At 42.4% G+C, this 72089-nt stretch overlaps 3 protein-coding genes across 3 annotated transcripts in view; 2 read left to right on the top strand and 1 right to left on the bottom strand.

Annotated features, from left to right (window-relative positions):
• det1 (DET1 partner of COP1 E3 ubiquitin ligase) overlaps positions 1-13154 on the top strand; it is a 14604-nt gene extending 1450 nt beyond the window's left edge. The window contains exons 2-5 of the mRNA XM_080214040.1: positions 2151-3259; positions 8332-8522; positions 10846-11037; positions 12488-13154. Of these exons, the coding sequence (XP_080070166.1) occupies positions 2174-3259; positions 8332-8522; positions 10846-11037; positions 12488-12677 (1659 nt within the window). The 5' untranslated portion in view covers positions 2151-2173 and the 3' untranslated portion in view covers positions 12678-13154. The remainder of the gene's footprint in view (positions 1-2150; positions 3260-8331; positions 8523-10845; positions 11038-12487) is intronic.
• Positions 13155-22388: 9234 nt separating this feature from the next.
• On the bottom strand, positions 22389-44219 carry mrps11 (mitochondrial ribosomal protein S11). Its single transcript, XM_080214158.1, has 6 exons — positions 44071-44219; positions 40149-40277; positions 38443-38541; positions 34201-34330; positions 28006-28071; positions 22389-22825 (listed from the first exon to the last, which is right to left on the bottom strand). Exons 1-6 carry the CDS (start codon positions 44142-44144, stop codon positions 22718-22720), a joined length of 606 nt encoding a protein of 201 aa, XP_080070284.1. The 5' UTR covers positions 44145-44219; the 3' UTR covers positions 22389-22717.
• Positions 44220-44641: 422 nt separating this feature from the next.
• On the top strand, positions 44642-54016 carry mrpl46 (mitochondrial ribosomal protein L46). Its single transcript, XM_080214321.1, has 4 exons — positions 44642-44892; positions 49207-49405; positions 52622-52795; positions 53696-54016. Exons 1-4 carry the CDS (start codon positions 44647-44649, stop codon positions 53956-53958), a joined length of 882 nt encoding a protein of 293 aa, XP_080070447.1. The 5' UTR covers positions 44642-44646; the 3' UTR covers positions 53959-54016.
• Positions 54017-72089: the final 18073 nt, after the last annotated feature.

Here is a 72089-nt window from a genome sequence, read left to right as displayed (position 1 = left end):
AGCACAGAAAACCAGAGATTCACCACCCTTTGAGTGAAGAAGTTCCTCCTCAACTCTGTTCTAAACAGCTCCCCCCCCCCCCCCCAAAAATCTTGAGGCTGTGCCCTTTAGTCCAAGGGGCAAGGTTGAGAAAGTGGCACCTTCATGAGTAACCTCAGCTGCTACTGGAATTGAACCTGGGCTGTTGGTATTGTTCTGCATCATATAATCTCACTTACACTAGCCCAACATTGGAGCATAGTAATGCAATTGCTATACTAGGCAGGAAAAGTGCATATACTTGACTAGTGCTGGTTTGGTGTCCCTTTTTGTCCTCCACAAGTAGCTCAGTCATTGTGAGTAATTCTGCCCAAAAGGCCATTACTATCCCATTCGCACTTCCTTTTCCTACAATCTGCAACTAAATTTCCCATTATATCTTTCTGGCAAACAGATTTTGTTTGCAGTGTCTCAAGTTAAATTCGGTGGGAGGATTAAAGAAAATACTAAAAGAAAAATAGTTTCAGATCACTCATAGGCTGAGAAAGTTCAGATATTAGTTTCAGATGTACTTCAATTATGAGAATCATTAGAGACAGAAGTCCAAGGACTGGAAAGTAGCTAATATGTCAGCAAGGAAGTAAAAAAGCCCTTAAACTAGTTTAGTGTGGGGGATTGTTCTGTGGTATCATTCATCAGTCCCCTCACTTCATTTTTAGAGACTACACCTTGATTTTGTAGGAGGGCTGTCATTTCGTGGGTGGCTCAGTGGTTAACATTGCTGCCTCTCAACACCAGGGACCTAGGTTTGATTCCCGTCTTGGGTCACTTTCTGTGTGGAGTCTGCACATTCTCGCCATGTCAGCGTGGGTTTCCTCTGGGTGCTCCAATTTCCTCCCACAGTCTGAAAGACATGCTGGTTTGGTGCATTGACCATGCCAAGTTCTCCCTCTGTGTACCCCAACAGGCGCTGGTGTGTGGTGACTAGGTGATTTTCACAACTTAATTGCAGTGTTAATGTAGGCCTAGTTGTGACACTAATAAATAAACTTTAAACTTTGTTAGAAGTGTAACCTCTGGGTCACTTAAGTCAGACAGGTGGGAAGGTAGGAGCTAGACTAAAGATAGTCACTGGCTCTACTGGTTGGGAGTGAGTCAGGTGAACAATTTGTTTGTGTAAGAATGTCATCCTTCCATCTGCTACAGATGTAACTGGAAATTCATACCATGCTGGATATATGGCAAGACAATTCAATGATTTCAAATATGGTTAGGACAGAGATCAGTGAGAGAAAGGGATTGCTTCATATATCACTAAACACAGAGTGCTTTAACCTCCTGCTGCTACCATCGGTGTTCAGTGTGTACTACCAGTGTTTGACGCTGTTCAAAATGCTTCCTTTGGGAACAGTCCAATTTTAGGACAGGATTTTATAATTGCTATGTTTTACAGTTCAAATGGGCAAGTACAAAAATTTCCAACACCCACACGTACCATTTTATTTAATCCTAGAACATTACAAAATTGTAGTAAGGTTACAATACAGGAAGAGGTAATTTAGCCCATTGTGGCCATGCCAGCTGTTTGCAAGAGCCCAGCTCAGCTAGTTTCACTCTTCTGCCTTTTCTTTGTAGTATTGTGGTTTATTCCCTTCTGGTAATTATTCCACACTTTTTGGAAAGTCACAACTGAATTGTTTCCACCTCACACAGTGCATTCCAGATCCTCGCCACTTGTTGCCTAAAAAAGATTTATCCTCGTGTCACTTTTGGTCCAATCGCTAAATGCTTTAATTTGGTGTTTTCTGCTCCTTAACCCTCTGGAAACGGGAACTGTTCTTCCTATCTGTTTGTTTCCAGGCCCCTCATAATTTTGAGCACCTCTGTAAAATCTCCTCTCGAGCTCCTCTCAAAGAGAACTGATCTAGTTTCTCTCATCCATCCTGGTAACTCAAAGTCCTTCATTCATGGAACCATTCTTATAAATCTTTCCTGCACCCTCTCTAATGCATCAAGTATGGAATATACACACAAACACTGGGTAAATAACTGGCAGCAATTCAGTGAGATTGCTTGTAATGATGCTTTTGTGTTTTTCTGATACCACAAGTATGGACCCAGTGGCAGCCTGGCCTTGACTCTGCTTTTCAATGTTTTCTGTGCTGCTGCAGAGACAATGTGGTGATGGCTGAGAATGGATGATGACGAACCTACCATCAAACCTCGTCGAATTGAGAATCAGAATGTTGTTTATCGCCTGGAGCGGCGGAGGATCTATTCAGGCCGGCCAGGTGCTCACTGGTACATGGTGCGCTGCCTGCACCAGAACGTGTTTCCCAACTTCACCGTTGTTAACGTAGAGAAGCCGCCATGTTTCCTGCGCAAGTTCTCTCCTGACGGTCGCTACTTCATCGCGTTTTCCCTGGATCAGACCTCATTGGAGATATACGAGTATCAGGGCTGCCAGGCAGCTGAGGACCTCCTCCAGGGTTACGATGGCGAGATCATGCTGAATGGCGCCAATGACCTTCAGTCCGTCAACATCCGCGGTAAACTGTTTGAACGCTTCTTTGTCTTGCTGCATGTCGCAAATGTAGCGTCGAACGGGGAGCACCTGAATCGTGAGTGTAGCTTGTTCACTGATGACTGTCGATATGTCATTGTTGGCTCTGCTGCGTACCTCCCCGAGGAACCTCATCCCCTCTTTTTCGAGGTTTACAGAAACAACGAGTCCGTTACACCCAACCCTCGATCTCCGTTAGAGGACTACTCCCTGCACATCATTGACTTGCACACAGGGAGCCTTTGTGACACGAGGACCTTCAAGTGCGACAAGATAATTCTCTCACACAACCAAGGGCTTTACCTGTATAAAAATATCTTGGCTATTCTCTCAGTGCAGCATCAGACCATTCATGTGTTCCAGGTTACCCCGGAAGGGACGTTCATTGATGTTCGAACCATTGGACGCTTCTGTTACGAAGATGACCTCCTCACTGTGTCAGCTGTGTATCCTGAGGTGCAAGGCGATGCGCAAAATGCCACGTCCCGCCCCTTTAAGGAAAAGACACTGAACTCGTTGAAGCACCGGCTGCTGGTGTACCTGTGGCAAAGGGCAGAGCACGATGGTAGTGCCGCAGCTAAGCGCCGTTTCTTTCAGTATTTTGACCAGTTGCAGCAGCTACGCATGTGGAAGATGCAGCTTCTGGATGAGAACCACCTCTTGATAAAGTACACCAGCGAGGACGTAGTGACCCTCCGGGTTACTGACCCTTCCCAGGTACCAAACCAACGGTGAATAGGTTACAGCACTGGAATTGGGCTTAAAATGATGAATGAATGGAAACAGCCTGTTGCTGTGCAGACCCTGGTTGTGGTAGAGGGTGGGTGACTGGGTCCAAGTTTTGTGCCTTTTAGCTCTTTAGGGAAAAGGCTAAACATGCATTGATTTGTACCTCAACAAGGCTGGACTTGTGCCTAATATGATTGTGGCTGTGGGTAGGACGAGATTTCCACATTGTTGTTCTTTGAGTAATAGCGCTATTACTACACAATAAACTTTAAAGTTAAAATTTATTTATTAGTCACAAGTATGGTTTACATTAACACTGCAATGAAATTACTGTGAAATTCCCCTGGTTGCTACACTCTGGCACCTGTTTGGGTAAATGCACTTAACCAGCACGTCCTTCAGACTGTCAGTATGTTGCTAAATTTAGCAGGAAGGAGCCAGAGAAGTTTTGTTAACTTTTGGAGCTCATTACCAGAGTCCTGAGGTATTTCTAATGCTGCAACAGTGTCGCAGGTAAATTCATCCCCTGATATGTTGGAAACACTGGTTATCCCTGGCCCTAACTTTCAAATAACTTTAACTCTGGAATTTCTGCTGGATTCAGTGGCACCGGCATCAGATTGTTGGATGTTCGACTCTGGGTCTTCCCAAGGACCTGTGCACTCGGGTGTCTTTATTTTAGTATCCCAAATATTTTATGCAATTATTTTGCACAAGCTTATGGTTTGCTCAGTAATCTGGTGGTGAGCGGACTGGTTATTATTGTATTGAGTTGATGGGGCTTATCCCCTTCCAACGCCAGCATCTCCACATCAAAGCATAAAACACCATGAATTGCCCTCTTCCTCTTCTTAGAAATTAATATTCTTTTGACCATGCAACAGGCTTCCCTCAACCTCTTTCCGTCTTGCTCAGTGTTTACCACAATGTTCTGATACTTTTTTTGTACATACCGAGCGCTGAAGAAACGTAAAAGAGAGTTTTTAGAGATTTAGTGCGCGGTGCAAATTCAGCCTGTGATGGGTTACATGTTCCTGATTCAGTGATTTCTGCTGCCAAGCACATCTGTGCGAGAATAAGATTGAGCTCAGCAGTGAGGCCTCGATAGTTGAACAGCCTGCCAACATGTACTGCCCTGTCACGCATCAGGAATGGAAGCATGGGCAATTCTTCAGAGGCCATTTTAAACTGTACCCCAGCAAAGTTGGTATGGGGATGGGGAGGAAGGAAGAAATGTAAACCAGCCCTGTATATCCTGCATTCCCCCTCAGTCCATCTCAGGAACAGACCAACATAATTGAGTTGTAGAATCCCTACAGCACAGGAGGAGGCCATTCAGTCTAATCGAGTCTGCACCGACCACAATCCCACCCAGGGCCTATTCCTGTGACCCCACATGTTTACCCTTCAAGTCCCCTTGACACTAAGGGTCAATTTAGCTTGGCCAATCAACCTAACCCACAATCTTTGGACTGTGGGAGGAAACCGGAGCAACCGGAGGAAACCCACGTGGACACGGGGAGAACATGCAAACTCCACACAGTGACCCAAGGCCGGAATTGAAACTTGGTCCCTGGTGCTGTGAGGCAGCAGTGCTAACCACTGTGCCACCTAGTTGCCCAGGCTGGAAACATTTTAAAGAGTTAATGTATAACATGACACACGCTACAGCAGTAAAATCTAATAGGATAAATTATCGAAGTGCATAGCACTCAGCTTGAGAGCTGTGTATTGTTCATTTTAAGGAGACATTAGAAGATGGCTACTTTTTAAATAAACCAAATGAAATTCCTCCCATCCGTAAATTACTCCTTCCACAGTGTAGCAACATCTGTGATCTCAAATCTTTCGATGCGGCACTGATTTGAATAAGCACAGGCTAGGTTTCGTCTAATGCCTATTAGTATAAACGAAATTAAATGTGCAGAGCAATTCTGAAAAGTGCTTCACCCTGGGAGAGAAATTGAAATGAAAACACTCAATGCCGGAGATGCATGGCAGATCAGCTAGTGTCGAGTGGAGAAAAGTTTTAATTCTTTCCCCAGAGGATCCATCTCAGAATATCTCTACTGAATAAGTTGATTTCAGTCAGGGCAGTGGTTAAGACAATAACCAGATTTGGAGCTGACAAGCAACAAGTAACATTTGTGTCACAAAATGACCATCTTCACCAGGAGAGAAACTTGATCTCACTTTGATATTCAATGTTTTTGCCATCGCAGAATCCCCCGCTGTCAACATCCTGGGGGGTTACCATTGACCAGAGACTGAACCCGACCAGCTATATACTGTGATTACAAGATCAGATCATGCTGGCATTATGTGGTAGTAACGCACCTCCTGTCTCTGCAAAGTCTGTCTGCCAGACAGGATGTGTGAGGAGTCTGCTGGAATACTTGCCTGGACAAGTGCAGCTCCAACAACATTCAGAAAGCTCAACACCTTCCAGGACAAAGTCACCCTATTTGATCGGCACCTCATTGTCCAACTTAAATTTTCACTCCCTCCACCAGCAACCCAGAGTGGCAGTATGGTGTACCATATATGTACTGCAGCAAATTATCGAGCTCCTTTAATAGCACCTTCTAAACCAGTGACCTCTATCACCTAGGAGAACAAGGGCAACAGATGCATGGGAACACCACAATTGAGCGACATACCATCCTGGTTTGGAACACAATCACTGTTCCTTCAATATCATTGTGTCATTATCCTGGAATTCCCTTCCTAACTGCACAGTGGACTGCAGCGATTTGAGAAGGTAGCTCATCATCACCTTTTCAAGAGCATTTTGGGATGGGCAACAAAAATTTACCTGCCTATGGCCACTGCATCCTATGAAAAATGTAAGAAATTGAAGGGTTGTAATCAGTGGTGGAGCTCCCACAGTTGGAAAGCATGAGTTTAGATGTCAGGTTGATTCAGGTCTTGACTGAGAAGCCTTTCATTTGTTGGTAATCTTGATGTATTTTTCAATCCTAAAGTAAGCATTTAATCCCACATCTTACTTGCTCTCTAGACTGTTTACTTCTCCCTGCATACATTGCCTGCCTCTGCCCCTATTGGAATGTTTCAAGCTGAAACTCTTCTACATGCCTTCGTCACTTCTATATTCTGCTGTTCTTTTACAATCATCAGAGGCTCCCATCACAAGTTCTGGCTCTGTCTAAACTCTTGTCTCTGTCCCACATTTAGTTTAATTATCACTCCACTTTAAAATTCTCGTCTTTCTCATCAAATGCTCCAGCCTATCTGTGCAAACTTCTTGAATCTTAAAACCTTTTACAAATGCTCAAATTATGACTTTATGTTAGTACATTCACCAAACATTGGTGATTGTGCTTTCAGCTACAGTGGTCCTGTTTTCTGGAAATATCTTCCTAAGATTTTGTCCACCTCTCTTTCTGCCATTATTAAGCTTCTCAAAATCTGGATACCAGATCAACAACACTTTACAGCTTACCATCGAATCCATCCATGGACCTATCCTCCAATTCTTTCGTCTGTGCAGCACCCAGGATAAGTTTCTGTGCATTTCACACACACTAGTTGTCGGTCTTCTGCTGATTCTGATGGTCCGGTTTGTGCCAGGGATCCTGGATGGGGGAAATAAAGGTACTTGGAGTGAGTGGGGATGGGAGAAACTGTAGCATTTTAAAACAACGTTTTAAAATGATTGCAGATTTGAAAAGCCTCTCGTCTCCCCGCCATTCACAATTACAATCGGTGTTTCAGAGGCAAACATCACTCGGCTGTTTCCATACTCCAAACAGGTTTTCCATGTCGCAGGTATTGCAGTTCTCTCTAGCATGGTTAGTTGTTGCATAAGGTTAAATCTCATAGGATCCAGGGTGAGGTAGCTAAATGGATACAAAACTGGCTTAATGACAGATCATCAAGTGCATCTCCACATCTTGATGACAGAAGCCAGAAGGTGGTTCTAGAGGGTTGTTTTTCAAACTGGAGACCTGTGACCAGCAGTGTTCCTCGGGGATCAGTGCTGGGTCTGCTGTTATTTGTCATTTATATTAATGATTTGGATGGGAACATAGGAGGCATCGTTAATAAGTTTGCAGGTGACACCAAGATTGGTGGCATAGTGGACAGTGAAGAAGGTCATGTCGGATTGCAATGGGATCTTGATCAATTGGGCCAGTGGGCTGATGAATGACAGATGGAGTTTAATTTAGACAAATCCAAGGTGATGCATTTTGGTAGATTGAACCAAGGCAGGACTTACTCAGTTCATGGTGGAGCTTTGGGGACAATTCCAGAACAAAGAGATCTTGGGGTACAGGTTCATAGCTCCTTGAAAGTGGAGTTACAGGTGGACAGAGTGATGAAAAGGGCATTCAGCATGCTTGGTTTCATTGGTCAGAACATTGAATACAGGAGTTGGGACGTCTTGTTGAAGTTGTGCAAGACATTGGTAAGGCCACACTTGGAATACTGTGTACAGTTCTGGTTACTCTATTATAGAAAGGATATTATTAAACTAGAAGGAGTGCAGAAGAGATTTACAAGGATGCTACTGGGACTTGATAGTTGATTTATAAGGAGAGACTTTTTTCTCTGGAGCATAGAAGGCTAAGGGGTGATCTTATAGAGGTCTAGAAAATAATGAGGGTCATAGATCAGCTAGAAAGTCAATAATTTTTCCCAAAGGTAGGGCGTTCAAAACCAGAGGGCACAGGTTTATGTGAGAGGGGAGAGATACAAAAATGTTCAGAGGGGCAATTTTTTTCACACAAGGTGGTGAGGGTCTAGAACAAGCTGCCAGAGGTAGTTGTAGAGGTGGGTACAATTTAGACAGTTACATGGGTATAAAGGGATATGGGCCAAATGTGGACAACTGGGACTAGTTTAGGGATTTAAAAAAAAAAGGACAGCATGGACAAGTTGGGCTGAAGGGACTTTTTCCATGCTGTAAACCTCTGACTCTATAACTCTTGACCATGTCCAGCATTAATAGTTGATTGTGAATGATCGTTGATTAGTACGTAGCTCACCTCAGGTTCATTTTCCTTCTCATTGTGGTGTTCTATCTGTTCTCCCTGCAGCCGTCATTCTTTGTCGTGTACAACATGGTAACCACCCGGGTTCTGGCTGTGTTTGAAAACACTTGTGACGAGCTTTTACAACTGTTTGAAAATTTTTGTGATCTCTATCGGAATGCCACGCTGCACAGTGAGGCCGTGCAGTTCCCCTGCTCTGCATCCAGCAATAACTTTGCCAGACAGATCCAGCGACGGTGAGTGAGCCATTTGCCAACTGAGATTTTTTAACTTTATATTTCACTTTCTGCATATATTGGCTAGAGAGAGACAGGATGCTGACAATATGAACAGACACATTATGTGTTAGCTTTGGGGGAAGTTCTCTGATATTGCCTGCTGTTGTTTCCCAGGCGAATTCATTATGCCCTTCAGGGAAACCGGGAATTGCTGGAAATCTGTGGTTAAAACAGAAAATGCAAGGAACAGGCCATTAGACAATCAGCATCCACAAAGAAAAGAGCCATGCCATTTATGTTTTTGGTGGTGGTGTTAACCCTTTATCAGAACCTCTCTCTGCTTGCGCTCTGTCCATAGAATCCCTGCAGCGCAGAAGAGGCCATTCGGTCCATTGAGTCTGCACTGACTCGCTAATCCAGTCTTTTACCCAGTCCTCCCGTCCTTGCCCCATCCCTGTAACCCCACACGTTTATCGTGGCTAATCCATCTAACCAACACATCTTGGGCTACTAAGGGGCAATTTAGCATGGCCAATCAACCTAACCTGAACATCTTTGGGCTGTGGGAGTAAACTGGAGCACCCGGAAGAAATGCACACAGACACAGGGAGAATATGCAAACTCCACACATCTATCCGAGACTGGAATCAAACCTGGGTCCCTGGAGCTGTGAGGCAGTAGTGCTAACCACAATGCCACCCCAGGTGTGTTCCAGCAAACTCGACCTTTCATACAGAATCTGCAGTGCCAACAGTAGGCATTTAAGTAAAGTTCCAACTGGTAATGCGACACTGCAGCAATGTTTGAACATGAGGATCACGACTAACTGTGTAGAAGAGAAGCTGCCAATATGTGTGCTGAATCTTCCTGTGTAGCCAAATCGGTCAAAATGACTTTCACTGAGAATGAATGCAATACCAAGAAATGTGAATGCTTAATGGGTTGCTCAAATCTATGAAGTTGTCTTTGACAATCCCAAGGACTTAACAAAATTCAAATAAGAAATACAACAAAAATTAATGGTCGACTTTTTTTTTTGATCAACACATCTTTACGCTTTCTTTTCCTTTTGTGGAGTAGTGGTGGAACAATTCCCATGCTGATTATCAATCTGTTGAACTGCGTCATGCCTGTTCCTTCTGTGGCCAATAAGTAGGACTTGAACCCAAGAGCTTCCGTTCCATTGGTAGGGATGTTACCACTGTGCCACCAGACCAATGGCCAATCTTTAAATATCCATTATATTTCTTTCTCTCATTTGAATTTCATTATTAGACTTTGCTGGCCATCAGAACAATTGGATTAATCACTGACTTTAGGCTACATTTTCTGTTAACATTCAAGGCTATGGGCCAATTGCTGGCAAATGGGATTAGGTGGGCAGGTCAGAGCCTTTCATGCATTGGTGCAGATGTGATGGGCTGAAGGGCCTCTTTGGCACTGCAGTATTCTGTGATAAATTTAATTATTCTACATTACATGCATGGTATAGCTAATTTGTGTGACAATGCAGCCTGCTTCGTAGTTCATGGCTTTGAGACTTTATTGTATTAAGTAGCATCTTATTGTGGACATGGGACACTGTCATGGATAATAATCCTTTGAGACATTCTCCATATTGAGCAGTGTTTTATGACTGTGTGTGTATAAATTTACATAGAATATGCTAGTATGTTGTATGAGTTTGGAAATTTGGGGTATCGGAGATGCAAATCTAAACATGGGATTACTTTTCTCCTGGGTTGCCAGTAGAAGTGTCCTCGAGATCAGTGATTCATTCTGGCAGCGTTGATGGCCGTTCATTTTTTTTTTCTGCTGTTTGTGGGGATATTGTCATCACAACATGGTTGCAGTGTTGGCTTATATAAGACAGTCACTTGAACTTCAAAGTGATTATTTGTTTGTGAAGCTGTTTGAGGTGTATAGGTGATGCACAATAAGGAATTGTTTGTCGTTCCCTCCCTCCGTCAATTCTTGCGGTAACATGTCTGTATCAGTCCTGCTGGTAATTTTGAGTGCTCCTGATGCAGTACTGGGCCTTGATAAATGTACCCATCCAATCCTCAGTAGCAGAGAGTTCATGTGCATAGCTGTTTTTTTTTCTGGGTTTTTATGCTTGGTGCCCGTTGTGAGAATGCCTGTGCCAGCGAAGAAACCAGCCATTAATTCGGTCGATATGAATATAGGCAGCAGAAGCATGCAGATCTGAGGTTACTATCAGATTAGCCATGGTTTTGTTAAATGGTAAAACAGGTTCAAGGGGCTGAACGGCCTATTCCTACTTTTTTGTATAAATCTCAGATTCTATTCCAATCGGTAAAACTTTGTCCTTTGTTTGCAGGTTTAAAGACACTATCGTGAATGCCAAATATGGGGGTCACACTGAAGCAGTGAGACGACTCCTTGGACAGCTGCCTATCAGTGCACAATCCTACAGCAGCAGTCCATACCTCGATCTCTCACTCTTCAGTTACGATGACAAGTGGGTCTCTGTCATGGAGAGGCCCAAGACGTGTGGTGATCATCCTATCAGGTAAAGTAATCCATTGCACTTGAACTAGAGGAACACATCTCATTAAATTGACATTTCCTTGTCTGGATCTTAAGTGGGCAAATATAGTTTTTACTTTTTCAGGATACTGGTTTTAACTGTTTTGAGTTCATGTAAGTTGTAGAGATTTACATTGAATGACATCTGTATATAGAATCACTTTCCTAGAAGCAATCAGTTTAACACCATTATACCTGCACTGCCTCTCTGAAACAGCTACCCGTTTGGTTTCATTCACTTATCCTTTCCCGTGCCCTTCTAAAATTCTCTTCACGTATTTCTCCACAACCCTTTTAAAAGATTCTGCTTCAGTCGTTGTGTATGGTGGAATGTTTTATATCATAACTAAGCACTCCAATGGACCTATCTATGTGTTCCCTCCGCCAAAGATTTCTCCCTTCCTCCTGTAGTTGCGGTTTTTCTCCTGACATAGAAATTCGCAGTTGAAGGTTCCTCTCCTTGAACTTCACTCAAGTGGTCATTCTTCACACATGAGTTTGGCTAGTGGCTAAGGCATATTCATCAAAGTTAAGCCAGATCCTGTTCTCATTGACGTCCACAAAACATGCGTCTTTTCTCATGAGCCATTTGATAGTGATCAGGAGTTGGAACCTGAATGAAAGTTCCTCTGTCTCGCACACCAATTGTGGCAGCACAACTTGAGATTTCCTAACTCTGTATAGACCAGGGAGAGGACCTTTTGATTTATTATTGTCACATGTATTGGATACAGTGAAAAGTATTGTTTCTTGCCTGCTGTACAGGTGAAACATACCATTCGTAGAGTACACAGGGGAGAAGGAAAGGATGCAGAATATAGTGTTGCAGTTACAGATGGGCTGAAGAGAAAGATGAGCTTAATATTTGATAGGATCCTACAAAAGTCTGATGACAGCAGGAAAGATGCTGTTCTTGAGTCTGTTGGTATTTGTTTTCAGACTTTTGTGTCTTTTTCCCGAGGGAAGAAGGTGGAAGAGAGCATCTGGGGTGTGTGGAGTCCTTGATTATGGTGGCGATTTTCCTGAGGCAATGGGAAGTATAGACGGTGTCAGTTGATGGGTGGTTGGTTCGCATAATGGACTGGGCTATATTCACAACTCATTGTAGATTTTTTTGCTGTCTTCGTCAGAGCAGGAACTGTACCAAGCTGTGATACATCCACACAGGATGCTTTCTATGGTTCATCAATAAAAATTGGTGGAAGTTGTAGCGGCCATGCCAGATTTCCTTAGTGTTCTGTTCTGTATAGTACAGTACCAAGCTAGGTGGCGCACTTGGCCATCATGTATGACTTAGTGGCCGCCAAGGGGAGCAGTTAGCTCTTCATGTCTTAGTGCCATTTACTGTTGAACTCTGTAATATTTCAATCGTTGTGTTGCTAACCTGTTGTTGCTGAAGTTTACAAACTAAAATTGTGTTTCTCTGTTTTTAGATTTTATGCCCGAGACTCGGGTCTACTTAAGTTTAAAATCCAAGCTGGGCTGCTGGGACGGCCAATTAACCACACCGTGCGACGTCTGGTAGCTTTCACCTTCCATCCTTTTGAGCCATTTGCCATATCAGTGCAAAGGACTAACGCAGAGTATGTGGTTAGCTTCCACATGCGGCACACCTGCGTGTGAAGGCGGTGTGCAATCTCAAAGCATTTGTGCTGCTCTGATTCACTTTGTACTTTTTTTGTGGGACCTCATGAAACTACCAAAGGTGGAGCTTTGAACTTTGGTCGAAAGTGATAATATTGCAAAGTAATTGCCCCTTACGGTTAGATTCAGGCTTCTGAATCATCTTTGATTCCTGACAGGATGAATGATCAGGAGTTTTAACACAGCGTTTTTCTCCGCTGAAAAGATAAACCCAATATACATGGTGTGTCTGGACTGCTATTACTATCCTTCCATGTCTGTCATTCATTTTCAGTTCATTATATATTAAGTATCAAAAGAATGGCAGAGCCTGGCATTTCACTGATTAACTGCCAAGTAGGAAATGATGGACTCCGTGCAATAAACTTTGTCTGTAGTTTTGCAAGCTTGGGGAAATGAAGTCTGATTTTAAATTGGGAACAACTGATGAATGAGTCTCATTGGTGATCTTGGGGTTGGGAGATTGGGTGGGTGGGACGGGGAGAGTGGCGTGTGTGGATGTGAGTGGGATCCTGAGAATGCTAGTAATAATCAGTAATAAAAATAAAAGATGCAGGAAGTGCGCAGCAGCTCTGTTCAGCTGGAAAAGAGAAAATCCAGATTAAGAACCTTCTACTGGAAGCTTTCAATCATTGGTCTAGAATGTTATCCAGTTCTATTTTCCAGCAGTTTTGTTTTGTTCACATTATTTGACTCTTGTTTAAGTGAAACTGGGTGTAAACTACTAGCTCTGTCCAGTTTAAGGTACTGTCTTATTCTTGTTCCACCAGTGCTGTAAGCCAGATTTAATTTTATGTGGAAATGTCCTTGGTAAAATGCATTCTTAAAATTTGTTTTTTATATAAGAATTATTGTATTCCAGTTTTACAAATGAAATATTACATGGGCTTTAAACTTATTTTTTCATATGAATGCTACATTTTGAAAACACCTTTTTATGTATGAACTTACCACATCAACTGTCAATCAAAGTTTTTAGAAAATAGTGTGTTTGGTCTTCTGATTCCTTATTTTACTTATCATAGTACAGAGATACAACAGATACATGATAGAAACAGGACAAGAACACATGTCTGCAGAGGACAAGTGCCAGAAATTATTGAATCCTCAGTGGACTCTCTCATTTCAGGTTTGCAATGAAAGTTCTTTGCAAAAAATGCACTGTTTTGAGTTTGAGGCTGATACAAGACGAATTAAAAATGTCTTCCCACGCCAGCCATTTTGTGACCCCGGAATGAATTTGGCCCCTCCCTAATTGAGGTGCTGAAACCACACATCATACTACTTCAGCTATGTCTTTTAATCAAGTTTTCCTACCGTGTCTCTATTATCCTTTAACAATGACACGGAAATGTCCCAGCTTTCAAAAGGGTGATTAACTGAAACTAGGATGTATAATATAAGTCTTTCGACTAATCTTCAGTTTGACACATTAATTCATACAAAAACTTTAAAATGCAATGTTTCCACACACTACAGTGGTTTTGCATGTTAAAAATTATACTCGGTTAAACGATACCAGGACTTTCGGTCAGGATCTCTGACAGTAATAGTGAAAGGCAAATTAACAGTTAAGTAGATCATTGTTATTGATGACATTAGTCCCAAAGTTCAAAAATTCCACAGTCTTCGGACTTCCCAATGCTTGTCACTTACTGAAACACGATCATACTCCCTTTCAAATTTGCTGACACGATATACCATACACTCTCTCCTTGGGCAGTCAGTTCTACACATTCAGCATCTTGTGTGTGAAGTAGTTAATCTGTTCACCTCCTTTTAGCTTGGATCAATTTGCCCCAATGAGTTTGTGTCCATTTAGAATCTGAAAACTTTCGATCACATTTCTTGAGGTTTTTTTAAAATGGTTTATGTGGTTGTCCTGGCAGGGGGGAGGAAAAATACCAAGTAACTGCAGTTACGTGGGTGGCACGGTGATTAGCACTGCCTGCCTCACAGCGCCAGTTTGATTCCCAGCTTGGGTCACTGACAGTGTGGAGTTTGGTGTCTGAGTGTGTTTCACCCGGGTGCTCTGGTTTCCCCCAACAGCCCAAAGACGGGCTGGTTAGGTGCATTGGCCGTGCTAAATTCTCCCTCAGCGTATCCAAACAGGTGCTGGAGTGTGGCAACTAGGGGATTTTCACAGTAACTTTGCAGTGTTAATGTAAGCCTACTTGTGCCACAAGTAAATAAATGAATAAAGTTGCTGTGCCAAGTGGGGACTTAAGGATGGCAAAAAAGCTGTGTTTCACTGACAGGCTTAACAGGAATGGGTGGGGTTCAAATAAATAGACAACTCAGAGAAATATAGTGGAGTTTGTCAAAACAATTCATTTGCTTCAAATTCGTCATGTAATTAAAAACAACACGATTGCCAGAAATACCTAGCATCTGGAAAGAGAAGGCTACTAGGATAACATTTCTGATAGAGATCTGCCTCCTGACAAATGATCTACACTTGAAATGATAACCAACCAACTATTTTTCCAGTCCTAAAGAGAGTTGTGTATGATAGTCTTTTTTCACTTTTATTGCACATTGTTAACAACACTATTTTTCTCTTTTAAACTCCCCAAATTTTTAAATGTTTTGTGAGGTCTTATTCAACACTGGGCTATGACCCACTGCAAGATTTGGCAGTGGAACAGATGGTTGTGTTCTTAATTTCAATGTCAGTTCCTTTGAAGTAAAAAATAATGTTCAGTGAATTGAAGAATTCACTGCATAGGAGGCTATCGGTCATTCATCCCCCATCATGTCTGTTGATACTAGCTTTGACAGTGGCTGAGACGCAATCTGGCTTTAGAAACAAGTGGCCATTAACTGAGGCTGGTACACGTACTGAAGGCTGTGTGAAACTATCTCCCAGCCAATTGGCACGTACAAAAGATTCGAAACAAAATTTACATTTTTTTATGTTCTGCATTGAATCCTTTGTGCTTATAAAGTCAGGTGGGCTTATTATAAATAGCATCCATTGTGCTTATGGTTCGGTGGGTAAATGCAGTGCCTGTTATGGTAATTATGTAAGAAGTCTCACAACACCAGGTTAAAGTCCAACAGGTTTATTTGGTAGCATAAGCCACTAGCTTTCGGAGTGCTGCCCCTTCATCAGGTGAATGGGAGTCCTGTTCACAAACAGGGCATATAAAGACACAAATTTACAAAATAATGGTTGGAATGTGAGTCTTTAGAGGTAATCAAGTCTTAAAGGTGCAGATAATGTGAGTGGAGAGAGGGTTAAGCACAGGTTAAAGAGATATGTATTGTCTCCAGCCAGGACAGGTAGTGAGAGTTTGCAAGCCCAGGCTAGTCGTGCGGGTTACAGATAGTGTGAAATGATCCCAAGATCCCAGTGGAGACCATTCTCGTGTGTGTGGAACTTGGCTATCAGTCTCTGTTCATCGACTCTGCGTTGTCATATGTTACGAAGGCCACCTTGGAGAATGCCTACCCGAAGATCAGAGGTCGAATGTCCGTGACCACTAAGTGTTCCCCAACAGAAAGAGAACACTCTTGCCTGGTGATTGCCAAGCGGTGTTCATTTATCTGTTGCTGTAGCGTCTGCATGGTCTCCCCAGTGTCTCCCATTGGGGCAACTTTCAAAAGTTAATTGGGGGAGTCTGTGGGAAGGAAAAGGGACATCTGGTAAGTGGCATGCTTTCAAAGGTGTGTTAACCAGGGTTCAGGGTAAACGCATTCCTCTTAGAGTGAAAGGTTTAAAAAAAAAGAGGGCGGCATGGACAAGTTGGGTCGAAGGGCCTGTTTCCATGCTATAAACTTTTATGACTCTGATTCCAAGGAGGCCTTCATGACACACAACAACACAGAGTTGCTGAGCAGAGACTGATAGCCAAATTCTGCACACAAGAGAACGGCCTCAACCAGGATCTTGGATTCATGTCACACTATCTGTAACCCCCATGACTTGCCTGGGCTTGCAAAATTTCACAAACTGTCCTGGTTGGACACAATACACATCTCTTTAACCCGTGCTTGACTTTTCTCCACTCGCATTGTACCTTGAAGACTTGATTACCTGTAAAGATTCACATTCCAACCATTATTTTGTGAATTGAGCTTGTCTTTATATGCCTTGTTTGTGAACAGGAAAAGGCTGAGGAAAGGCTGATGGACTTGAGGTTATTTTCATTAGAGAGAAGAAGGTCATGAGGTGACCTGATTGAGGCATACAAGATGATCAAAGGATTGGATAGGGTGGATAGTGAGAACCTTTTACCTCGGATGGTGACGGCTAACACAAGGGGACATAGCTTTAAATTAAGGGGTGGTAATTATAGGACGGATGTCAGAGGTAGGTTCTTTACTCAAGAGGGTAGTAAGGTCATGGAATGCCCTGCCTGCAGCAGTTGTGGACTCAACAACTTTAAGGGCGTTCAAATGGTCAGTGGATAGGCATATGGATAACATTGGAGTAGTTTAGGTTAGAGGGTCATTAGATTGGTTCCACTGGTCGGCGCAACATCGAGGGCTGAAGGGCCTGTACTGCGCTGTAATGTTCTATGTTCTAGGACTCCCACACACTTGATGAAAGGGCTGTGCTCTGAAAGCTCGTGGCTTGTGCTACCAAATAAACCTGTTGGACTTTATCCAGGTGTTGTTAAGCTTCTTACTATGTTTACCCCAGTCCAAAGCTGGCATCTCCACGTCATGGTAATTATTCATGTAGACCTGGAACATCTGTGTGTTAAGGCTGCCCTGTGCAGGTTATTCAAGTAGGGTTGTATAATCCCAGTCTCTGCAACCTTTAACAAGAGACTGGGAGGAGATCCAACAATTCCAAGTTAGCTACGTAGCCCGGTATAGCCACGGGTGCACAGTAAGTTCCCAAATTGTCCTTTCTATTGTTCCAGGCTGACGAAGGAATAAATTAGCCTGGGTTTCCATTCCCAATTATCCCTGTTGGATAATATGAATGGAAATTGATTGGGCTTGGATGTGGTAGCCTCAGATAAACAGCCTGATGATACTAAGTTCAGGTTGGTGTTTTCCGAGTAGTCAGTTGTGGTATATTGTCAGAGGATGCCTGTGGAACAAACAACTCAAATTGATGGCTTTGAGTGGAAGGGATTAAAGTTGATACAAAAAAGTGGGGCAAATTGAAAGAAAAAGTAATAGCAACGAGAGGGCTGATAAGGAAAACTGCCATTGCTGAAATTGAAACATATCCACTTAAAAATTTGCAGCACTTGTTTGCAATGTGGGAATTGTAAGTATGTTAAAAGCTCATTGAACATAAAGCACTTCCTTTAGTGGATACAATGGCTGTAAAGCAATTTTGAACACCAGGTACACAAGTGCAGCCTGCATAACAAGAGCTGAAAAGGTACTTATAAGGGAATAGATAGGATGAAAAGCTCGAAGCGCACTTTGTAGTCCAATTGACCTCATCCTTGTATTTCCTTTTTGTAAGGCAAAACATGCTGAGGAGCTCAGGGCCATAAAGCACAAAGGGCAAGGAAAATGAACTGTCCTGTTTTTCTCATTTTCTGAAAATAACCTGGGTGTCATGATGGAACAGTTGCTGAAGATTGGCATGCAGGTACAGCAGGCAGTGAGGAAAGCTAATGGCATGCTGGCCTCCATAGCAAGAAGATTTGGGTAAAGGAGTAAATATGTCTTGCTGCAGCTATTCAGAGCTTTGATTAGGCCATACCTTGAGTATTGTGTGCAGTTTTGGTCTCCTAGTCTGAGGAAGGACATTGTTGCTATTGAGGGAGTCCAATGAAGGTTCACCAGACTGATTCCTGTAATGGCAGGACTGATGTATGAAGAGAGACTGAATCGACTGGGCTTGTACTCCCTGGAATTTAGAAGAATGAGAGGAGATCTCATAAAACGTATAAAATTCTGATGGGACTGGACCAGATGGGGTTTTACAACAATCGACAATGATTTGATGGTCATCATTTAGATTTTTAATTCCAGATTTTTATTGAATTCAAATTTCAACATCTGCCATAGTGAGATTTGAACCCGGGTTCCCAGGTCATGATCCTGGGTCTCTGAATGACTAGTCCAAGGACTATACTACTACACCAGTGCAGTGCGGTGCCATCCTGTGCAGACTAAGTGGTTAATTTTGGAATATAGTTACCACAGAAATATTTTTGCTTACTCTAGTACTAGATTCCCACTGATTTAACACCAGCAGGTAACTGTTCGTGGATGCTTCCATTGCTTAATCTGTGTGGATTAAAAACAAAACAAAATTATAGCACAGGAATAGGTCCTTCGGCCCTCCAAGGCTGCACTGACCATGCTGCCTGAATGAACTAAAACTCCCTACCCTTCCGGGGACCATATCCCTTTATTCCCATTCTATTCATGTATTTGTTCAGACGTCCCTTAAAACTCACTATCGTATCTGCTTCCACTACCTCCCCCGGCAGTGGGTTCCAGGCACCCACCACCCTCCGTGTAAAAAACTTACCTCGTACGTCTCCTTTAAACCTTGCCCCGCACACTTTAAACCTATGCCGGCTAGTAATTGACTCTTACACCTGCTGGAAAAAAATGCTGGAAATATTCAGTGGTCAGGCAGAATCTCTGAAGTCAGAAACAGAGTTAATGGTTCATGTCACTTTCATCACAATTGTGTGGATACAGTGCACACTGCAGCGACCATGACTGCGTGGCCACAATCAATATTCACTCAAGGTCAGAAATTTGGCCCCAACTTTCCTCTGCCTCATTTGAAACAGGGCCTAATCTCATCTGCAACTGAAATTGTTGTCTGACAGTGATTTAGGAACTGGAGGAAGTGTTCATTAATGTCTTTAATGTATTCATGAAGGTTTTGCTTGTAAGTGACAGATTTGCTGAAATAGAATGAATCTTTGCATTCAGCAGTTCCCCTGCTGAATGCAAAGATGGGCTTTAATTAATATTAAAGGTTTTTGATGAACAATAAGCCATTCTTACTATCACCTGAGATCAATACGAATGATGTTGCTCTGAGCTGAATTAGCTCTTCTTACTATTCAAATCGCGCTGGGAACACATTGGACATTAACAGATTAGAGTAGGACTCACGAACGGGGCTGTTAGCGATAAACAGACTGTTGGAGGCACCTGGTTTTAATCCATTTCTATGAAACTTGAATCGGTCTCATTTTTTTCTCCAAATTACCAGTAAGTTAATAAAACAACCTTTCTTATTAAAGGGATATTTTTGTTCAGAAGTTCATAGAATCCTACAGTGCAGAAGGAGGCCATTTGGCCCATCGACCACAATCCCACCCAGGCTCTATCCCCATAACCCCATGCAGTTAACCTAGCTCAGTCCCCCTGACACTAAGGGGCAATTTATCATGGCCAATCCACCTAACCTACACATAGAGTCATAGAGGTTTACAGCATGGAAACAGGCCCTTTGGCCCAACTTGTTCATGACGCCTTTTTTTTTAAAAACACACCCATAAGCTAATCCCAATTGCCTGCATTTAGTCCATATCCCTCTATTCCCATCGTTCCCATGTAACTATCTAAATGCTTTTTAAAAGATAAAATTGTACCCACCTCTATTACTACGTCTGGCAGTTTGTTCCAGACACTCACCACCCTCTGTGAAAAAATAGCCCCTCTGGACACTTTTGTATCTCTCCCCTCTCACCTTAAACTTTTGACCTCTAGTTTTAGACTCCCCTACCTTTGGGAAAAGATATTGACTATCTATCTTGTCTATGCCCATCATTATTTTATAAACCTCTATAAGGTCACCCCTCAGCCTCCTATGCTCCAGAGAAAAAAGTCCCAGTCTATTCAGCCTCTCCTTATAACTCAATCCATCAAGTCCCGGTAGCATCCTAGTAAATCTTTTCTGCACTCTTTCTAGTTTAATAATATCCTTTCTATAATAGGGTGACCAGAATTGCATACAGTATTTCAAGTATGACCTTACCAATGTCTTATACAACTTCAACAAGACATCAAACTCCTGTATTCAATATTCTGACCAATAAAACCAAGCATGCCGAATGCCTTCTTCACCAATCTGTCCACCTGTGACTCTACTTTCAAGGAGTTATGAACATGTACCCCTAAATCTCTTTGTTCTGTAACTCTCCCCAACGTCCTACCATTAACAGAGTAAGTCCTGCCCTGGTTCAATCTACCAAAATGCATTACCTAGCATTTGTCTAAATTAAACTCCATCTGCCATTCGTCAGCCCACTGGCCCAATTGATCAAGATCCCGCTGCAATTGGAGATAACCTTCCTCACTGTCCACCACATCACCAATCTTGGTGTCATCTGCAAACTTACTAACCATGCCCTCTATATTCTCATGCAAATCATTAATATAAAATGACAAATAATAGTGGGCCCAGCACTGAACCCTGAGGCACACCGCTGGTCACAGGCCTCCAGTTTGAAAAACAACTCTCTACAACCATCCTCTGGCTTCTGTCAAGAAGCCAATTTTGTATCCATTTAGATATCTCACCCTGGATCCTGTGAGATTTAACTTCATGCAACAACTTACCATGCGGTGTCTCAAAGGCCTTGCTAAAGTCCATGTAGACAACATCAAGTGCACTGCCCTCATCTACCTTCTTGTTACACCTTCAAAAAAACTCAACCAAATTTGTGAGACATAATTTTCCACTCACAAAGCCATGCTGACTGTCCCTAATCAGTCCTTGCATCTCTAAATGCCTGTAGGTCCCTGTCTCTCAAAATACCTTCCAACAATTTACCCACCACAGATGTGAGGCTAACAGGCCTGTAGTTCCCAGGCTTTTCCCTGCCTCCCTTTTTAAACAAAGGCACAACATTTTCCACACTCCAATCTTCAGACACCTTACCTGTGACTATCAATGATTCAAATACCTCAGCTAGGGGACCTGCAATTTCCTCCCTAGCCTCCCACAATGTCCTCATCAGGTCCTGCAGATTTATCTATCTTGATGCACTTCAAGACTTCCAGCACCTCCTTCTCTGTAATATGTACACTCCTCAACACATCAATATTTAATTCCCCAAGCTTCCTAATATCCATGCTTTTCTCAACAGTAAAAACGGATGAGAAATATTCATTTAGGATCTCACCCATCTCTTGTGGATCTGCTCATAGATTATCTTTTGATCCTTAAGAGGCTCTACTCTCTCCCTTGTTGCTGTTTTGCCCTTTATGTATTTGTAGAAGCTCTTTGGATTCTCCTTTGCCTCATCTGCCAAAACAATTTCGTGTCCCTTTTTTGCACTCCTGATTTTTCTCTTAACTCTACTCCTACACCCCCTATACTCTTCAAGAGATTCACTTGATCCCAGTTGCCTCTGCACGTCATGTGCCTCTTTCTTCTTCTTGACCAGGGCCTCAATACCCCAAATCATCCAGGGTTTCCGACTTCTGCCACCCTTGCCTTTCACTCTAAGAGGAATGTTCGGTGTGTGGGAGGAAACCGGAGCACCCAGAGGAAACTCACGCAGACACAGGGAGAATGCGCAAACTCCACATAAACAGTGACCCAAGCTCAGTATTGAACCCAGATCCCTGGCACTGTGGAGCAGCAGTGCAAACCACTGTGCCACTGTGCTACCCCAAATCATAGAATCCTCACTGCAGATTTTTCTATTTGCTGTGAAGTACTTACTGGTCAGAAAAGAGAGCGGGAAAATATAAAATGTACAAGTGGTAAAAGTATAAAAATATAAAATGTCAAAGTTGTATTTCTCCAATTTTCAGTTTATTTTATCAAGATTCTCGAGATTCATTCTGTACTCCTTAAAGTGAGTGGTCAGTGCTGTGAAACTAAATACTTTCCTCTTCAGGGTTGTCAGTACAAACACAGAATTGGAACTCATCTCCTCAGCATTTACAGGGCACAGTCAGTTTTTATTGCTGTATTTGCCCTTTGGTAACAGTTAATTTTAACTGTGACGATCAGTTAAATTGAATTCATAACAAACGTAGCTTGGTCTCGGTGTGTGATGTTTTGGAACACGTGGTTACTTCTGTTTGGTGTCTCTTCATCAAGTATGTATCACAAAGCTTCACATTCTGCGGGCTTTCCGCGGTCGGCAGCCATTGTGAGGGATAGGAGTGTTGTCTGTGATTGAAACCACCTGGAGGCCACCCATGCTTAATCCTTTTATGGCAGACTGCAAGGGAAAAGAAGTGGAATGAAACCAGGAAAAGTAACACTGAAGGTGCCAAACCCATATCCTCAAACTTTATGACATATTTTATCAAAACGATTAAAGCTTTCTGATAATTCAGTGAGTGTATCAATAGCTCTGTCTAGAACGTAGAAAGTTACAATCCAAGATCTCACCTGAGATGACAGTAAGAACACTGAATGGATATAATGAAAGATGAAGGCTGAGGGAAGACCTAATAGAGGTGTAAAAAAATTATGAGAAGCATAGACAGGGTGGAAAGTCAGAGGTTTTTTCCCAGGGTGGAAGTGTCAATTACAAGGGGGCACAGGTTCAAGGTAGGTTTAAGGGAGATGTGCAAGGGAAGTTTTTCATGCAGAGTGGTGAGTGCCTGGAATGTGCTGCCAGAAGAAAAGGTGGAAACAGGCACATTAGCAACATTTATCTGGATGGATACATGAATAAGGAAGGAATAGAAAGATATGGATCGAGTAACGGCAGAGTTTTTTTTAGTTTAATTGGGGAATTATGATTGGCTTAGAGGGCCGAAGGCCCCATTCCTGTGCTGTAGTTTGTTCTTTGATAAATGTTCTCTTGGTCCTAGGGAGCAAAAGAATGACAACCAGGGTTCCTGCTCCTGAACACTATCCAGTGATCTCTGCTAGAAAGTGCTTGTGAAATGGGAGGACATGATCGGCGGTGGCGCTCACCAGAATTGTATAGCCTGTTGACACTCGATGCTTGGGTTTAGTGTGTGACAAATTATATGCGGCAGTGATGGTCAATTAGAAGTCATGGAACTGAACTTTAGTTGAGAGTTAGTGCCTTCAGGACAGGAGAGGAAACAAGGGAGGGAGGAATAAACAAATGGACTCAGTGCAACGCTAATCGTACAAAACCATGACAGTAGTATCAATCAGATAAGATTAAATCAGGTGTAGAGTAACGTCAATTAGAAAAGCAACAATCAGACAAGAGTTAATACCTAGTGGCACAATATATATCACCAGAGTAATATCAGGCAAGATATCCAACAAATTAATTAGGAAAGGATCAGTGAATAAGTACAAAACTATCTCAAAGACTATAAAGAGCAAATTACTTACAGGGGAAAGATAATATTTCAAGGTAAGAATTTATCCAGTGACTGAACAGGCCACTGGTCCCATCTAGGCCACTGATGCCATGGTCCAGCAGTTACATTTACCCTTGACATGTGGTTTCCTCCTCACCACTCAGCTCTGGTCCCTGAAACCATTGTTGGGTCCAGCACTGCACATCTAATTATAGTTTCAACCTTGCATTATGATCCGGGTGTAAAACTCAATCCATAGAGGCAATAGATGACACAAAGATTGGACAGGTGGTTAACAATGAGGCAGAGTGCCTTGGGCTACAAGATATATACAGAATAGTCAAATGTGCACATAAGTAGCAGATGGAATTTAACCCTGAAAAGTGTGCAGTGAACCACTTTGGAAGGAATAATTTGACAAGAAAGTACTCCATGAATGGTAGGACACTAGGATGTTCTCGTGGAACAAAGGGATATTGGTGTGTTTGTCCACAGATCTCTAAAAACGGAATGGCATGTTAGTAGGGTGGTGAAAAAAGCATATCAGACACTTGCCTTTATCAGTCGAGACACAGATTACAAAAGCAAGGAAGTCAGGTTGGAATTGTGTAGAACATTTGTGAGAACACAGCTAGAGTACTGTATGCAGTTCTGGACACCATATTATTGGAAGGATGTGATTGCATTGGAGGGGATGCAGAGGAGATTCACCAGGATGCTTCCTGGGGTGGAACATTTAAGTTATGAAGCGAGTTTGCATAGGTTTGGGTTGTTTTTGTTGGAGAAGACTGAGGGGGGACCAGATCGGGGTGTACACGATTATGAGAGAACGGATAGGGTGAATAAAGAGTAGCTGTTCCCCTTAGTTGAAGGATCATTCACGAAGGGATACAGGTTCAAGTGAAAGGCAGAAGGTAATGGGAGGATTTAAGGAAAAACTTTTTTTATCCAGAGGGTAGTGACAGTCTGGAATGCACTGCCTGGGAGGGTGGTAGGGGCAGGTTGTCTTATATCCTTTAAAAAGTATGTGGATGAGCACTTGGCACGTCATAACATTCAGGCTACAGGCCAAGTAGTGGCAGATGGGATTAGATGGGAGTTCAGGTGTTTCTAATGTGTCAATGTGGACTCGATGGGCCGAAGGGCCTCTTCTGAGCTGTATGATTTTATGAGAACAAGTGAGAAACCCACTGGGATGCGTGGGGTCCTTAATTATGCTGGCTGCTTTGCCAAAGCAGCGGGAAGTGTAGACAGAGCCAATGGATGGGATGTTGGTTTGCGTGATGGGACTGGGCTACATTCAGGACCTTTTGTAGTTCCTTGTGGTCTTGGGCAGAGCAGGAGCCCATACCAACCTGTGATACAACCAGAAAGAATGCTTTCTATGGTGCATCTGTAAAAGTTGGTGTGATTCATAGCAGACATGCCGATTTCCTCAGCCTCCATCATCTGCCATGGCAGGATTCAAACTTGGGTTCCCTAAAGGACTTTAGTGAACCAGAAGGACCTCTTCTGTGCTGTATGATTTTATGAGGACAAGCAGGAAGACCACAGCCTGAACTGTCTGTATCATACAATGGTCAGTTATATGGTAAGAAAGACTAAGGGCTGGGTCAGGGCCTAATACCAAATTGTAGATGACATAGAAGAATGCTAGAACATTTGAAGTAATTTTACTTGTACTGATTTATTTTAGGTGCAGGAGTTAATATTCATGCAGCGGAGAGGTGGTTGGGTGGTGGTGGTGGTGGGGGGGGGGGGGGGGGGGGGGGTGCGTAAGGCGATGGCCTAGTGGTATTATTGCTGGACTATTAATCCAGAAACTCAGCTAATATTCTGGGGACCCAAGTTCAAATTCCACTAGCAGATGGCGGCATTTGAATTCAATGAAAGAATGTCTGAAATTAAGAATCTACTGGTGACCATTAAACTACTGTCAGAAAAACCCATCTGGTTCACTAATGTCCATTGGGGAAGGAAATCTGCCCTCCTTATGTGTGACTCCAGAGCCACAGCAACTGGGTTGACTCTCAACTGTGCCCTAAGGGCAACTAATGCTGGCCAGCCAGTGATGCCCGTGTCCCACGAATTAATAAAAGAAAATTGCTTCAAATCCTCTCCCAGCCTTTTGCTCTTTTAGACCACAGATAAAAACGCAGAGAAAAAAGCTTAATAATTCATCTCCTCAATTTTGCCATCAGTCATATTCTTAAGAGTTTTCATACCAACACAGCCCAGAGGGAATTAGATAAACACTTACAGAAAAATCTTAGAAGGTGATTGTGATTATAAAGTACGATGCCTCTAAAGTGAAACAAGCATTGGTAGAGGTACAATGGGCTAAATAGTCCCCTCCTATACTGAAAATTCTGTAACGCACATTGTGCAAACTTCAGCAATTATCTCACGCAGTTATACAAGCCAGAGAAAATCAAGCGTTTGAATGATTAAAGCCAGAAAGGGAGATTAAAACTCAGCATGGAGAGTAACAGCAGTGAGATCATACAGTGAACAGACTAATGCCATCAGTAGATGCAGCATCATATCTGGTTTTCCAAATAAATATCCCTCGAGGTTAATTTCTCAAGAATTAATCTCTGGAAAGCATGGGGCATTATAATGCATAACTGTTTCTGTGCAAAGTTCTGAGAATCTCTCTAAGGGATGCAGAGATTTTAATAAACTTTTTAAGGCATGAAGGAGCCGAGGGAATAGGTTTGTTGAGCCAACTACATTTGCTTGCATCATGCCTTCCCAACTTGTCATATAATTTAACATATTATAGTAACCGCTCCTGATGACATGGAGGATACTAGTCAACTGCAGCTCTGATTCTATGGCCTCTTGAACCAATATGTGCATTTTACAATTTTCACAATTTTGTTCTGGTGAAATTGTAAAAGTGCTTGAATATAGTGTCAAGAGAAAGTGCATCCTCACAAGACACACAATTATGCTTGTTTCAGTAATGGTCTCATTTCATGAATACTAAATGTCGGAAGAACCAGTGCGGACCCATCTTTTCACAGAATCCCTACAGCGTAGAAGGAGGCCATTCGGCTCATCGAGCCTGCACTGACTCAGCAAATTACCCAGTCCCACACATCTTACCCAGCCTGTCCGCCCCAGCCCTCCCAATCCCCGTAATCCCTAATCCACCTTACCCAGACAACTTGGGACACTAAGGAAGACATTAAGGCCAAGGTTTCCACCAATGATCAGAAAATGCATGTATGAAACTTAGTCAAAAACTGCAACAAGCTTGATTGTAATACTGTTTGTGGTGAAAAGCAAGTGGAATAACCACCAAGATAAAGATCATTGGAGGACATTATTAAATTTTAAAGTTCGTTTATTAGTGTCACAAGTAGGCTTACATTAACACTGTGAAAATCCCCCAGGTGCTATATTCTGGTACTTGTTCAGGTTCACTGAGGGAGAATTTAGCATGGCCAATGCACCCTAACCAGCACGTCTTTCGAACTGTGCGAGGAAATCAGAGCACCCGGAGGAAACCCATGCGGATATGGGGAGAATGTGCAGACTCCACAGAGTTCCAAGCTAGGAATCAAATTTGGGTCCCTGGCGCTGTGAAGCAACAATGCCACCATGTTCCTTCCTATCTGGTCAGAAATATAAGCATTCAGGAAAAGAAAGGAGAAAACAAGAGGATCATAGTGACATTTTAAGTGATATTATAGAAGATTTTCAGTGCCATGCATAACTTAATATGATAAGTACTAAGATCAGTTCCTCAACTCTACTACTCTGAGATAAGTTTTGTTTCAAAGTCTGAGTAACTTGAGATTTTTCAAGGTAGTTCAAGCTTCTAAATATCTTGGTTGTTGCCCAGCTAGAAACAGACTTGCGGAATTCGTGTTGTATATTGCTATTGTCTATTGGTGCAGACTGCAATGAGCATACCAGGACTAAATATTATTGAAATATGTAGCGACAGCTTGCAGAACAAATAAATGCGAATATGTTATAGTGAAATGCATTCCTTCACACTGCAGCTGTGGCACCAGACATGCAAGGTGGATAGCAATGAAGCGGTGCAAAGGGAACAGCGAAACCCATTTTAGTTGTTTTGCCTTCTGTAACTCACCAGCCTGCCAGGTCCCAGACCCTTCACCACCACACGCACAAAGGATATTCCCTTATCAGTCGCTTTCTGCCAACAAATCAAAAAAAAAGCAACATTTATTTCAAATTCTCTTTTCTAAAAATAATAATAATGCCCCAAGTCTGAGCCCACTGCTTTGCTGCGTTGCTGGAATCATCTTATTCAACTCTGCTGATACAACTCCTAATGCGTTAGCAGCAGCTTGCGAAATGATCTCCCCCTGATTTTCTCTCTAACACTAACCAATCTGTTACTGTCTGCTTAGCTCAGTTGGGAGCACAAGGCCCCATCTGGTGGTTAAAAATCCCATGGTACTGTTAGAGCAAGAAAACCACAGCATTCACTTGGTTTTTAAGTGGGTTGACCTCACTGTGGTTTCTGGCATCAGCTTGATTACAAAATTAAGGGCAGGATTTGGGTGTTATCAACACTTAGATAGGGAGATCGCCATTCAGATGGAGACAGGATGCCAACATATAAAATAATGAGGGGCACAGATCAGCTAGATAGTCAATATCTTTTCCCAGAGGTAGGGGAGTCTAAAATTAGAGGGCATAGGTTTAAGGTGAAAGATACAAAAGTGTCCAGACAGGCAATTCTTTCACGCAGAGGGTGGTGAGTGTCTGGAACAAGCTGCTAGAGGTAGTAGTAGAGGCAGGTACAATTTTGTCTTTTAAAAAGCATTTAGCCAGTTACATGGGTAAGATGGATATAGAGGGATATGGGTCAAATGCAGGGAATTGGGATTATCTTAGGGGTTTTTAAAAAAGGCGGCGTGGACAAGTTGGGCCAAAGGGCCTGTTTCCATGCTGTAAACCTCTGTGACTCTGTGCCAGGATTTAAAAGGCCTGCAGCAGTGTTTAGGGAACAACACACTCAGAAACGGGTCAGGAGGGGGATATGAAATTTTACTTCTCAAAGAGTTTCTGAGAGATCTGAGTAGGGCACAACACTCTTATGATTCATAGATTAAGTAGCAGAACTACTTTAATATGGGCCAGTGGATTCACCGTCACGCTTAGCAGTTAACAAATGAACAAGTTTCAAAATACATTTTTAAAAATTAATTTACAGACTATGGGTGTCGCTGACTAGGCCAGCATTTATTGCCCATCCTTAGTTGCCCTTCAGAAGGTGGTGATGAGCTGCCTTCTTGAACTGTTGCAGTCCCTGAGGTGTAGGTACACCCACAGTGCCGCCTAACAGATTCCATTACACTCCTGACTTGTGCCTTATTAATGGTGGACAGGCTCTGGGGAGTCAGGGGGTATTTAATTAGTGGTGCATAGTCAATAGCCTCGTCAATAGTGGATGGAGTTCTTTAAGCCCATCTTCAAATTTAGTCAGTGATATTTCTTGACATTGTGAGTCATTGTTTGAATTGCAATTCAGCTGCAGCCTGGCTGGTTTTTGCTGACCCCGCTGATGCTTTGGCTGACTTGGAAATGGTTTAAAAGGGCTCCTTTTGCCACGAGAGATCATAGCCTGCAGGAACACCAGTGGATACTACAATGAGGTTTTTGCTGGATGTTTTCTCCTGCTGATCCTTCTGCCACAGTTGTCACTCCTTGGTGGGTTTAACTATGTGTGGGGTGGCACACGGAAGGCATCTCACTTAAGGAGGGCATGCTGGGATGGAGCAGACCTTCTCCAATAGCTTGCTTGTTGCAATTACGCTCCTGATGTTGGCGGGGGAGGGGGGGGCACAGCTCGATGGCACATTGCTCAGGGCTGAGCAGGAACAGGTGAGTTGGTTCAAGTGATGAACTGCATTTTTGAGTTGAGGTGCACATCGATAAGTTTGGTGCGGGCAGTTGGATGCAGTACTTCAAAAAGGCTAATCTATCTGTTTCATTTCAGCGATGTGCTCCAGTGGCAAAACTCTTGACTCTGCTGTGTTTCTTTTGTTGAGGTTCACTGTCATCATGGCCAGCTTACTTTGAACGTTCTCCCTTTTACTGAATATGATTGCACATTAGAAAATCAAGAAGTTGAACTTGCACGGAAAAGGAATTTATCCATTATTAAATGACTCAAGGAAGCATGACGCAGGAAATGTTACAATAAATAAATGTGCACGCAGTTATAAAAGCAGTATATACAGCAAATTAAATTACCAGGGAATCCCCCATAGGGCTGTTCACAGCAAATCAGAAAATGTGCTGTTATTGAATGACATGATGATTATACCAAAGTGTGTAACCCTTAAGGCTACAGAAACCCTGTTGAATGAATTTAAACATTCGTTGCTGATGAAGCTGGAGGTCAGAATCCAGGCTTGGTTTGTAATTAAGAGCCTGCAGACAACGTGGCTCCAACATATTGTGTTCCAAGTTTTTCCGCACATTCAAACGGCTGTCTTTTTTTTATACACCAAAACCAGTTCATGAGGGGGGCAGGTCGTGTGTGTTTCTTTCAGAAGGCAAGGGAGATTGAGTGAAGTGAATGGAATTTGGTTTGATTGTTCACTGGCCATCTTCAAAATAAATCTGTTTAATCATTCTCATCTGGCTTTATTGATCCACCTTCAAAAAGATGGGAAATGTACAAGGGCCTGGGCGACAGACGTGCAATCTAATTTTGTTCGGGAGGGAACAGCAGGGGTTGAGCGAGTGCTGGCGGAGGGCTGATGTGGGTCCCACTGCGATACCTAAGTTACACTGTAGTAAGATTAGATATTCAAAGAATCCTACAATGCAGAAGGAGGCCATTTGACTCATCAAGTCTGCACCACCCACAATCCAACCTAAGCCCCATCCCAATAAACCCATGCATTTACGCTAGCTAATCTCCCTGACACTAAGGGGCAATTTTGTATCATAGTCAATCCATCTAACCTGCACATCTTTGGAGTGTGGGAAGAAAATGGAGCACCCGGAGGAAACCCACGCAGGCAGGGGGAGAAGGTGCAAGCTCCACACAGACAGTGGCCCAAGCTGGGAGTCGAACACTGGTTCTTGGTGCCGTGAGGCAGAAGTGCTAACCATGTACCACCGTGTCACCCCATATTGAACACTATTGGGCATGGTCCTAAAATAAGGAGCATTGATTGCTTACACGAGTGAAGAGACTATTGTACTCAGGACAACACCAATCACAGACCCAAAATTTTTAACAGGTATAGCGAGATATGAATCAATATTTCACTTTGAACAGTTTAGCATGTACATTTTTTGTTCTGTTCAGTCACGTTTAGGGACCGATTAGCACAAGTTGACTAATGTGTGCTTCAGAATAACAGCAACAGTATGGCACTGATTCTCCTCCTGTCTGAGGTAGACTTGGGATCTGTCTCCTGCTCCTGACAGTGGAAGGTGATGGCAAATTGCCACTGACACGAACTGCCAAGATAACAGTTCAGTATGAAGCAACAGCAGACAACGAGACAAGGACCTGTCTTCAGCCAGCATACTCATGGAATGGAGTGGAATAATTCATGTTTCTATGATAATAGCACACCCTGCTGGAGCTATTCCTTAATGTGCAATATTAAGCCGTGTACTAGCATGCACGTGTGTTTGTATGTAACTTATTTTCCCAGGATCCCCATGTCAATTCGGAAGCACTACCATGGATGGATTCTCTTATCCATCTCCCACATGACAATGACTAACAGCTAAACGAGAAAATGATGTTAATATTACAGCACTGAAACTGAGATAACTTGCTAGTAAGTAAACATGCTTTGAAAATCTGTGCTTTACACCAACAGTCAGTCAGAAATTGAAATGAGTTTCATTGTTCATGGACAAGTTTAAGCATGAATGAAACAGATTACAGTGCTAAGAGGCAGACACTGCTTTGTAAGTATAATAAATGGAACATTCAATGACAACTAAAATGGAAATGGCTACATATAAATAAATAATGCATTTTTTTTTGTAACAAATATAAAATGAGTGAGTCTCACTGGAAAATGAGTTAATGAGGATAAACAGACGCCATTGCAGGGAAAGCACAAAATAAATAGCTAAGGACATGGCAGCAAGAAAAGGTCTTTCAGCTGATCCAGCTCACTGCCCTCCAGACAAGGCACTCCGAGCACATTTAAATAAAAACGCCAGCAAATGGAGTGCCAGACTTCATCGAAAAATATTCACCATGTTCCTACCAGAAGAAAATAGATCAGATTGCAGAAAGACTGGAACCAAATCTAATTGGATTTAAAACTAATTACATATAATTGTGGGCTCTTCTCATATTTCCATCTAATCAATGACATGGCTGAGAGAGCCTGTAATGAGATCTTGAAGATTCATATGTTTTTATTCCAAGATATTAAGTCACCATCGTAACAGATAACCAGCCACTCAAGTTAATCCCAGCCTTAATGCACTACTTACAGATAATTAAGATGACCTGTCCAATATCATTTCATTTGAGTTTAATTCTATGCCATCTGGCAACTTATCACTGTGGCTTCCCTGGTACTTTACAATCATGGTTCAGTTTAAGACTTTCCTGCTTGGTTGCTGCTACAAAGCTACTCAACAGCAAGTAGAATGCCTACAATTTGCTGTGGTTAGTTCAATGGAACAATTGTGCATAGCGAACTCACAGATGTGGTCTACCTCAATGAGAAAACCCACTATAGGATGCACTATCTGGCCATGAACTCAAATTTGAAGGGACGTGAACACTTAAAATAAAGTGGATATCTCTTAGGGGAAATATTATTTCAGTCTTAACGTAAGACGCATCGATTTTAAAAGCAGCAGCCTTTGCCAAGGTGAATTTGGTGTCAGATATTTTCATTGAATTCAAATTCTACCATCTGCTGCGGCAGGATTTGATCTCGGGTCCCCAGTTAGCAGATACCATCAATCATCACTGAGAGCCAACCTGTATCAATCAGGAAACTGTATGGAGACTATTTACGGTACACTGAATGGGGATAGGTATGGGAAGAGTGCCTGTTTCTGGTCAGGGAAAGGGTACTGATGAAGTTATATGCTCAACAAGGCAAGGCAAGGTTGTTAGCACTGAGCAATGGAGCTGGTATCACCACCAAATGCTCCCTGGTGAGGCAGAGAGTGGGTTAGATGCAGAGTATGAAGCTCCCTGTCCTACTGTGGTAAGTGGTTAGCACTGCTGCCTCACAGCGCTAGGGACCCAGGTTCGATTCCCAGTTTGGGTCACTGTCTGTGCAGAGCCTACATCCTTTCTGTGTCTGCGTGGGTTTTCTCCGAGTGCTCCGGTTTCCTCCCACAGCCTGAAATACTACTGTTTAGATTCATTGGCCATGCTAAATTCTCCCTCAGTGTACCTGAACAGGCGCTGGAGTATGGCGACTAGGGGATTTTCACAGTAACTTCAGTGGCACAGTGGCAGATTGGTTAGCATGCTGCCTCATAGCTCCAAGGATCTGGGTTCAATTTCCGTCTTGGGTTACTGTCTTTGTAAAGTTTTCACATTCTCCCTACGTCTATTTTGGTTTTCTCCAAGTGCCCTGGTTTCCTCTGATATGTAGATTAGGTTGATTGGCCATGATAAACTGCCCCTTAATGTCTCAGGATTAGCAGGGTGGATATGTGGAGTTAGAGGAATAGGGTCTGGCTGGGATTGTTGTCAGCGTAGACTCGATGGGCCAAATGGCCTCCTTCTGCACAATAAGGTCTCTATAGTTCTACTGCGGTGTTAATGTTAGCCTACTTGTGACACTAATAAATAAACTTAAACTTTCCTCTACTCTGCTCGATCAAGCATTCCCAAGACAAATCAATGCCATCTCTCCCATAGTAATGATGTTCCAATAACAAAATCATGGAACAACCCTTATTACACCAGCATGACATTTCCATTTCTCATACCACACATCTTTGCAGCTTCTCTTAAAATCATCAGCTGAATGTCAGGTTGGATGAGTTCAGTCCAGTGGGACTATGTCAGATATTAAATAGCTTGTGTCTATCCAAATCCATTTCATGTAGAACCCATACAGCCAGCAGAGACAAGACTATCAGGTCACATTGATTTGGTTGAATTCTTCAGTTGAAAGACCACTATTTTAAAATCACTTTGCACACAAGCCCCTAAAAGCAGTTTAATGAATCACAAAAATGGGGTTTAGTGCCACCAGAAAAAGGTAATGCAACCCTAACTCAGGTGTAGTGATGAAATACACAGCAAATCCGTGAACAGGTGTAAACATTCGAAAAGTAAAGAAAGTTGCTTTACCACTGCAGCTGAAATGCTGGCAGTCTGAGCTGCAATTGGGGTCCCCTTCTTGGCATTCTTAAACCCTTCGGTACCACATGAAGTTCGCACCATGCTTTGCCCCTCCTGGGTCGTAACCTGAATGTGTGTGCTTGGGAAAAAACAATAGCCTGTAAGCATTAGAATTAAAAAGAGTGGTGGGAAGAAATCATTGGAAATGTGTGAATCACCTTTCAGTTTGAAAACTAATTAAAACAAATATGCACTATGAAGTCAAGAATGTTAGTGCAAATATCATTTCATTTGGAACAGTCCCAAGCAAAACACAATAAGGTTAAATGCAAACTAATGATGCTCCACACTGCCCTGGCCCCAGTACGGCCCAATATGCCATATAGGTACAGAGCCTCAAATCCAACCATTGGAACACCAAGTGTGTTTTAAATGTGGCAGACATCAATCTTAATTGAGCAAAATTTTAAAACACTTACCTGCATAACAGGTGGTGCATTGGCGTACTTTTTTTTTTAAACTTTATTTATCAGTCACAAGTAGGCTTACATTAAGACTGCAATGAAGTTATTGTGAAAATCCCCTAGTTGCCACATTCCGGTGCCTGTTTGGATACACTGAGGGAGAATTTTAGCATGGCCAATGCATCTAATCAGCACATCTTTCAGACTGTGGAAGGAAACCAGAACACCCGGAGGAAACCCATGCAGACATAGCGAGAACGTGCAGACTCCACATACATACATAGCGACCCAAGCCAGGAATTGAACCCGAGACCCTGGGCTGTGAGGTAGTAGTGCTAACCACTGTGCCACCTTCTGTTTGCACAGAACATGTTCTGGTGTGTTAATGTATGTCGCTTCTTGTGTTTTTGTGGCTGAATTCACAGCTGCCAATAATGGAACTGAAAGAAGTCAGGACGCACTAGAATCAGAACAGTTGAGATTTTGGGAGGAATTGTAGAGTTTGAGGAAGTTACAGAGATAGGAAGGGATGAGGCAATGAAGGGATTTAAACACAAAAATGGGAGTTTTAAATTTGAAGTGTTGGGGCATTGGAGTCACTGATGGTTAGTAAAGATAGGAGTGAATGATGGGCTGAGTGGGATGGTGCCAGGTCAGATATGAGCAATAAGATTTTGAATGAGCTGAAGTTTATGAAGTGTGCCTAATTGAACAACAGCCAGAAGAGCATTGGAGTAATTGGATCTGGTGACGACTCTCATGACAGGAGGTTTCAATGGCAGTTAATAATATGAAGAAGGAAGTAGGCAGTATTTACGATGAAGATAGTATAGATACGGAAGCTCAGCTGGGATCAAACAGGGTGTTTGTTGTCTGAAAACAATGTGATTTGGTCTGAGACAGCAGTTGGGAAGCAATTTCAATTGGTAGAAAAGGCACAAAGTTTGGGTGGGGGTCTAAGATGATGACTGCAGTCTTCTCAATGCTTAGCCAGAAAAGACTGCAGCTTATCCAAGACTGGATAATGCTGAGGCAGTGAAAGGTTGAGATAAGAGGTGGCAGAAAAGACTTCAGTGTTGCCAGCATACACATGAAAGCTAATCCTACATTTGTGAATGATAGCATTAAGGCAGCATGTAGGCGAGAAAAAAGTGGGGCCAAACATAATTTTTTTGCGACTGCAGAGGTAATGATGCAGGAGTGGAAAGATAAAACCTGACCAGAGTTGTTCTGGATACAATCAGAAAGATAAGAATAGAACCAAGCAAAATCAAGCTGGACAGTGGAGTGGAGGTTTTCAAGGATGATGTGATCAACCGAAAGTTGTGGAGTGATCCAGGAAAATGGAAAAAGAGCAATGATCACAGTCACAAAGAATGTAATTTGTGACTTTGGTTCTCAGTACTTTGGTGCTTTGGCAGAAGTAAAAATCTGAGATTCCAACATGGGGACCTGGGAAAGATGCGCACAAATTCAGGACGTGACCGCACATTCAAGAGGTTTGGAGAACAAAATGAGATTGAAGATGGGACAGCAAATTGCCAAAAGGACACAAGGTTCAAAGATGGCTTTGTAAGCCAGAGACTGATGAAAATGGTTTTAAATGGGAGTGAAAACAGTATGAAAGGAGAAACCATTCACAGTCAGACAGAATGAGGGCCACTACAAAAAGGCAGATAGCCAGCAGTTTAAAGGGAGTGGGTGGCCTTTGATATAGTGCCACAAGAATTATATGTTCACCTAAGAGTAGTCAGGATCTTAGTTTAACATCTCATCTGAGAGATGGCACCACTGGCAGTGCAATATTCCCTCCATATGCACTGGAGTGCCAGCCTTGGTCTTTGTGCTGAAGTCCTGGAGTGGGACTTGAACTGACAGCCATATGACTCAGAGATTAGGGTGCTACCCACCGAGCCATAGGAGGGAAACTAGAGAGAAATGTGGGTTCTGGGTGAGGGCAGATCATATCCTGGAAGAAGATTTGGCTTCCTGAGCAAGGGAAAAAATGAAGTAGAAAAACTATTAACTTTTAAGGTCATAAAATAATAATTGCCAAACCTAAACACAGTGTTGCTTTGGTTAGGACGGAGTTATCAATATTTTCAAAAAACTGACTTACGATATTCTGAATGCATTAATTTAATTTTAAAAATTTAATACATTTTTCAAGACCTCAGGTATTGCTGTTGCTTTATACGTTTATAGATGGAATTCTGTAATGCAATGCTTTCTGCATCAACCACTTTGAATGAGTTATTGACGTAATTGGAATGTTCACTCCCGAGAGGCACTATTGACACTGAAGCATCACCAACTTTAAGGTTGCAACAAAGTATTCTGATTTTTTTACTACCATATCTTTACTACCATCTCTACTGAAGGCACTGACTAGTGCCATTTTTAGTGGTCATTTTTATTTTACATGGACACTGAACATCCCAAAGCCATTATGTGATGATAGTAGTGCAATTGATATAGATGTATGCGTTTCAGGAGAATGTTTAAAAATTCAGCTTTATTCTACAGGTAATCGGTGTGTGTGTAAAGAATGAAATTCAGATGCTGGAATAACAGGATAATTACTCATTTTAGCCTTGAAGTGGTTATGTTAAGCAGTGTAAATGGACTTTTGTCCACTTAAGTTCCCTTGGGATTTCTGATTAGAGTGACTGACAGGGTCATGCGATGATGTGGTTTATGTGCAGTCCTGTGGGAGAGGGAGAAAACAGCCTTTGCACAAAGCGGTTTTGTCTGCAGCTGAAGCCTGGTTGAAATTAGAAAGATTTGTCAGGATTCTGGGACTCATTTCTTTCTCTGAAAGCTTCAAAACTGTCTATACTCATTATGGCAAGTATATGTATGGTTCCTAACTATATTTAAAGTGGATTTGGGTCTGTAAGAGGAATGTTGCTCATTTGGAACAGACACAGTGATAAGTCAGATATAAAAGTTGTTAGAAATTAGAGTTGTTTCCTTTTCATTTTAAATATTGTTCAACTGTTAATAGTTAGGTTGCTTCATTTGTTAGAACTGTAATTAAACTGTGTTATTAAATAAAGCTTGTTTCTCTACAAAAGAACCCTATTTTGTCAGTTCTTGGAAGGAAGAATCCTTTCCTCACATTTATGCCAAAATAGAAAAAATTGTTGGGGTCTAATGTGGCTTCACAATATATCTTGTCAATCACGACCAAGCCCAATCTGATCCTCAATAGAGATCCAGAGATGTATTTTAGCTTATAAGGTTATCTTATGAGGAAAACATGAGCAAGTTCGGCCCATAGCCACTAGAGCTTAGAACAGGTGGCTGCTGAGAAGATGCTCCTCTTTGTGTGGGCTATCTAAAACTAATGAACATGATTTTAAAATTGTAGGCTTCCCATTTAAGTCGGAGATAAGCAGAAATTTCTTCTTTCATGGCAATTCTCTGTCCCTGAAAGAAGTTGGGAGGCTGGGTCACTGAATATACTCAAAACTGAGTTAGATTTATTTCTGGCCAACAAGGAAGTCAAGGGTTATGGGGGACAGTCAGAAAAGTGGAGTTGAGGCATAATCAGATTAGCTATGATCTTGCTGAATGGCACAGCAGATTAGAGGGGCCGAATGACCTACTCATGCTCCGAGTTCTTGTATTTTCTGGCAGGAGTCAATGAATCAGCAGTCAGCTAATTTGGAGAAGAGACTCCAATTCTAGGTAACAATCAAGTTATTCTAATTCCTCACTGCTTTTTGGCTCAGATTAGCAAATACTTTATTTGTCACTATACATCATTGCACCAATTACTTACTTATTATACGTTGCCTTGATATGCACTATGTGTAGTTCTTCATACTTTTTGCCTCCCCAGCGCAAATGACTCTCTTGTCCTGGCATTGGAGGTAGGATACTGTGAGCAACACACAAATAATAATTGCATAGTATGGATAATAATCAAATCTGTATTAAAGATCCTGTTTGGGAATGCCATCACTTTTATCAAAACCTCATTCTATTGGAATGCAATGTTGCGTCCTCTGATTGAATATTCTGCTCTACTTACAATGGCAACAGATTCATTAAGGATCAGCATCTTTCCTGGTCCTTCATGTGAAACTCAGTTGGCCTGAAAAACTGCAACGTTCAGTACCAACTTAATGATGCTGCAGCTTTACCTGTTCAATTGCGATTATTTGAATCTTGTTATGTTTACAATAGCTGACATGCTGTGAAGAATTTGTAAGCATAACATGAACAAAAGTTCTATAAAGCCAGGCAAGAAAGTGAGCGAGTCACACAATACCAATTTGAGCTAAATTCTTTTAAGTCCCACCAGCACATACTAGTTCTGCTCTATGCTTACAAGACGCAACAGCAATTTCTGTTCTCTGTTCTTCCTAAACATCCTCATCTTAAGGAATTAATTCTTGCTGGAGTATGGTTTCACAGGTAGCCCTCTGATTCTTTATGTAACTGGTCCATACTAGCAGCTTGGCTAAATGACAGCACACTCACTTAAATGGTAAGTAAATGGAGTTATTGATACAGATCAACCATGATCAAACTAAATGGCAGAGCATACTCAAGCGGCTGAATGGCTACTCCAAATCCTAGCAACTTCACCTCTGAATCAGAACCTAACCACATAATGTAAGATGTATTAGGAGAAGCTGCATTATCAGAGGTACTGACATTTGGACGAAATGTCAAATCTGGCTGAACTGCCTGTTCAGACAAATATTAAAGATTCCATTGCAGATTTCGACCGATGGGCAGGGAGTTTTCTCCGGTCCATGGAAAACATTTCTCCCTCAACGAATGCCTCTAAAATAGATCAACTGCTCACCATCCCATTGCATTTGGAAGATCTTGCTGTGTCCAGATTGCTTGCCGCGATTGCCCACACTACAGTGATGACAGTTCAAAAGTAATGCAGTAGTTATAATGCAACTTGGGACACTCTGAGCGCAGAATATAAAGACCTTTTAGAAAGTGAATATCAGCAAGCCATTTCAACAAAGGAGAAATCAGAATAGAGTCCAATCCTATTCCCACTCAACGTCCACATTTAAAAAAAGGATTGGGATAGAGTGAGCCTAGCTAATTTTTCCATTCTCTGGCTTGGAAATCAACTGCAGCGCTACCTACCATAGATCTTGATTTTACAGCATTGAATGGAGGGTATCTGAAAAAGCTCTATATATTCCAGTCAGGAAACATATTAGTGCTTCATGAACAGTACAAAGCCAATTGGGCATTTTAAAAAAAGTTGTGCGAGCCAATCCAATTTCCAACACACAAAGCGGATCTGGCTCCATATCAAAAGCCAGATCATTTTGCTTGTGGCCTTTATTAAAGGCCCTGTCTCAGAAAACAGAATTTTTTTTACGCTTAGTTTTCAAACATCAAAATTTCTGTGTGGCCACTGTGAAATCTATCAGATTCAAAATTAGACATCTGGTTTTCCCCATCAAATATCGAGTTTAAAACAGTGCAGCAGATGAAAAGATGGAATACCTGAAATCTGCTGAAGGCCTGGTGTCTGTTACCTCTGTGGAGATGCTCTCCTTTTTTGCTGGCTCTTGTAGCTTCTGTAAACCTGTGTGTACCAGACGGCACTGGCTCTCTGCTGAACCAACATGGGAACTGGGAGAAGAAAACATAGGCAAGTTAGCATGAATACAAATAAAACTTCACACAGTAAAGACTTAAGCAAAGAAAGTGCACTGAATTTACTTTAATTGCTAAATTATTCAGAAATCATGCCATTGGCCTTTCTGGGTGAAGATTTACCATGTCTCTATGCCCCTACAATACCAAAATCCCAGTTTCAATCCTGCTACTTTGGTTAAGGACATGTAAGTCAAACACTGCTTCTTTATATCAATATCGAAAACTGCTTATCAAAGGTGCTGCCTTTTAGGTGAGACCCCGGATAAGACTGGTTTCTTCAACACCGATATCTGCAAGTTCCTCCCCAGTCCACCCTAACTTGGAACAATATCACCATCCCTTTACTGTCACTGGGCCAAATCCCTGGGACTTCCTTCCTAACACTGGCCGCTAAGAGTGTACCTATAACACTTGACTGCAGTGGTTCAAGAAGATGGCTTACCACCACCTTCTCAAGGTCAGTTAGAAATGTAGGCATTCCATTGCTCAATTAGCAGGGGAACAAGGAGGATCTCCATGTTTTGGATCCCCATGTTTTGGTCAATGTTTCTTTTCAAACACCATCAAAACCAGATTAGTTGGCCATTCAACAAATATTTGTATTAAACTCACATTGTTTGGATTAAGATTAAGGAGACATAGGCACACAGAGAGATCTGGGAATACAGGTCCACAGATCCTTAAAAGTGGCAGCACAAGTGGAAAAGGTGGTGAAGAAATCATATGGCATGCTTGCCTTCATCGGACTGGGCATCAAATATAAAAGTTGGCAAATTATGTTACAGTTGTATAAAACATTGGTAAGGCCACATTTGGAATACTGTGTCTAATTCTGGTAACCACACTAACAGAAGGATGTGGAGCCTTTGGAGAGAGTACAGAAAAGATTTACTAGGATGTTGCCTGGTATGAAGAGTATTAGCTATGAGGAGAAATTGAATAAACTGGGATTTTCTCCGCAGAAAGACGCAGACCAAGGGGCAACCTCATAGAAGTTTATAAAATTATGAGATGTCTAGATAGGGTGAACAGTTGGGAGCTTTTTCCCAGGCCAGAGATGACAATTACAAGGGGGCACAAGTTCAAGATAAGGGGGGAAAGGTTTAATGGAGATGTGTGAGGGGAATACACTGCCAAGTGAGGTGGTTGAGGCAGTTCTGTTAACCACATTTAAGACTTATCGTGATAGATATATGCAGAAACGGGGAACAGAGGAATATAAGCAGTTGGTCTACATTGGTGAACATGATTGGCACAGGCCTGGAGGGCCGAAGGGCCCGTTTCAGTGCTGTACTGTTCTTTGTGATGTTATCAAAGAGAGGAAGATTAGAGGGGATGGCCAAAAGATTGATCAAAGGTGGATTTTAACAAGTTTAAGAGAGGCTTGAGCTTCAGAAACTGAGTTCTAAATGTTAGAATTGAGGTGGCTGAAGGTACTGCAACAAGCAATGAGGCAAGTAAAAGAGTGATGCCTGGAAACGTTTTCGAAGGGATGGAGAGGGAGAAGATTGCAGAAAAAGAATAAGGCAATTATTTGGAAGTATTTGTCGATAAAAACAATGCTGAGGGAGAAAGAACCAAGTCAGTCAGGACTAAGGAGTCTGGAGAATGCAGGACAGCACATTTACATATTTGGACGAATCTCAATTTATAATAGATAAGGAAATGACTTGGACTTAGGTGGTACCTTTCCTGACCACAGGATATCCCAAAATTTCTTCTAAAAAATTGAGTATATTTTTGATATCATCGCTGTTGTAAGGTCGGAAACACAGCAGTCTATTTGCATAGTAAGATTCTACAATCAACTTAATGCCAGTTGGTCCATTCAAAAGTCTGGTGGCAGCAGGGAAGAAGCTGTCCTTTGAGTCGATTTGAATGTGACCTTAGACTACTTGTATCTTTTCACGACGGATGAAGATGGAAGAGAAAATGTCTGGGGTGTGTGGGGTCCTTAATTATGCTGGTTACTTTGCCAAGGCAGCGGGACGTGTAGACAGAGTCAGTGTGTGGAAACTGGTTTGCGTGATGGATTTGGGCTACATTCACAACCTTTTGTAATTTCTTGTGGTCTTGGACAGAGCACGAGCCATACCATGCTGTGATACAACCAGAAAGAATGCTTTCTACAGTACAAGGCTACCTTGCTAAATGTATTTAAGTCACAGGTAGATAGGTTTTTCACAGACAAGGGAATTAAGGGTTATGGGGAGAAAGTGGAAAAGTGGAACTGATCCACTTCAGATCAGCCATGATCTTACTGAATGGCGGAGCAGGCTCGAAGGGCTAGATGGCCTACTCCTGCTCCTTATTCTTATGTTCTTATCTGTAAACATTGGTGAGAGTTGTAGTTGACATGCCAATTTTCCTTAGTCTTCTGAGAAAGTAGAGGAATTGGCAGGCTTTCTTAACTATAGTGTTGGCAAGAGAGGACCAGGATAGGTTGTTGGTGATCTGGACACCTAAAAACTCGAAGCTCTCGACACTTTCTACTTCATTCCCATTGGTATAGATGGGGATGTTCTCCTCTACGCTTCCTAAAGCTTTCTAGGGCATTTACCTTAGCCAGTCCCCCTGACACTAAGGGGCAATTTAGCATGGCCAATCAACCTAACCTGCACATTTTTGGACTGTGGGAGGAAACCAGAGCCCCCGGAGGAAACTTAAGAAAACACGAGGAAAAAGTGCAAACTCCACACAGATAATGACCTGAGCGGGGAATCAAACCCAGGTCCCTGACGCTATGAGACAGCAGTGTTAACCACTGTACACCATCGTCAACATGTGGAGAAGACAGAGAGGAGTTGCTCATTCCAAGAGCCAGTACGGACACAATGGGCTGAATGATCTCATCTGCACAAGGGAATTCTGTGATTCTGACTTTCGAGATGACAATGGGCAGGGGAGCTGCTGCCATGTCCCTCAGGTTGTGGAGATGCCGGTGTTGAACTCAGGTAAACACAGTAAGAAGTCTCACAGCACCAGGTTAAAGTCCAACAGGTTTATTTGGTAGCAAACGCCACTAGCATTTGGGGCTCTGCCCCATCGTCAGGTGAGTGGGGCACACTCGCCTGACGAAGGGGCAGCCAGCACTCCGAAAGCGAGTGGTGTTTGCTACCAAATAAACCTAGAAGCATTGAAAATTACAGCTCAGAAACAAGCCTTTTCGCGCTTCTTGTCCGTGCCGAACCATTTTTTGCCTCGTCCCACTGACCTGCACTTGGACCATATCCCTCCACACCCCCTCTCATCTGTGAACCTGTCCAAGTTTTTCTTAAATATTAAAAAGTGACCCCGCATTTATTTGGCAGCTCATTCCACACTCCCACCACTCTGCGTGAAGGATCCTCAGCACCAAATTCCCCAAATTTCCTTTAAACTTTTCTCCTTTCACCCTTAACCCATGCCCTCTAGTTTTTTTTCCCTCTAGCCTCAGTGGAAAAAGCCTGCTTGCATTCACTCTATCTATACCCATCAAAATCTTATACACCTCTATCAAATCTCCCCTCATTCTTCTACGCTCCAGGGAATAAAGACCTAACCTATTCAATCTCTCTCTGTAACTTGTTGGACTTCAAGTTGGTGTTGTGAGACTTCTTACTGAGATGTCCCTCAGGTGCCATTGACTGTGGAACTCAATGAGCCGCCACACCATGGGGGGGGGGGGGGGGGGAAAGAGGAATGGTCTCCATGGAAACGCGGCCTAGCAATGGGCCGGCCACCCTGTCTACCCTCAGAGAGAGAGAGAGATGCGCATTTTACTCACCAGCCGGCTGAGGCCTGAAGCAGCCTCCGGCCCAGCCGCCACAACACAGTGCGTACCCCCAGCATTGTCAACATGAAGTGTGCGGCCTCAGGGGCGGCCGGGCTCCCAGGTTCAATGTCTTCGGTGAGGGCCCAGAACTACTACTCCTACCAACGCCAGGGAGGGGTAACTTCAGCCACACCAGGACATATATCTATTCCTAAGATCTAAACTCCAACGGAAATTGATGGAGAAATGTGACTATAAATATATTCTCTTATTTTACACCGATTTGGAATTATTAAGTACACGATAATCTTGAAGTATTTGATTTAACAGCACAATCTCTCTCCCCATCAGCATTTGGTATCATCCAGAATCCGACTCTTCCATTTATTTATAGGGGACGCAGTAAGAATTCCCAATCCGTTGTTGTTTTTCAAGTGTTCTCGTGTTTGGCCAGGTTGGTTTTTATTTAGAGTTTATGTCAATATGAGATGGTGATATTAAGTCAGGATTGATTTGCGCTGGTGTTTATGGTTGGTTCCCCTCTCTCCCACCCACCCCCCTCCGCTTGGTAGCGGCGCTTGGTGCAAGATGGCGGCGGCGGCGCTGCGTCGCTTCCCCGCGCTCGTCGGCCCTGGGCTTGGAGTGAGGATTAGGCCCGGCGCGGCGTGGAGCTCGCAGCTCCATTCCCTGGGGCCGAGGGGCGGCCCAGACTCCAACCAGACGCCCGGAGTGCCGAGCTGGCAGCGTTGCGGCGCCGTGTGCTTGCAGCGGGCGGCCGTCCTGTCGCGGGAGAAGAACCCGATGGAAACGGCCTTCGCGCAGATGCTGGAGCAGGTGGGGGTGTGCCCGGCAAATGCGCATGCGCGCTGGTCTTCCCCATAGAAGGGAGAGATTGTCAGGTCATTCATTTAGATCATGGGCAGTGGAGGCTGCGCCTTCAAGGTGCAGATTCGATGGGCTCCTTTTGCACTGTAGTGTTTGTATGGTTCTAATTTTCAACCGGCAAGGTACTAGAAATTTATCTGTAAATAAATAACCCTACGGTGCAGAAAGAGGCTATTTGGTCCATGGAGTCTGCACAATCCTACCCAGGTTCTACCCCCATTTCCCTACGTATTTATCCCGCTAATCCCTCTAACCTATGCGTTTCAGGACACTAAAAGGCAATTTTAGCATAGCCAATCCACCTAACCTGCGCATCTTTGGATTGTGAGGAACCGGAGCACCCAGAAGAAACCCACACAGACACGAGGAGAATGTGCAAACTCCACACAGACAGTGACCCAAGCCGGGATTCGAACCTAGATCACTAGAGCTGTGAAGCAGTGCTTGCTACTGTGCCAGTCTTTAGGATGTCAAGTTTTCCCTGATAGCATTAATGATTTATAATTTGCATTTCAGTTGTGCCTTAGTTGTTAGAACTCAGCTCTGAATCACAAGGTTCTGGGTTCAATTCCCACTCTGCTGCAGAACCATTGAATCCCTACAGTGCAGAAGGAGGCCATTTGTTTCATCGAGTCTGCACTGACTGTCCAATAGAGCAACGTTCTTAATTCCTGTCACTCCATGTATTTACCCCATAAACCCCCCTAACCTAAAGGACAATTTTAGCATAGCTAATCCACCTTACCTACACATCTTTACACTCGGAGTGTTGCACTGTTGGAGGTGCAGTCTTTCAGATGAGGTGTTAAACCAAAGTCCCATCTGCCTGTTTGAATATAAATGTTCCACTATTTTGAAAAAGAGCAGTGAAATCCATGCTGCACATATGCCATTTCCAACAAGAGAGAATCTAATTATTGTCTCTCTTGACATTCCATGACATTGCCATAGCTGAATCAATATCTTATCATTGAACCAAAACTGAACTTGACCAGCTTTGTAAACACTGTAACTACATGATCAGTTCAAAGACTGGGACTTCTGCAGTGGGTAACTCACGTCATTATTCCCAAACCTTTGTCCCCTAAGGCACATGTTGGGAGTGTGATAGAATACTCCTCCCTTGTCTGGATAAGTGCACTGCCAAAACACTCAAGAAGTTTGACACCATTCAGGATAAAGCAACCTCCTTGATTGCTTTATCCACAAATTTCCTATCCAAAAATTTCCATTCCCTCCACCACTAATGCACAATTGCAGCAATGTGTACCATCTACAAGATGCACTGCAGGAGCTCACCAAAGCTCCTTAGCCAGCACCTTCTACCATTGAGAAGGACAAGAGCAGCAGACACATGGCAACACCGCCACCTGCCAGTTCCCTTCCTAAGTGACGTACCAGCCTGACTTGGAAATATAGCACCATTCCTTCACTGTGATTGGGTCAAAATCCTAGAACTCCCTATCTAACATACTGTGCGTGCACCTACATCATAGAGAATATAGCAGTTCAAAAGGCAGGTCATCCCTTCTCAAGGGCAATTAGAGATGGGCAATAAATACTGGCCTAACTAACTACACTCACACCACATGAATGAATAAAACAAAGGGGAATGATTTCTGGTATCCTGACCAATATTTATGCTTCAGCCAACATCACAAAGATTATCTGGTATTGTTGCATTGCTGTTTATGGGAGTTTGCAGTATGTAAATTAGCTGCCACATTTCCCACTCTACAAAGTGCAGGGAGTATTTAATCGGTTGTAAAGTGCTTTGAGATGTCTGGTCGTCACAAAAAGCGTGGTATTGTTGCAGGTCTTTTCAAGAAGGCAGTTAAATGGCACTCAAAGACACTTAGGATTGGCAACAAATGCTGGCTTAGCCAATGGCATCCATATCCTTTCTTAAATTTTTTTTTACAAGCTAATAATTTCGGGAATAATCTAGGCAGGCATTTGATTTCAGTACTATCAGAAGTTCCATTTTTTCAGTTGAGGTGTTAAACCTTATGTCTTTTCAGGTAGTTAAAAAGATCCCATGACTTTGAAGAAGGACATGGAAAATCTACTGATGACCCTGAAACTATTGTCGGAAAAACCCATCTGGTTCACAAACATCTTTTAGAGAAGGAAATCTGCCATCCTTACTTGGTCTAGCCTACATGTGACTCCAGAGTCACAGCAATGTGTTGACTCTCAATTGCTTTCCAAGGGCAATTAAGGATGAGCAGTAAATGCTGGTTAGCCAGCGACGCCCGTGTCCCATGAATGAATTAAAAAAAAAGTTCTCCCTGATATTCTGATCAATAGTCATTCCTCAACCAACCTCACTGAAACAAATTTTCTGGTTGATGCTGTTTATGGGAGCTTGCCATGCACACATTGGCAGTTCATGTAATACAATAGTAACTTGCTTCAAAAGTACTTACCTGTAAATCACTTTGGGATATCCTGAGGTTATGAAAGGCGCTATTTCGATGCAAGTTCTATTTTACCTTTTCTGATGTTGTTCCAAATTTGTGTTGAGCACTGATTATGCTCAGATCAATTTTAATGATGTTTTGTTGAGGGACACATATATTTTCAATACATAATAATGAAGTGACTAATGGGATGCTTTGAGTTTCTTCCTAATAATATAATTTGTTCTCAAGGGTATATTTCCCTGGTGGATAATGTTTAAGAATTTCCATACTAATCAATTAACCTGCGCTGGTAATTCTGTTGTGACAATTCTTCATGGCCCTGAACAACAATCACCAGCATGGAGTTAGATAACCACTGCATCAGCAATAGAATAGAAAAATTGTTAGTTTGTCTTGTCCCGATCAGTTATTACCTAGGACAAGGTATTCTTGCTTTTTGATTTGATTTATTATCGCCACATGTATTAGTATACAATGAAAAGTATTGTTTCGTGCATGCTATACAGACAAAGCATACCAGTCATAGAGAAGGAAAGGAGAGAGTGCAGAATGTAGGGTTACATTCACAGCTAGGATGTAAAGAAAGATCAACATAGTGTGAGATAGGTCCATTCAAAAATCTGATGGCAGCAGGAAAGAAGCTGTTCTTGAATCAGTTAGTATGTGACCTCAGACTTTTGTATCTTTTTCCTGATGGAAGAAGGTGGAAAAGAGTATATCTAGGATGCATGGGTCTATAGTTATGCTGGTTGCTTTTTCGAGGCAGTGGGAAGTGTAGACAGAATCAGTGGATGGGAGGCTGCTTTGCGCAATGGACTGGGCTACATTCACCACCCTTTGTAGTTTTTGCGGTCTTGCAAGAGTCATATCAAGCTGCGATACAACCAGAAAGAATGCTTTCTATGCTGCATCTGTAAAAGTTGGCAAGAGTCATAGCTGACATGCCAAATTCCCTTAGCCTCCTGAGAAAGTAGAGACGTTGGTGAGCTTTATTAACTATATTGTCAGCATGGGGGGGGCGCTGTGGAGGAGAGAACCAGTATGGATTGTTGTTGATCTAGACACCTATAAACTTGAAGCTCTCGACCATTTCTACTTGGTCCCCACTGATGTGAACGGGGCGTGTTCTCCACTATACTTCCTGAAGTCGATGACTTTTTTAAAGTTATGCGTAGGATGGCACACTACCCCTTGTCCATCAGGTTTCATCTTTGTACTGAATTATTTGTTGGATGGCAGTGTGGGTGCTGCCATTGGCCTCAGTGCCTCTGGGCCAGAGAGAAATGGTGGTGGTTGGTGGGGGGGTAGGGGGGGTGTTAGGAATATTAACTGTACAGTGTTGTTGTTTGTCAATGCAATAACTTATGATAAAAGCTGTGTTTATGTGGAAAAAACTAAACTTGACTGAAGGTTTCCACTGTCAATGCTTTCCTATATTGCACGTTTTGATGTATACTTGAAGACTGGCTGCAAGAATGAGCTATGGGATGAACACCCGTTGAGTCAGTCTCAACAGAAATAGAGAAAATTGAATTTTTAAAAACTGACTTCCTGCACGTTCCTTGGTAATTTAATCAATGTGAATTTTGAACCTCCAAAGCTGTAGCTGCAAGGGTCCTACACTTAACATTTAAACTAGAAAGATCAGTAGCTTTGTCATGATACGAATGCCAAATATTTTTTTAATGTCCAGTAATGCTGTGAGTGCGGCCTGAATCATAGCAATTTCAACATTGTTGTGAAACGTATCCTCTGGCTACTTTTTAAGAAAGTCTGATAGAAAGTTCAGCCTCTATTGGATCCCTCAAATACAAATAACTTCTCCCATGTTTTGTAGGTAGAATTGGAGAAAAGCCTCTACTCTGATCATGAGCTCCAAGTCTTTGAAGATGAAGAAAAAATGCGTTGGAGGCAGGCAGATGATTATGATTCAGATGAGGAAGAAGATGTTGGCCAAGACATTGTGACTGCCCAAGATCTGGAAGATATGTGGGAACAGAAACTCAGACGGTTTATTGCTGCTGATAGAATACAAGGTCTGTGTTTGTTTTTCTGTTCATCAGTATTCCATCATAAAAGACCAGGGTTCAATTCCGGCCTTGGATCACTGTCTGTGTGGAATCTGCACATTCTTTCCATTTCTGCATGGGTTTCCTCCGGATGCTTCAGTTTCCTCTCACAGTCCAAAGATGATCAGGTTAGGTTGATTAGTCATACCAAATTGCCCTTTGGTGTCAGGAAGATTAGCAGAGCCTAGGTGGGATTATTGTAAAAGTTAAAGTAAAGTTTATTTATTAGTTTCAAGTAAGGCTTACATTAACACTGCAATGAAGTTATTGTGAAATTCCCCTAGTCGCCACAGTCTGGCCGGCACCTGTTTGGGTCAACGCACCTAACCAGCACATCTTTCAGACAGCGCTCCAAAAGCATGTGTTACCAAATAAACCTGTTGGACTTTAACCTGGTGTTGTGAGACTTCTTACTGTGCCCACCCCAGTCCAACGCCAAGATCTCCACATCATGGTTTTTCACTATTGGGTGATTGTGAGCGATGATAGAAAACATTTAATAACTCAAAAAAATGTTTTTGCAGTTTTCAACATCCCATCTTTACACATTGAAGGGTATTCTTTATAATTAATTAAAGTGTGTGGGACAATGCCTTGACTTCATAATAATCTGTATATTTATATGTATTCATAAATTGATCTATCCTCCTAGTATTGCAATTTTTACCCTACCGAATTTCTCAGAATAAATTAGTGTAGTTGTGACTTTGTTGCCATGTCTGTCATAAGGCCCTGACCCTTTGCCAGGGTTCTGTAATTAAAAGTAAAAGTTTGTCAGGCAGCCTGCTTGCATTTGAGAATAGAGTTGAGTGTTGCATTTTGCTGATAATGCAAACTTTAAATTGCAGTATCGCTGATCTTTAACATTAATCGCCTTGGGGAGAAGGCTGCAATATTGTTGAATTTCATCGTAAAATTCCTGCTGGAATGCAGTTTTGAAATGGAGAAACTTACAGCATTAAGCGATCATGCGTGTTTCAGGACTCAGTTTCTGTAAAAGTTGCCATATTAAAAAGCCATCTTCTAAAATGCCCTTCTGAAACATGAGCCAGAATTTTACCTGCACGCCCACCCCGATTCCAGAAATGGATGAGGCTCGGAGAACAGCATTCTTCGTTAGCCTTGGGCGGAATCGTACAAACCTTGGATGGACATGCCGGTTAAATTTCACCCGTAGAGTTGGAAGTTTTGTTTTTGAAGTCAGTTGCTGTTATCCTGGTGGAATCTGTTCACTAGAATTGTACTGACTCTCATTTGTCATTGGACAAATTGCAATGACTTATTTGGTTTTTAAAACTGCAACTGACAACCACAAATGCTTTTTATTTTCATTCAAATGTTGTAAGTAATGCATTGGAGCAAGGCAAGTGATATTCTATCATCACGAATGTGTGATGGCAGGACAGTCGAAGGGCCTAATTTTTTTTATTCATTCATGGGACATGGGCGTCACTGGCTGGCCAGCAATTATTGCCCATTTCTAGTTGTTCCTGGAGGGCAGGTGAGAGTCAACCACATGGAGCACTCCAGAATTATAGGGAGGGGATAGCTTAAACTTGGTATTGGACATAGCTCGGCACAACATTGAGGGGTGAAGGGCCTGTACTGTGCTGTAATGTTCTATGTTTCTATGCTGTGGCTCTGAAGTCACATATCGGCCAGACCAGGTAAGGATGGCAGATTTCCTTCCCTAAAGGACATTAGTGAACCAGTTGGGTTTTTCTGACAGTTGACAATGGTTTCACGATTATTGGTAGATTCTTAATTCCAGATATTCTTTATTGAATTCAAATTCCATCACCTGCTATACCGCGATTTGAACCCAGGTCCTCAGAACATTAGCTGAGTTTCTGGATTAATAGTCTAGCAATAATACCACTAGGCCATTGCCTCCCCAGTATTCAGCTTCAAAAGCAGACTTTCTAATTTATTTTGCAAATCTAAAATGTCTGTTACATCCATAAACAGAATCCCACGCTTTCACGATTTTCTTTGTAATTTTATTAGATTGCGGTTTCTGGATAGTTTCGTTGTTGGAATTTGTGCAAAAAACAAACCTTGAGGTTAAAGATGGAACTCTGAACAAAACGAAAGGAAGTGAAAGAGCGTACAACAGCACAGATTACAAGAAGGACAGCAGACAGGAGAAGAGGGCTTTACTGATTCTCATTGTTGAATCATTTTAAAGCTGAACATAATGAGTTCTGAAGACCTGTGAGCAACAAAGGCTGTAGTTTGATCCTGAGCCATAGAGACCAGCAAGATAGCTTGTGCTATGTTAGTTACCTGTTTAGGGACATAGTAGAACAGGTATAATTGGATTCAGTGCCCCTAAGGAGTGAGAAAAAGATTCAGTGGGGTCTTGCGTATGAATTTACAATGGTACATAAATGAATGTTGACTGAGTGACACGGTGGGTAGCACTGCTGCCTTACGGTGCCAGGACCTGGTTCAATTCCAGTCTTGGTGACTGTCTGTGTGGTGCTTGCATCTTCTCCCTGTGACGACATGGGTTTTCTCCAGGTGCTCCGCTTCCTCCCACAGTACAAAGTTATGCAGGTTAGGTGGATTGGCCATGCTAAAATTGCCTTAGTGTCCCATGATGTGTAGGTTGAGGGGATTAGCAGGATAAATATATGGGGTTACTGGGATAAAGCCTGAGTAAGTTGCTGTGCTGGAGAGTTGGTGTGATGGGCCGAATGGCCTCCTCTGTAGGGATGCTATGATTCTATTCTGTGACAGACTGCCAGATTAGATTTGCCTGCAATATATTCAGTAATTGACTTACCTTAACTCCCACTGGTTAAATATTTGTGTAAAGAATAGCCACTTGGGCAAAGGAGCAGAGAGTTTCCAGTGCTTGTGAAAATACCTCAGCAACAGCCAGTACTCTCAGAGAGAATGGGCAAACATTCGAGGAGGAGAAAACATTCATTTTCCAACAATGCAGCGTATAATAAACCTTGCTGCTGAAGTGGAAAAACTGGATATTTAATTTTAAATGTGAGAAGTGGAAACTCAACAATGATAAAAGAATATCAGTTACCAGGAGAAAAGTGAAACTGTTTGTGATTTATTTAATGCGAATGCATGCTTCGATTGGAAAACAAATCCAGAGGATAAGTTGCTGAATTGTTTCTGAAACCATGCCGATCATTCAAAATGTATTTTTTTGCCTCTTAGAAGCTGACAAGAAGAACGACAGATCGACATTGAACAGGCGATTGGACGAGAAGCTGACATTACTAGTAAAAGAAAAAGTGGGAGATGAGGAGATTTGGTTGCTGCCACAGAGTGAATGGAAGCCAGGAGAAACCATGAGGCAGACTGCAGAACGCACCCTGTCCACACTATCTGGTAGCAGCCTTTGTAGTAGCTTTTTATACATAATACTCTGTTCAATTAGAATCCTAAAATGATACAGCACAGAAAGAGGCCATCTTGCCTGTTCCAACTCTTTCGCAGAGCTAATCCTATTCCTCTGGTCCTTCCCCCCCAAAGCCTGTAATTATTTTCCCTTTCCAACATTTATCGGATTTTCTTTTGAATGTTATTTTTAATCTGCTTCCACCATTCTCTCCAGCATTGCATCCAATTTAACTTGCTGTATTTATTTTGAAACAAAAGGTTTGTTAAGTCGCTTCTTTTTCTTTTGCTAATTCGATGTCTTTTCTACTTTAACTATACCCATTCCTGACACTGGTTGGGTGGTGAGATGGGGTGGTGGTGGTGATGGTGGCATTGTGAAAATGTCACAGGACTGCTAAACTTCAGTGTTATTCATGGGGATATGGGTTCAAATCCCATTAAGGCACTAGGAGGAATTTGAATCCTTTATGGGGCGGCACAGTGGTTAGCACTGTTGCCTCACAGTGCCAAGGTCCCATGTTCAATTCTGGCATTGGGTCACTGTCTGTGTGGTGTTTGCGTGTTCTTCCCGTGTCTGCGTGGGTTTCCTCCGGGTACTCCGGTTTTCTCCCACAATCCAGAGATGTGGGTTAGGAGGATTGGTCATACTAAATTGACCCTAGTGTCAGGGATATTAGCAAGGGTAAATGGGAATAGGCTTGGGTGGGATTGTGGTCAGTATAGATTCGATGGACTGAGTGGCCGCCTTCTGTACTGTAGGGATTCTATTCTATGATTTAAATTTGCTTTCTCTCACAATAATGATAGCCATATCATTATATTGATGATCACAGTAATGATTGCAATATCACTTTTTAATTAATTTTCCCCACCTTTTCAATTTTACAGGAAATGAATTGCAAGCTGTTTTTCTAGGCAATGCTCCAGCTGGTTTCTATAAATACAAGTATCCTAAGGCCATGCGGACTTCTGACACTGTGGGGGCCAAAGTATTTTTCTTCAAAGCCTTGCTGATGAATGGAGACCTGAAGACAAAAAGGAAGGGAGACTACGCGTGGGTAACTAAGAGCGAACTTAAGGACTACCTCAAACCAAAATACTTGCAGCAAGTTAATCGCTTCATCTTTGATACCTCGGCAATGCACACATAAAAGTTTTATTTTGTTAAAGTGGAATCATTGTGAAAATTAAATTATGTGATGAAATTTCTCCCCTGTCTCGCAAATCATATCTTGGAGAGTCCATGAACCTTCTGCCACATTCTTATTGAGATCAAAACTCTGACTGAGAATGCTCTACATTCATAACTTGGTTTGTACCCCATTGTCATTGGGATGTCCAAAGATGTGCAGGTTAGGTGGATTGTCATGCTGAATTTTTCCTCAGCGTACCCAAACAGGCGCCGGAGTGTGGCGACTAGGGAATTTGCACAGTAACTTCATTGTAGTTTGAATGTAAGCCTACTTGTGACTAATAAACTTTAATTGGATAAGAAGGAAAAAAATCAGCTTGGAGTCCTACTGTGCATTAGCTATGTTGTAATCTCTGCTGGAAAGTATGCATATGGGAATCAATTCTAATGCACGATCAGACTTGCTGTTTAGCCACTTACGGAAAGCTTGCTGCTGTCTTTTAAGTTGTACCACTAAGGCATCAACACTATTTTTCCCATGGCAGAGGTGTCTAAGACCAGAGGGCATAGGTTTAAAATGAGGAGTAAGTGATCTAGAAGAGATCTGAGGAAAATTCTTTCGCCCAGAGGCTGGTAGAAATACGGAATGTGCTGGTGGAGCGAGGTACCCCTGCAACATTTAAGAAGCATCTGGATGAGCACTTAAATCACCAAGGCATATTAGGCTATGGACCAAGTGCTGTTAAATGGGATGAGTATAGATTGGTATTTGATAGTTTGCATAGACATGGTGGGCCAAAGGACCAGTTAATGCTGTATTACTCTATGACAACAAGAAGGGGGCAAATAATTGGAGAGGGAAGGGCATGTGGGTGGAGGAATCTCAAAGCAAAGACATTGTTCCCTCTCTCATGTCTGTACAATGCTTACTTCCTCAAACTTGTAGGCAGGGAGCACCCATCTACACTACACCTACACTTGTCTGTTCCCATCAGCAAGATCCTGGGGCTTCAGATTAGTTTCAAACTTAAAATCAGCTTAAGACTCACAAATTATTTAAATATTGAATTGGAAAATCATGAATTTTAAACTGGAAAAATTGCTTTTGGGCTGGAGGGTGTACATTGGATTATTTATCTGGAGTTCACTCTATTGCTTCCAGCTCCCATTGTTTTATACGAAAATTATTCTTTTGAATCCATAATACTGTCCATAAGCAGACCTTGAGTCCTCGGGGGTTGAACTGAGAATTCTTGCTTAATGGAATATATCACCAGCTGCAATGATCTCGATCTATTTCATGTGGTGACAATGAACACACTCCACCAGACTGAAATAGAAGACTTTATCAATAGATGACTTTACCTAATGTTAAACAAATAAATGAACCATATTTAGTGCAAATGGTTACAATAATCTGCTCAACTTCTCCATCCCAAGATAAGGAGACACTGCATCTACAACCTTCAATATAAACTTTATCTTTGAAATCTGGACAATCAGCTATTATATGGTGATACATTGCTACGGAGTACAGTACCACTGCTGATTCCAGTCTAACTACAGACCTAGCAAAAGTCAGTTGCAGATATACCATTCGAATCCTTTCAAGTTATAGGGAAAAATACTTTTAAAATCTATATCTCTCAGCTACATCACAATTATAAAGGATTGCAAAATTAAGTGAAGTAGCTTGATTCTTGTCTGAATACTACAAATAATCCATTAGACAGCTTCTCATCTAAGTGGAGTGGTAACAAACAAAGCTGGACTTCCAAACTAATATCTGTTTCTGCCTACCTGAGTGCAGAAGTGTCATTCATATTTTAATGAAGATGCCATAGATATAAAAGCATCAGTTGCATTGATAGCCACCTTTCAATGCTTCAAGATTCTGGAACATTTCTCCCACCATCACACTCCTACTTTCATAAAGGTCGTGGGAGCAATTTTTCAATTGGATGTTTCTAACCAGTATGACCAGCCCAGTCATCCCAACCTCCACAATCAAAGCTACCAGGCACTATTAACTCAAGCCTAAATGCTACTTGAGCATGCAACTTCCAACACTGGCGGACTGCTGAGTCTTCTGTGCCCAATTACTTTCAGAGACTGGCACCCTTTTGTGGTGTTTCACATAGGTATTATTTGCGGTTTTAGATTTGCTGCTTTATTGCCATAACTGAAATTTGCCACCACCACCTTCCCGTCCCCAGCAACTCTCAATGTCCCTACCCTTACCCCTCTGCTCAATCCTGAGACACGCAGGAAACATCCTGTAAAATTAACCCCATTTTTGCACCCTTTGGAACTAGTGAGCCCCAGATTCCCACTTGGCAATACTGTCATTGAGCAAAACCAGACTGCTATATTGCTTACCGTCTATGTGGCTTCGGTTTGAAGAGCTTAAAAAAAAACACCCTTATAATTTTCCAGAGAACCAGCCTATTAGACAGAAAGTGGGGAATGGGAGTAATTTGGAAGAGGGGCACGAGTGAGATGCTTTTTAAAAATTCTATCATGGTGTGTGGGTATAACTGGCAAGGACAGCGTTTGTTGCCCATCCCTGTTTGCCCTTGAATTGTGTGCCTTGCTGGGCCATTTCAGAGGGCAGTTAAGAGTCAACTAAATCCAAAATGTGGATCTGGAGTCACGTGTCGGCAGAACCAGGTAAGATTTCCTATCCTAAAGGACATTAGTGAACCAGGTGGGTTTAGTAGAAGCGGTGCCAATAGCCAGAAAAGTCAACCAGTGGGGTACAGAAATGCTGATAAAGAAAAATTTGGCTCAGCTGGGCTGGGGAAAAGTTGAGGCACGGATACCAGCCATTGGGCTGGAGAATACCAAGTTGTAGACTGGTTGGTGTGGATGGGAAATGCTGCCAGCAGATGTTACTAGAGAAGGGTAATTGATGGAGAGGGTGGTGGAATGGGGGTAGGGATTGGCAACCAGTTAATGTGTTAGAATAATCATTGCAACAAGTGATGGGAGAACAGTTGAGATAATTGTGAATAAATGGAAATTTAAGTGCAATCCATGGATTACGATACATGGTGGGGTGTGGGTCCATGATTAGAGCAGAGAGGGGGCTAGGTTAGAGAGGGAAAGTGATATAGGTATAGGGTAGGAGGTTTTCTATCTTGATTCTGCACTACTTCAGTGTTATACTGCTGTCTACTTGGATCCAGCACCTGACAGCCATCACTTACAAACTTTTGATGCATGGTTGTGTGGGGTTATAGAATCACAGAATACCAAAGTGCAGAAGGAGGTCATTCGGCCCATCGAGTCTGCACCAACCACAATCCCATGAAGACCTGATCACCCTAACCCCATGCACTTATACTACCAGCCCCTTGACACTAAGAGGCAATTTTGCATGGCCAATCCACCTAATCTTTGGACTATGGGAGGAAAGCAGAGCACCTGGAGGAAGCCCATGCAGACACGAGGAGAATGTGCAAACTCCACACAGACAGTGACCCAAACCAGGAATCGAACCCAGATCCCTGGCACTGTGAGGCAGCTAACCACTGCTAATCACTGGATGAGGATACAAGACCAAAAAGTGGACGGTGGAAAGATAGCCAAAGATTTACTGATCATCTGGGTGAACGTGAAGCTCTGCATGGAGAGCAGTTGGTGGTCAAATATTTGCTTGCATTTGTTGATGATGAATTACCACCATTATGCAAATAGTTTCTGCAAAGGTTGTAGAGTTTTCAAGATGTTTCTAAAGACCCTTCTGCCACTGACATCCTTATGTTTATTATTAAACAAAATATTCCAATCTTTCTATCTGAGGTGTTTCCTTTGGGTTTCTTTTCTCTTTCTGTCCCAATTTCAATCTCCCCCGGGTCCTCTACTTTGCATTATTTCTTCTGTTCTGCAGCTGTCCAGGGCCGGATTCAGTTGATTACTTCACTAATAAAAAAGGATTTACTGACACTTTCTTTTTCTGCTACTTTGCTTAGTTTGAGAATTTGCTTATGTCCCACTGGGCTAACATATAACATCAATTGTTTATTAAATTCACATTCACATTCTGTATCACATTTCCTATAACATTTTCCTATCACACTTTGTTGATTGGCTCAAAGTTAAACAGTGCAGATTAGAAATAACAAGTTAAGGGAATGATTGCTACCGCTTCCACAAACATTCACTACCTTCACCACCAATGAATAGTGGTAGCCGTGTGTACCACTGATAAGATGCACTGCAGGAACTCACCAATGCTCCTTAAACAACACGTTCCAAGCCCAAGACCCCTACCATCTTGATGTAAAAGGGCAGCAAGTACCTGGAAACACCACCACTTGGAGGTTTCCCTCAGGTAAGTCATCATCCTGACTTGGAAGTGTCGTGCCGTTCCTGCACTGCCGCTGGAACTCCCTAGCTGCACTGTGAGTATACCTACACCTGAGATACTGCACCACCTTCTCAAGGGCAACTGGGGATGAGCAATAAATATTGACCTAACCGAAAAATGACAGGGAAAGCAGCTGTAAAAACTGTCACCGAAAATCCATTGAGGATTAAGGAAAACAACTGATTCTGCAAGAGCAAGTTGGTGAAGCTATAACTAAAAGAATTTTGGGAGAGGGCAGGTGGGTGAAGGTTAACCATTCAAATTGCAAGTCTCTTTGCTTTGCACTACTGTTTTTATATTGACTGATTCAAAGATCTGACTCTTCTAATGTCTTCACTGAAGCTCTTACTGTAAAGTCTTGGTCAGCCTCAAAAGAGTAATCTTCAGGTAGATTATCTTTTTCAACTGAAGTGGTGGAGCGATATGACAACTACAGTTTGTAGTTGGCAGATTTTTGCAGCTTTCGTCAATTGGTTTGTCTGAGCTAAAGCAGGATCCTGTGAACAATTGTCAGTGTTTTGTGCTCTTTTCAAAACATCCCGAAGAGTAAATTCTCAAAAGCTTTTTCTCAGATAAGTTGCACATTGAAAGTATTGGCTGCTCCTTTTCTTAAGTTTAAAATTGCTCAATTTTTAACTCATGGTTCAGGCCCCTTTTCTGACAATTGTTAGTATTTTGAAGGCAAAACTAAAATTGATTATTGAGCATGGATTCATTTTCCTCAGTGGACAATCAAAATATTCCATATTTTCCCCAAATGATTCAAACTAACTGGAAGAGGAAGTTAATTATTGGTTCCTCTAGGTTAGCTGTTATCCATGTCAATCACGCCAAGCCACTCTTCTTCATTTTGACTTCAAAGCTAATTAAAAATCTCTCAAATAACGGTAATCTCTCCCTCAATGTCAATAAAGTGAAGGAGATAGTCGTTGTCTTCAGGTAGCATACTGGGGGACATGCCTCTGTCTACATCATTGGTGATGAAGCGGAAATGGTCGAGACCTTCAAGTTTCTTGGTGTCAAGACAACTTGTCCTGGTCCCTCCATGCTGACACTATAATTAAGAAAGCCCATCACTGCCTCTACTTTCTCAGGAGGCTAAGGAAATCTGGCATGTCCCCTTGGACTCTCATCAATTTTTACAGATGCACCATAGAAATTTTCCTTTCCAGATGTCTCACACCTTGGTATGGCTCCTGCTCTGACCAAGACCGCAATAAACTACAAAGGGTTGTAAATGTAGCTCAGTCCATCATTCAAACCAGCCTCACATCCATTGGCTTGTCTACACTTCCCACTGCCTCAGAAGAGCAGCCAGCATAATTAAGGACCCCATGCACCCCAGACATACTCTCTTCCATCTTCTTCTGTCAGGAAAAATATACAAATCCGTTCCAACTGACTCAAGAACTTCTTCCCTGCTGCCATCAGATTTTTGAATGGATCTATCATATATTAAACTGATCTTTCCCTATACCCTATTTCTGACTGCAACAATATATTCTGCACCCTCTCCTTTCCTTCCCCACTATGTACTCTATTAATGATATGCTTTATCTATATAGCATGCAAGAAACAATACTTTTCACTGTATTCCAATACATGTGACAATATTAAATCAATTCAAATCATATCAAATCAAAATAAGTGTACGAATCATGGGGGTAAATGTAACAAATTGACCAAAATTTTGGCAACTGCATAAGCAATGAATTTTTGAACAATTAAAGGATAATTTCTTCTGTATTGAGATATTTATTCATTACTGTATAATTATACATACACTTCTAGTAAACTAAATGCTTAAAGACAACTTTCATTTATATAACATCTTAATTGTAGAAAAAGCATCCCACGGTGCTTCACTGAGTTGTCATCAGCCAAAAATGCAGGATAAGAAGAAATTTAAATGGCCAGAATGCAAAGGTTGGACACATGGCCCTGGTTTTTATTCTTTCAAGGGATGTGGGTGTTGCTAGCATAGACAGCACATTTTGCCCATCCTTAATTGCCCTTGAACTGAGTAACCATTTCAGAACCATTTATGAGAAAAGACTGCCAGGCAGCCATGGGCTCCCATTCCTCTTTCTCTCTGACCTTGAAGTTGGCCACAGTTGCAATGACTTTTCTCCCAGGGCTCAGACTTCTAAATCTCCCCCACCCCCACCATTTGTAGATTCGAAGATTCCTTCCAAATGCTTTAGATACTTGGAGTGTCCTTGGGTTGCCAACCCTCCAGGATTGACCTGGAATCTCCAGGAATCGAAGACCAGTCTCCAGGACATTGCTGTGTGCGACCCTGGAGAAAAAAATCATAGCGACATTAAAAAAGACTGATTTTTGTTGCCATCTTCATCGAACATTTCTCGTTATAAGATGAAAATTTTGAAAATGTGGGAAAGAAAAAGCTCTTCGGCTAAGAGGCTAGCACCATACAATTGAGTCATGCATCTTGTTGCTTTCCAATTGATGTCGGAAGGCAGTGCCTCACAAGAATGATGTGTTAGCTGACTAATGGCTGGAACATAGGAGCAAGTCATGCGATGAAACCTGGAGGAAAACATTTTATCACAGTTGGCAACCTTACCTGAAGCCTTCCAGGCTGCAGAATAGCTTCCCACTGTTCTCACATATACTTAATTGTTGTAATATCTACCCATATAAATGTAATGGGATGAATTTTGAAAATATTACATTTCTCTTGTTTGTTCAATCTCTTACAATTATGGCTTTCAGTGTTATATTTTTTGTCATTATTTTTCTGATAAATAATGATGCCAACACCTGCAGTCATGTCTAAAGTAATGTCTGTCCACATTACTTTTAATGGATCACAACTCCTTTGCAATATATATCTTTCAAACTACTAACATTACCTGACTATGCTACCTCTTTCATGCCTGCGGCTTCACTAAGTGTATCCCAACACCATTTTATCTGCTGGCAACACAGTCAAATCATCACGGGTCTTTAAATTCTGTTTGATATAATTTTTCCACTCAGATTTTCCCCTGATGTGCTTAGAGCTAAATAAATGGCAGGTGCCTCTCTGTAACCTAGTTCCCTACTGCGTTTAAAAAATGTAAGGGAAACATTTGGAGCCTCGAGGAGATTTAATCCATTGACGTGATTTGCTTCTGCTTAAATGGAGCAGCTTGATGCCTTACACGTGTAAAATGGCTCCCGCATTCTTTTCATTGCGATTAAATAAGTATTTAACTAACGTGGTGTCACTTCAGCTCTTGTTTCTGGCAATGTTTAAAATAAAAGGCAAGAAAGGATGTTGAGTATTATTGGACACTGTTACCTTTCTTCTGCTGAAATTTTTGTCTTGGGTGTACTCTCATGATAATTCATTGGGGCAATAGCATTCTAGCTATTAAATTAATACGTAAATATGTAACGGAAGATGTATAATAATAATTTGTGGTTCGCAGAAAAAAAAGTCAAAATTATGAAGTTCATTGTCTAACCCATCATTAAACTCATAGAATACCTCCCAATGAGGACGGCCCAGTGGCACAGTGGTTAGCACCGCTGCCTCACAGCGCCAGGGACCCAGGTTGAAATCTGGCCTTGATCACTGTCTGTGTGGAGTTTGCACATTCTCCCCATATTGGCGTGGGTTTCCTCTGGGTGCTCCGGTTTCCTTCCACAGTCCAAAGATGTGCGGGTTAGCTTGATTGGCCATGAAAAATTGCCTCTTAATGTCAGGGGGATTAGCAGGGTAAATGTATGGAGTTACAGGAATAGGGCCTGGGTGGGATTGCAGTTGGTACAGATTCGATGGGCAGAATGACCTCCATCTGTACTGTAGGGATTTATGATTCTATGATCTAAGATTGCCTTATTAGGTCATTACAAAGCACAAGTCCTGGTATAACACCCTGTTGGTATAAAAGTTGATTCAATGTGGACAATACTATGGGAATCTTAAGTATGATGATACCAACTTATCTCCTGTGTTAAAAACAGAAAATGCTGGAAAATCTCAGCAGGTCTGACAGCATCTGTGGAGAGAGAACAGAGCCAATGTTTTGAGTATGGATGAGACACTTCCAGTTGGGGACTTTGCAGCCTTCTGGGCTGAACATTGCGTTCAACAACTTCAGAGCATGAACCCTGTCCTCCATTTTCACCCCATTTCCATTTATTTTATTTCATTTATTCTTTTTATTTGATTTATCCATTTTTATCACCCTTTATTCTCACTTCCATTTTTTCACTTCTCCATTCCCACTCTCTACCTCCTCCCCCCTCCCCCCACGCCTCCCTTTCAGGGCAACTGCCACATTCCTGAGGCAGTCCCTTAACCATCTGTGCCTCTGTTCTGCCATTCACACATTCTGGTCACTTAATGGACACTTTAAAATCTTTTTCAACCTTCTTCATCATCATTTATATTCCCTTTAATTACAACCCTCCCCACCCCACACCCACCACCCTCATAGTATAAACCTTCTCTGCTTTTATTTACTCTTAGCTCTGATAAAGGTTCATCCAAACTCAAAACATTGACTCTATTCTCTCTCCACAGATGTTGTCAGACCTGCAGAGATTTTCCAGCATTTCCTATTTTTGTTTCAGATTCTAGCCCCCGCAGTATTTTGCTTTGATCTCCGGTGGTGTTGTATACGGGGAGTCAAGACCAAGTGTAGTCTTTATTTCATATTTAACCATACCTTCTGCCCTTATTTCTACATTTTCATGTCCAATTCCCACGTCCGTGTAATGGAAACTACTAATGTACACTTGTCATGCTGCAATTATATCCTCCTGCCAGTGGTGATGCTGCAGTGTCTTGACTGGTAGAGAGGGTCTTTTCAACATGACAGATTGGTGTAGACCTTTCCACTGCTGTGGTGATGAGTGGTGACTGTCCCTTTAAAGTGAAGACAGTCACCCGATTTGGGGGACCAGTTGGGACTCAGAGTGGGTAATCACCCCAGGGGCTGGAGTCCTCTCTTAGACAGAGAACATATTGGGGACTGGGGCAGCTTTATGGGCTGCTGGCAATTTCTCATTAATATAGACTTTTGTGTTTCACAACTGTTGAATGAGAATTTGCAATAGAAGAAACTGTCAGGAATTGTGTGTGGATGTAAAGTTTTAATGGAAATAAAGAGGAGAAGTGGAACTTCAGGAAATTACTCATGGAGTCTGAGATGAGGAGGTTGGTGCTGGGTAGTCCAAGGGCAATGTGGCTAAAGAATTGTCAATCTCTCATGGGGCTTTGGGGTCCTTGGATCATGTTACATAAGAACATAAGAAATAGGAGCAGGAGTAGGCCATCTAGCCCTTCGAGCCTGCCCCGCCATTCAATAAGACCATGGCTGATCTGAAGTGGACCAGTTCCACTTTCCCGCTTTCTCCCCATAACCCTTAATTCCCTTGTCTGTCAAAAATCTATCTACCCGTGACTTAAATATATTTAGCGAGGTAGCCTCCACCACTTCAACGGGCAGAGAATTCCAGAGATTCACCACCCTTTGAGTGAAGAAGTTCCTCCTCAACTCCGATCTAAACTGCCCCTCCCTTATCTTGAGGCTGTGCCCTCTAGTCCTGCTGTCCTTTCTAAGTGGGAAGAATCTCTCTACCTCTACCCTATCCATCCCTTTCATTATCTTATACGTCTCTATAAGATCCCCCCTCATCCTTCTAAACTCCAACGAGTACAGACCCAGTCTATTCAGCCTCTCTTCATAGTCCAACCCCCTCATCTCCGGTATCAGCCTAGTGAACCTCCTCTGTACTCCCTCCAAGGCCAAAATATCCTTGCGCAAGTGTGGCGACCAAAACTGCACACAGTACTCCAGCTGCGGCCTCACCAGTGCCCTGTACAGTTGCAGCAAGACCTCCCTGCTTTTATATTCTATCCCCCTTGCTATAAAGGCCAGCATCCCATTCGCCTTCTTGATCACCTGCTGCACCTGCAGACTGGGTTTTTGAGATTTGTGCACAAGGACCCCCAGGTCCCTCTGCACCGTAGCATGCTGCAGCTTTTCGCCCTTTAAATGTTGCCAGATCGGATTTGGATATATATTTATTGTCAATCCAGATTTCACAAGAAATTCACCCATTATTGTACATGTCTTGGTTATTTTCTTCTGGTGATTCTCACAGCAGAGGAGGATATTGGAATGGATGCTGTGGATGTGGTTATGGAGAACAAGATAAACCCTGGGGCTAGTCCAGAAAGAGCACAGATACAGGAAGCATTCCAAGCAGGCTCATCAGGAGTTCTCCTGTCCCTTGTTTACTCAAAGACTTGATTGTATCGTGTTGTGATTGTTGCTATTTGGTTGATAAACCAGGTTGATGATGAGTTTAAATGTGGGATAGCTGCTTTAAATTGTAATCACCTTATTGAGGCTTTTGGAGTATAAATCCCTGGTTAAGGTAATGATTGGCTGTTTGGGGACCTGGGGAGGAGGATGGGTGCCTACAGCAGTTCTGTACAACAAAAGTTAAACTGGTTCACAGATGCCCAAGTGACTTGCCCTTGATGCAACCTTGTGGAGTCTGTGACTGCATGTCCTTTATAGACTACACATCCTTTTGAGTTTCTTCAAAAATGTTTTGTTGATATTTTGGTTGCAGTTCAGCCCCAGGCTCCTGATTTACAGACACCCAGTGCAGAGAGGGGTGGAGAAGGGCGAGGATCTCCTTGTGAACCTGGACCTGGCAAACCTTGCCATAAACAGGTCCAGATAGTGGGTCACTGAGGGGGGTCATCTGACCTGACTGCCTGCCTCTCTACCGTGGCTATATTCATGGCTGGGTGTCCCTGGAGAGGGAGCATGAGGTATCCGAGGGCACTGTTAATGCCTTCTGTGCCTGCTGGGCACCACAGGGGTTGGTGTGCATTATTGACTCCTTTAATCATATCTTGATTGATGTTTTATGTTTCCTTTCCACTTTATCCTTTGTTTTGGGCAGTTCCCCTCCTTTAGGGAGCTGCCCCTTTTAATTTGTCCCCTCATTAATTTGATTTAGTTTATTTCGTTGGCCAAAAAGATTGGACAGGCAATCATTACCAATCAGGGAGTCTCACCTCTCTATATATTGAGGAATGTCTAACTTTGTACCTGAAGCACTCTTAGGAGTAGAATTGAGCTTGTACATGAAGGGAATGTGGTGAAGGGATGCTGGCCTGTGATATTTCATATGTGATCTGCATGTGATTCTGCTCATTAGCAAAATCACATGGTTAAAATGGACCAATTTGCAAGCCTGAAGAAACTTTGCAGTCATCTTCTTGCTCAGTTCTCTGCCTGAATGAAGGCCTGACCCACAGTGACGGGGCCCCCAATATAATCAGTAAAGAGACAGGTCCCAAATCCACCCCAGCTGGAATGGGGAATTGAAACACAGGTTGTTATCACCATCTGATCCAGACTGGCCATCCAGCTGGCCAAGGTGGCCAAGTTGCCATGGCAACATATACTGTTACATGCATGTTGTAGTCTTAAGCTACAGATAGTGATGATAGAGACTCCAATTTTCCTTCCATCATATAGTGTCCAGGATTCTCTCCCACTCTTACCACCTGTCGTTGGTGTGGGCTTAAAGGATTTACAAGTTCTCCCCCTCACACTCACAGTGTAAATCATTAGCTCCATTCTCTTGCCACAGATGCTGTTAAACCTGCTGTGATTTTCCAGCATTCTCTGATTTTATTTCAGATTCCAGCATCCCATTTGGTGCTAATGTCCTCTTGGGAAGAAAATCTGCTGTCCTTGCCTGGTCTGGCCTACATGTGTCTCCAGACCCACAGCAATGCGGTTGACTCACAAATGCCCTCTGAAATGGAGTGGAGTTAGGGAAGGGCAATAAATGCTGACCCAGCCGATGCAACCCACATGTTTTAAAAATGGGTTTTAAAAAATCCATAGTTTTTTTGCCTTTACATTGACACTTAACCTATTTGGCCATCTTATAAATGCAACTTCCTTGGCTGTCAAGTCTTTCAGTGAGACTTGAACCCAGAGCTTCTGGCCCACAGGCAGGGACACTAACCAACCTACCACAGGACCATGTTCTGCAATCAATCAGACGCAAAAACAAAGACTACTTCTTTTTTGTCTTTTGAGTGATCTAGAGCTGTATAGAGGAAGATAGCCCGGTAATTAATCAGTGGGTGGAGAGCCAAATTCAAATGCAATAGACTGGGTCTGTACTCGTTGGCGTTTAGAAGGATGAGGGGGGATCTTATAGATACATATAAATAACGAAGGGGATGGATAGGGTAGAGGTAGAGAGATTCTTCCTGCTCAGAAAGGACAGCAGGACTAGAGGGCACAGCCTCAAGATAAGGGGGGTGCGGTTTAGAATGGAGTTGAGGAGGAACTTCTTCACTCAAAGGGTGGTGGATCTCTAGAATTCTCTGCCCGTTGAAGTGGTGGATGCTACCTCGCTAAATATATTTAAGTCACAGGCAGATAGGTTTTTGGTAGGCAAAGGAATTAAGGGTCATGGGGAGAAAGCGGGAAAGTGGAGCTGAGCCACTTCAGATCAGCCATGATCTTATTGAATGGCGGGGCAGGCTCGAAGGGCTAGATGGCCTACTCCTGCTCCCATTTCTTATGTTCTTATGTTCAATCTTTAAAACACAAAACAGCCATTTAATTATTGGTTAGATACAATACTTCCAATGTAACTAATTGTGCAAAGTGCTTTTGGGCATTTCAATCCAAGAGCATAGGATACTGTTTGAATATAAACACTACTGTACAAGTCTGCTTCACAAAATGTTCAAAGTGACATTATATGACACCAGTCATTAACAGAGTAAGCTGCAGTATATGGAAGGCATCCAACGTTGAGAACTCTGATTGACTTGTCATTACCCAAACCTCAAGTCTGTCGCACAGAGATTGCCATTTGTAATTTTAATCTGACTGAGTGTTTTTTCCTTGATTGCGTGGCTATCCATATTGTACAGCATTGTAATTGAAACATTTTGGTGTGGGAGACACCAAATAACTATTGCTGGACCACTGCTAACACACTCTTGGGGACTTCCATATAAACATTTACACTTTCTTGGGACCCTGTCTTGACTGGCAAAACATAGGCTGGCTCCTCAAAAGAAAACTAAGCTTTTGTAGCAGAAAATGTGTTTTATACTTGCAAACATGAGCAGAAAACAGGCTAATAAGTCAAGAAAATAAATTCATAATACCCAATGCTCATGTTGTGCTTGCCATCAGATTGATAGAAATGTCATGACCGTGAGTTCCAAGGGGCAATAAATACAAAATAGTCACTAATAAATCCAAAAGGGAATTTGGCAGACACTTCATTACACAGCGAGCGGTTACAGTGTGGGCTTGCTATCACAGGGAGCAGTGGAGGACCGCAGTATAGATGTATTCAAGAGGAAACAAGATAAATACATAGAAGAGAAAGGAATAGAAGAATATACTGATGAGGTTAGAAGGAGTTGGAGAAGGATCACCTGGAGCACAAATGCATGCTATAGTTAAGAAAGCCCACCAATGCCTCTACTTTCTCAGAAGACTAAGGAAATTTGGCATATCAATTACGACTCTCACCGACTTTTACGGATGCACCATAGAAAACATCCTTTCACAGCTTGGTATGGCTCCTGTTCTGCTCAAGGCAACAAGAAACTACAAAAGGTCGAGAATGTAGCTCAATCCATTATGCAAACCAGCCTGCCAACCATTGACTGTGTCTACACTTCCTGCTGCCTCGGCAAAGTAGCCAGCATAATCAAGGACCCCACACTTCTTGGACATTTTTGTCAGGAAAAAGATACAAAAGTCTGAGGTCACATACCAACTGACTTAAGAACAACTTCTTCCCTGATGTCATCAGACTTTTGAATGGACCGACCTTGCATTAAGTTGATCTTCCTCTACACCCTAGCTATGACTGTAACACTACATTCTGTACTCTCTTGTTTCCTTCTCTATGAATGGTATGCTTTGTCTGTGTAGCACGTAAGAAACAATGCTTTTCACTCCATGCTAATACATGTGATAATAATAAATCAAATCAAATCAATTAGGACAAAAGGCCTGTTTCTGTGCTGTAAATACTTTGGAAGATCCCATGTTGAAAACCTGTACCTGTACATTTGGAATATCTAGAAGTGATGTCCTCCTTTACAGTTATTTGCTGCTCGGTGTAATTTGGCTGCCAAATGATATATCCAAAATTCTGGCACTCGTTTCTTTTTCTGTCTAGCCTACCTACCAACCTGTCAGTCTCCAGTGGCTCCCTAGCCCCCTGTGCGTTGATCTTAAAATTCTCATCCATCCTCAGTGTATTAACTCGAAGTAAGGTGAGTAGGGTTAGACATGATCTTGATAGAAAAGGCCCTGGCAGGTATTTGCTGAATACGAGAAAACTGGAGCTGTTGGTGGTGGTTGTTGAAAGTGTCAGCCTGTGGTACAGGAGGAGAGGGTCAGCTGTCAAATGCTATTAAGGTTGGCGAAAGAAGGAACCGATAAATTAAAGTGTCAGCTCTGTTAGCGTTCAGCTACGTGTCAATAAATGGAGTAGCTTGCAGTGGTGGCAACCACGCAATGATTTTAGGGCTCTAGATTTTCTTAAACAACAATGTTCCAGCTGTCCCATCTGCACCTCCTGTATCTTTCCATGACCTGCAAAGCTAAGATTGCTAATCGTGAACTGAGAAGATCTCAGCTGTTGAGGTGGAATTTTATATTGCTGCAATCAGCCGAGACTCACTTGGTCACATGCTTACCTCAGAAGTCACCCAGAATTGCACAGAATATTCAATACATAGAATCATAGCGTGCAGAAAGAGGCCATTCAACCTATTGAGTCTGCACTGACCACAATCCCACCCAGGCTCGATCACCATAATCCTATGCATTTACCTTAGCTAGTCCCCCTGACACTCAGCATTAATTTATTATGGCCAGTCCACCTAACCTGCACATCTTAGGACTGTGGGAGGAAACCAGAGCACCTGGACGAAACCCACGCAGACATGAGGAGAGCGTGCAAACTCCATACAGACAGTGACCCAAGCCAGGAATCGAACCTGGGTCCCTGGCACTGTGAGGCAGCAGCGCTAACCACTGTACCACCAAGCTGCCCCACAGAGGCTGGCCATTCCATCCATCAGAATTCTGCTTCGCGAAAGCATTCTCTCACCTTTCTTCATCTAATCCGATCAACATAATTTTCGATGACTTTTTTACTCATGGACTTATTTATCTTCCACTTAAAAGCTGGGGACAGGTTGTAAGAAGTCACCTTGCTCCGGAACCATCTTTTCTTTTAACACGTACCAACAGATTCGCGAACAGCCTCTTCCCTATTGCCATCAGACTTTTGAATGGGCCTACCATATATTAATCTGATCTTTCTCTACGCCCTAGCTGTAACTATAACACTATATTCTGCACCCTCTCCTTTCCTTCTCCCCTATGTACTCTATGAATGGTTTGTTCTGTCTGTAGAGCACGCAAGAAACAATACTTTTCATGTATTCGAATACATGTGACAATAAATCAAATCAAATGCTATTTGTTTCAAGTACTCCTTATGGTAACAAGTTCCATTCACTGTGGATAAAGAAGTTTCTCTGTAATTCTGAATAGGATTTATTAGGGACTATCTTATATTTACGTCATCCAATTTTAGTCTCCTTGAAGACATGTCCATCCTATCAAACCGTTCATAATCATAAAGTTCTCCATCAGGATGTGAGTTCAAGTTCCATTCCAGTGGTTCAGGAACAACATCAAGGCTGACTTTTCAGTACAGGATGGATGGACTGCTGCACTGTCAAAGACAAGGTCCTTCCAGTGAGACCTTAAACTGCGGCTTTGCCGGGATGTAAAAAGGTGGATATAAAAGATCCCTACCAGAATCTTATGGCCGTTCAGACTGGTGGGATTTTTCCATCCCGCTGCAGTGAATGGAGGAGACTTGGCTGGGCACCAAATTCTCTGACCTCATTGCAGCAGGACTGTGGTGTGAGCAGCCAGTAAGATTGTTCCCCCATGTCATTATTTCAAGGAAGAGTTGCAGAATCATTTTCCTCTCTTGGCCAATATTTATCCCTCAGCCAACATCACTAAAACAGTACACCTAATCATTATCTAATTGGTTTTCATGGGATCTTGCTCTGTGAACTTTGGCTCCTGTGTTTCTGACATGACTACTGTTCTAAAGTACTACTGTATTTTGGGATGATTGCAGGTTATGAAAGATGCTATATAAATGCAAACCTTTCTTTTTGTCTTGTCCTTTTGCAAAACCATTTCCTTGCTATATTTTCTCGCAAATCACAGGAACTGAGCAATCTTCACTCATCCTGATCGGTTCTTCAGGTGATTTTCCTCATTCCTTATCTCTACTTCCCTTTCAAAGGTGCTGGCTTTACTACTGGGAAAGAAGAAGGAAAAGAAGAATTTGAATTTACCAAGATCTTCAGCTGATCAAGCTCCTTGCACATCATCAGGTCATCCTAAAGAATGTCACACTCGTTGAATTTTTCTGGAGTTTAGCCAGTTATGTTGGCTGATTTATACCATTCTAGCCCCACAGTGATATGAAGGAGCAATAAATCTCATCTTGATACCAAGAGTTGAGGGAAGAATATTGCCAAGGGCAGAAGGAGAACTCTTCCACTCTTCATCAGCGGAACTGAAGAATCTTTCATGTGCCCAGGAAGTGTCAGGGTCATTAATGATTCATTGGCAGCATGGTGGCACAGTGAATAGCACTACTGCCTCACAGCTCCAACCCTTCCCAGGTTCAATTCTGCCCTTGGGTGACTATGTGGAGTTTGCACATTCTCCCTGTGTCTGCGTGGATTTTTTCCGGGTGCTCTGGTTTCATCCCACACTCCAAAGTTGTGCAGGTTAAGTGAATTGGCCAGGCTAAATTGCCCCAAGATATCCAGGTGAGGTAGATTAACCAGTAGAAATGTATAAGGTTACAGAGATAGATAGAGAGGGGGAGAGGGCATGGGTAAGATACTCTATCAGAGAGTCAGTGTAGACTTTCTAGGGCTGAATGGCTTCTTCTGTGCTTTAGAAATCCTGTGATTCAATGAAGACACAGGACCTTTGGCAATTAAATGTCCCTTTGGTTTAGAACTACAGAATCAGACTGGATTACATCTCCTCCAGTATCTGGAAGGGCTCTATGAATCGACACTGTTCTGACTCAGAGGTCAAGGCAGTGTCACTATAGGCCAAGTGAACACAATGTTCTGCAGACATGAAAAATGCTTTGACATAAGTGCAGAAATAACTGTCAGGACGTTGGTTGGCGAGAGGATTGTTACGTGTAAGCCTGGTTCTCTTCTGTGCAAAGCCCACATATGTTCAATTCGGTATTACAGCTGACATGTTAAACAATAATCAGCCATATCTCTTCCAATTGCTATTTGACCATTTCGGATTTGCTCAGTACAGTAAAACCTCAGTACAAGGCAGAAGCGATTTAAGATAAAAAATGAAGGCTGAGTGACTCACATAGGATTATGTGAAACAAGGTTGCGATACAAAATACATCTTTTGTGCCAACAGATGGGAGATAGGAATACGTAGAGATTTCCAGTTTGCCTTCAGCAGTGGAGAAAGTTGGGGGGGGCGCTGTTTGCTGGTGGGGAGCTGCTTTTGTAATCCAAACCTGCACAGTAAATGTTTGAGCTTTGCAACATATGCCTGTTAGAGCAATAAAATGTAAGTTCTTGGAATGCTGCTGGGATAGTTTCCTTGAACAGTGTGTGATGGAACCGACAAGGGAGCGAGCTATCTTAG

Source organism: Carcharhinus amblyrhynchos, chromosome 28, assembly GCF_965287045.1.
Source record: "Carcharhinus amblyrhynchos chromosome 28, sCarAmb.v2.hapA, whole genome shotgun sequence".
Lineage (NCBI taxonomy): Eukaryota > Metazoa > Chordata > Chondrichthyes > Carcharhiniformes > Carcharhinidae > Carcharhinus > Carcharhinus amblyrhynchos.
The sequence above is the reverse complement of the archived record's forward strand: the minus strand, read 5'-3'. Positions and strand labels throughout refer to the sequence as shown.

Excerpts from the sequence above, each read along its gene's own strand:
- mrpl46 (XM_080214321.1), top strand. The coding sequence starts at position 44,647 with ATGGCGGCGGCGGCGCTGCGTCGCTTCCCCGCGCTCGTCGGCCCTGGG. Across the intron at positions 44,893-49,206 it reads TCGCGCAGATGCTGGAGCAG|GTAGAATTGGAGAAAAGCCT; the intron begins GTGGGGGTGTGC and ends CATGTTTTGTAG. Across the intron at positions 49,406-52,621 it reads TGCTGCTGATAGAATACAAG|AAGCTGACAAGAAGAACGAC; the intron begins GTCTGTGTTTGT and ends TTTGCCTCTTAG.
- mrps11 (XM_080214158.1), bottom strand. The coding sequence starts at position 44,144 with ATGTTGACAATGCTGGGGGTACGCACTGTGTTGTGGCGGCTGGGCCGG. Across the intron at positions 40,278-44,070 it reads CTTCAGGCCTCAGCCGGCTG|TTCCCATGTTGGTTCAGCAG; the intron begins GTGAGTAAAATG and ends TTCTTCTCCCAG. Across the intron at positions 34,331-38,442 it reads ATCAAGGCAACGTATAATAA|CACACACATTCAGGTTACGA; the intron begins GTAAGTAATTGG and ends TTTTTTCCCAAG.